The sequence below is a fragment of the Vitis vinifera genome, chromosome 17, assembly GCF_030704535.1.
Source record: "Vitis vinifera cultivar Pinot Noir 40024 chromosome 17, ASM3070453v1".
NCBI classification, from domain to species: Eukaryota; Viridiplantae; Streptophyta; class Magnoliopsida; order Vitales; family Vitaceae; genus Vitis; species Vitis vinifera.
In genome coordinates, this window is record NC_081821.1 from 11,717,926 (window position 1) to 11,790,014 (window position 72,089).

The 72,089-nt window shown below is 34.3% G+C and overlaps 4 protein-coding genes across 5 annotated transcripts; 3 read left to right on the forward strand and 1 right to left on the reverse strand.

The window, feature by feature from the left end:
* Positions 1-2,480: 2,480 nt before the first annotated feature.
* LOC100260358 (cytochrome P450 736A117-like) lies at positions 2,481-11,826 on the forward strand. The gene is made up of 5 exons (XM_019226414.1): positions 2,481-2,557; positions 10,090-10,389; positions 10,447-10,621; positions 11,216-11,301; positions 11,442-11,826. Exons 1-5 carry the CDS (start codon positions 2,481-2,483, stop codon positions 11,824-11,826), a joined length of 1,023 nt encoding a protein of 340 aa, XP_019081959.1.
* A 17,559-nt stretch (positions 11,827-29,385) lies between these two features.
* On the forward strand, positions 29,386-31,440 carry LOC100265573 (cytochrome P450 71AP13). The gene is made up of 2 exons (XM_002276522.5): positions 29,386-30,384; positions 30,514-31,440. Exons 1-2 carry the CDS (start codon positions 29,473-29,475, stop codon positions 31,123-31,125), a joined length of 1,524 nt encoding a protein of 507 aa, XP_002276558.4. The 5' UTR covers positions 29,386-29,472; the 3' UTR covers positions 31,126-31,440.
* A 625-nt stretch (positions 31,441-32,065) lies between these two features.
* Positions 32,066-39,597, reverse strand: LOC100243259 (rhodanese-like domain-containing protein 11, chloroplastic). Of its 2 annotated transcripts, none has more exons than XM_002276491.5 (10): positions 39,275-39,597; positions 39,072-39,167; positions 37,529-37,636; positions 36,999-37,095; positions 35,490-35,529; positions 35,316-35,390; positions 34,023-34,110; positions 33,847-33,914; positions 32,653-32,725; positions 32,066-32,549 (listed from the first exon to the last, which is right to left on the reverse strand). In XM_002276491.5, exons 1-10 carry the CDS (start codon positions 39,404-39,406, stop codon positions 32,466-32,468), a joined length of 861 nt encoding a protein of 286 aa, XP_002276527.1. In that variant the 5' UTR covers positions 39,407-39,597; the 3' UTR covers positions 32,066-32,465. The 2 variants fall into 2 exon arrangements, with proteins under 2 accessions (XP_002276527.1, XP_010663078.1); XM_010664776.3 differs by lacking the exon at positions 39,275-39,597 and adding an exon at positions 38,057-38,245 and having other exon boundaries at positions 39,072-39,172.
* An 18,912-nt stretch (positions 39,598-58,509) lies between these two features.
* On the forward strand, positions 58,510-60,127 carry LOC100248387 (cytochrome P450 71A9). Its single transcript, XM_010665526.3, has 2 exons — positions 58,510-59,436; positions 59,519-60,127. The coding sequence occupies exons 1-2, from the start codon at positions 58,510-58,512 to the stop codon at positions 60,125-60,127; spliced, it is 1,536 nt and encodes a 511-aa protein (XP_010663828.1).
* Positions 60,128-72,089: the final 11,962 nt, after the last annotated feature.

Consider the following 72,089-nt stretch of genomic DNA (forward strand, 5'->3'; position numbering starts at 1 on the left):
GAGACAATTGACTTGGAGTCGCCACTTATTTTTGTTTTATTTTTAAAAGGGTAAACAAAATAAGAAAGAAAAACCCTAAGTGTGACTCCTTACTTTGGAAAAGGTGGTCTGTGAAAAACCGGATCTGGTTCGGGGGTCAGGTTACTTATCAGGAAGGTACGGTAAAAACCGTAGCACCCTTCTAAGTCCCTAAAAACGGGTCTCTAATAATAAAATGAAGCAATCATGGCAACGGACGAGTAGATCAATGAGTACCCAGAATAAATCATGCACACATGAGAATCAAAATATGCTTGGACAATTACCAGAGTGAAAATAGGTGCGTACCTGGGCGACGAGCCACAATGCGTTTATCAAAAAGTGAGGTTAGTGCACAATTAAAGAATAATTTCAAGCATGTCATAGGGCAGAATAGAAACAATCATGCATGGCAACTAAATCAATCAGTTATAAAGTCGCATATGTCGGGCTCCCGCCAATACCCATTTATTTTGCATGGACCAAATCCGCAAATTTCATTATTCAGAATTACAAAATTTGATTCTTTGCTTATTTCAAAACATTTTTAAAACAGAGGAGCAGAAGATTGTTTTGAAGACCAGAATAGAATTAAGCTATTTGAGAGAAAATCGGATTTTTTGAAATTTAATTGAAAAATTGGAATCTCGAAGATCACTAGAAAATTGGGGTTTTAGAGTTTATTTGGAGATTAGACTTTTAGAGATTGAATGTGAGAATGAGAATTTTTAGAAACTGAATTTGAAAGAGGTTGGAATTTTGAAAACGATTTGAGGGTTCGGGATTTTAAAGAAAAATTAAATTGCGAAAATTGAGACTTTGGGAGTTGAATTTCGAAAGAGAACTGGGTTTTTGAGATTTATTTGGAAATTAGAGTCTCGAAAATTATTTTAAGATTAGAGTCTTGAAAAATTAAATTTAAGAATTGGTATTTTGGATATTAAATTTGAAAGAAATTAAAATTTTGGAAATTGGAAATTAAGTTTAGAAATTGGAATTTTGAAGGATGTTTAAAATGGAATTTCGAAATAAAGAACTAAAGTAATAATAATTGAATAGATTAATGTGAGTTTTGGAATTTTGGAATTAGAAATTAAATTGGGAGTTGGAAATTTTAATGAATTGTTTAAAATGAACTTTTAGAATAAATAAATAAAATAATAATAATTAAATAGATTAATGTGAATGTTGGAATTTTGGAATTAGCGGAAACGGAAATTTTAATGAATTGTTTAAAAAATGGAATTTTAGAGTAAATAAATAAAATAAAATAATTAAATAGATTAAAGTGAGTATGAGAATTTTCGGAAATCGAAATTGAGTTTTAAAGATCGGAATTTTGGAGTATCATTTGAAGGTTGAATTTTTATAAATTGGGCTCGGAAATTGAAAGTTAGAAAGTTTGAATTAATAATAACAATAAGGTTTTGAAAGTTTTAATCAATGATAATGATAAAAATAAGATTTTGAAAGTGGAGGTAATAATAACAATAATGATGAGATTTTTGAAAGCTTGGATTAATGATGATAATAATGATAAATAGATTTTGAGAATTGAATTAATGCTGATAATAATGATAAATAGATTTTTGAAAGTTGAGTTAATAATAATAATAATAATGGGATGTTTGAAAGTTTGGATTAATGATAATAAATGGACTTTGAGAATTGAGTTAATAATAATAATAATAATAATGAGAATGATAATAATAACAATGATTAATAATAATAATAATAATAATGATAATAATAATTATTAATAATAATAACAACAATGATTAATAATAATAATGATAACAATGATGATAATAATTAATAATAATAATAATAACAATGATTAATAATAATTAATAATAGTAATAATAGGCTTTGAAAGGGGGGAAAGGTTGGGAATGGGCCTTGGGCCTTGAAAATGGGTTAAAAGGGGATTAGGAGATGGGCCTTGGACTTTATCCCAAGCCCAACATCCTTACCATGGGCAAACCAGAAATGGATCCCAAGCTTGGGCTTGGCTCTAAAAACAGGCCCAAGTCCAAATGCTAGCATGGATGGCCCAAAGACTCATCTTCTTCACCAACTCACGCCTGGAAGTCACCCTCCGAAGGAGCTCCTGCCGCCGGCGGCATCAAGAGGCGTTGCCGCCGTCGCCGACGACTGGCGCAGCCGTCCACCTGGTCGGAGCAATGCATGGCGAACCGCGTGCCGGCGTCGGGGAGAATCGGCTCGCGACCTCAAGGCGCGACTGCTGCTGCTGGGGTGGCGGCGCGGGGGAAGAGGGGAGCTGTGGCGGCGGTCTGGTGGTGTTCAGAAGGTGCCGCCGCCAATGGCTGCTGGTGCAGGCGCGCGCGTTGCCGGAGCAGGTGGCAGCGGCCTGGCGACGTCCAGAAGGCGCTGCCGCCATTGGTGACTGGTGCACGCGTGCACATAGCCGATGCAGGAAGACGCGGGGAGGGGCGGCATGCATGGCTCCCATGCAGGTGGGCGAACGGCTTCGGGGTTCCTATGGGGGTGCGCTAGGCGCGGGCATGGCGAGGTGCAGGTACGAGGGTTAGGTGTTGTGTTGAGGAGTTTGAAAGGATGAGAATATAGGAATAGTAGTGGGGGATCGCATGCATGAGATGGACGAAGCATAACCACGGCTGGCGAGAGGAAAATGGGTTAGTGATGAAATAGATATGACGATGGGTGTGATGGATAGGTGATGAAAGAAGACACGGGCTCAGTGGGTATGAAGGTGGGTATGAAGATTTTGGATGGTGTTCCTCAATGGAAAAAAAAAAGAAAAAAAAAAGAAAAGCAGGGAGCATGAAAGCATGGTAAACACAAAAAACAGGGTTATCCCAACAAACAAACAAAATGGCCTACAATATCCACTCCAAGCAATATAATGCAGAAAGAAACAATAACAATCTGAAGCAAAAACAGTGAATAACGAGAAATGAGAGGATTGCCGTGTTCGTACCTAAGTTCTTCAAGCAAAAATACCCATAAAAACAGGGGATCTCATCTCCAGCCAGAATCTCCCTCAAACCTCGGCACTCCGCTCTTTCTCTTTTCCACTGTATCCCCTCAATGACCCACTCCAAAAGACCCCCCCCTCTCTCTCAGACAAAAAACCCAGAAGACCACTTCCCCTTCCTTTTCCTTTTTTTTTTTTTGGCTTCCTTAGCAAGCCACTCAAAAAAAAAAAAAAAAAAAAAAACCCCCTGTCCCCAGCTCCTCTGTTCCTCTTATGTCCCATCTGGCCGCCCGAGAGCAGCGCACTTGAGAGCCCTCTGAAAAGCAACCCAAAAAATAATGATAAATAATCCCAGCAAGCTCTCTCCTCCCGGGGGGGTCTACAAAGAGCTTTTTTTGGGAGGAGCGGTAGAGGACTTGAAGGACTAATTGGGCTGCCATTTTGACACATCAAGAGAGTATTTTTTTGATACAATACAGGTTAGTTTTTGGATTTTTGATACAGTATTTCTTTTTAGTTTGGGTTTTAGTTGATTGGTTTAATTAATTGTTTGTGATAAATTCTTTTAAATCTTGATTTCGAACAATCTTTTATTTTTCTTAGATTAAATGTCTCTCTTTTATGATTGCAATTCATTAGTTCTATGCTAGTTTATTTTAATCTACATGAAAGTTTAAATAAAGTTTATATTTTTAGTTTAATTTTAGTTTATTTTTAATTTGAATGAGTTATTGATCTTAAATCTATTAGTTTAATTGGACTTGTAAGGTAAAGTTTATATTTTTAGTTTAATTTTAGTTTATTTTTAATTTGAATGAGTTATTGATCTTAAATCTATTAATTTAATTGATCTTGTAAGGTAAAATTCATATTTTTAATTCCAATTAGTTTAATTTTAGTCTATTTTTAATTTGAATGAGTTATTGATCTTAAATCTATTAGTTTAATTGATCTTGTAAGGTAAAGTTTACATTTTTAATTCCGATTAGTGTAAATTCTAGTTTATTTTAAATTTGAATATGTTAATGATCTTAATTCTTTAATTTAATTGATCTTGTGAGGTAAAATTCATATTTTTAATCTCAATTAGTTTGATCCTAGTTTATTTTTAATTTGAATACGTTATTGATCTTAATTCTTTAATTTAATTGATCTTGTGAGGTAAAAATTCATATTTTTAATTTCAATTAATTAAATTCTAGTTTATTTTAAATTTGAATATGTTAATGATCTTAATTCTTTAATTTAATTGATCTTGTGAGGTAAAATTCATATTTTTAATTGCAATTAGTTTAATCCTAGTTTATTTTTAATTTGAATATGTTATTGATCTTAATTCTTTAATTTAATTGATCTTGTGAGGTAAAATTCATATTTTTAATTTCAATTAGTTTAATCCTAGTTTATTTTTAATTTGAATATGTTATTGATTTTAATTCTTTAGTTTAATTAATCTTGTGAGGAAAATTTTATATTTTTAATTCCAATTAGTTTAATTCTAGTTTATTTTAAATTTTAATATGTTAATGATCTTAATTCTTTAATTTAATTGATCTTGTGAGGTAAAGTTCATATTTTTAATTCCAATTAGTTTAATTTTAGTCTATTTTTAATTTGAATGAGTTATTGATCTTAAATCTATTAGTTTAATTGGTCTTGTAAGGTAAAGTTTATATTTTTAATTCCGATTAGTGTAAATTCTAGTTTATTTTAAATTTGAATATGTTAATGATCTTAATTCTTCAATTTAATTGATCTTGTAAGGTAAAGTTTATATTTTTAATACCAATTAGTTTAATTTTAGTCTATTTTCAATTTGAATGAGTTATTGATCTTAAATCTATTAGTTTAATTGGTCTTGTAAGGTAAAGTTTATATTTTTAATTCCGATTAATTTAAATTCTAGTTTATTTTTAATTTGAACGTGTTATCAATCTTGATTCTTTAGTTTAATTGATCCTGTGAGGTAAAGTCTACATTTTTTAATTCCAATTAGTTTAATTCTAGTCATTAATCATGTGTTTCTTGAAATCTAAATGTTAGTTTTTTGGATGATAATTTTGTTAGTTTGTTTGATTAGGAAGTCATAAATTTGTTGCCTTAGTGATTGTTGGTCAAATTTTTTTTAGGGCCACTGGAAAACCCATGAAGGTTGGCCTTTACCCTCACCACTTTAATTGACAAGATTTTCTAAAATCTTTATTTTGTGATCTTTGTTTCCTTTTGTTTTGATTGATATTTTGTTTTCTATTTTTTCTATTTTAAAACAAAACTCTTTTTCTAAAAAAAAAACCTTTTAAAATTTTTTTTTTAAAAATTCATTTAAAGCCTCTAGAATTAAAATCTCTTTTCTTTTTTAAAAAATAATATGCAACCGTATCTTAATAAATGGGATAATTTTAGGCTAAATTCGTGTATATTAATTTGGGGAATTGGTGAAACCCCTACATAAGAAAATCTTTTTCAAAATTTATTTTTGCTACCACCCTGCTATTTATTGTAATTATATTTACATTTTTCTTTTTAGGAATTGTATACAAGATATGTATGATAATTAATTATTCCGAATTCTGATAATTTTTGCTAATTAATTAGATAAGCATGCTAGGATTTATTATTTATTATTTATTATTTATTATCTAACCCCCATGTCCTGAGGAAGCACATTAGGAGTTATCCAGGTACGTTCCCAAAATTTCATGAATATACATGTCATTGCCCTTATTTGATGCCATACTTGATTGTCTCGATGCTTGTTTGATCATCCCTGATAAAATACATGTCGTGTGTCATATTTTTTAATTAACCATTGATGTTTTATGATAGCGCTTAAGAAGTGGTTCAGGTACGCACCCTAACTCTCCTTTATTGTGATTGATCTCCTTATTTAGCATGCTACTTTCTGAAATCACCTAGCTTACTTAGGTATCTACAATTAATCAATTAATTGCCCCATTTCCCCAATTTAGTCAATAAAGACCTCTTTAGGGCTTAGAGGGGTGCTACCTCCTAAAGGTACCTTCCCAATAAGTAACCTGATCCCCGGACCTAGACTCGGGCTTTTCAAAGACATGTTTTTTCCAAAAAATTATGGAGTCACATTTTAGGGTTTTTCTTTCTTGTTTTATTTTCCCTTTAAAATAAAAATAAAATAAGTGGTGACTCCAATTTTTCCAAAACTAAATAATTTTTCACAAATAAAAAGCGAGTCTCGCCGATCAAGTGGGGACGCATGTGAAAAATGCAACATGAAAAGTCTGTAAAATCAAATAAAGCCGGAAGCTGTCCACACCATGTTATCTCCACCGATCATCCATAGTGCCAATTGTGTGGAAAATAGGTCACACCATTCACAATTGTGATCACAGATTTGATATTAATTTTCAAGGCTATACATCTAAAAATAGTTCTTCTCTACATAATACATCCAATAGCAACAACCAAATGCAAGCTATGGTTGTATCTCCAGCTTCGAAAAATAGTAAGACATGGTTCTTTGACACTGGGGCCACTCATCATCTAGCTCAAGATATTGAGACTCTCTCTGATGTTCAAGCATACAAAGAAAATGAGCAAGTTATTGTTGGAAATGGTAAGAAACTTCCCATCCTCCACACTGGTTCAAAATTTTTCTCGTCCACCTTTAGAAATTTTCATTTAAAGAAAGTCTACCATGTTTCTCACCTCACTACTAATCTAATTAGTGTTTCCAAATTTTGTACAGATAATAACGTTTTTTTTTAGTTTCACCCAAAGTTCTTTCTTGTCAAAGTCAAGTCTCAAGACAAGTTCTTCTTCAAGGACAACTTAAGAATGGCTTATATGAATTCCCTCATTTGACTGATGATGACCTTGCAGTCTTCTACACTCCTACAATGTCAAATATCACCTCTAGCATCTGGCATTCCAGGCTTGGTCATCCAATTGATGATATTCTGATAAAAACTCTTGATTCTTGTAATATTACTTATCAAAGAAATAAACGTGATGTTTGTTCTGCTTGTCCAGTTGCAAAGAGTCACAAATTACCCTTTTCTTTATCAAATTCTAGAGTTTCTCATCCTCTTGCTTTAATTCACACTGATCTATGAGGACCTACCCCAACTCCATCTACAACTGGTGCTCGATATTTTTTTCTATTTATTGATGACTTTTCTTGATTTTCTTATATATATTCTCTACATACAAAAGATCAAGCCTTACCGACCTTCATCAAATTTAAAACAATGGTTGAAAATCAATATTCTTTTCATATTCAATGTTTGCAATTTGATAATGGTGAAGAATTCAAAACTTTCACTCCTTATCTTACCACTCATGGGATTACACATAGATGTTCTTGTCCCTACACTCCTGAACAAAACGACCGAGTTGAACGAAAAATGAGACATTTAGTTGAGACTGGTCTTGCCTTATTAGCCACATCTTCTTTACCATTGCAATTCTGGCTTTATGCCTTTCATAAATTACTTATCTCATTAATCGATTACCAACTAAAGTTCTTCAATTTCAATCTTCTTTTCAAGTGTTGTTTAATAAAATTACAAACTATCACAATCTCAAAGTGTTCGGCTACCTATGCTATCCATACCTTCACCAAACATAAACTTTGTTATCGCTCTAGTCCATGTGTGTTTCTAGGCTACAGTCCTACTCACAAAGGTTACATGTGCTTTGACTCTAAATCCAACAGCATATATATCACTCGACATGTAAAATTCCATGAGACAAAATTTCCATTCCAACAGATTGTTAACACTTCATCTGCATCTTCTTCTTATCAGTTCATGTCTATTCCAACCTTATTACCTATACCATTGTCTATTCCACCAACTCAGACTTCATAGTCTTCAATTCCTACATCTCAATCTCCTCACTTGTCTAATTCTGCCCATTCATGTCATTCTTCCCATAATTCAGCTTCCTTAATTCCTATACCCAACCCTATTCCAGTTCATTTCACTACATCTTGTAGTTTTTCTCTTACTAATCCCTCAACACCACACAACTCACACCCTATGATCACCCGGGTAAAAACTAGAATCTTTAAGAAGAAGCTTCTTTTGGCTCATAAACCTACTGAACCTTATTCTTTCCAACAAGCCTCCAAGGATCCAAATTGGGTTTTAGTCATGGAAACGAAATACAAAGCTCTCATACAGAACCATACCTGACAGCTAGTTCATCCTCTTGCTAATAGCAATATCATTGGATGTCGTTGGATATACAAATTAAAATATAAACTGGATGTCACCATTGATCGATACAAAGCTCACTTAGTCACTTAAGGTTTCATGCAAACTCCAGGTCTGGATTACTTTGAAACTTTTAGTCCTATGGTGAAAGCTTCAACAATAAGAATTGTGTTTGCCATTATTATTTTTTTCCAATGGTTACTCAGACAACTAGACGTTCAAAATGTGTTTCTAAACGGTGACCTTGATGAACAAGTATTCATGGCTCAACCTCGTGGTTTTGTTGATCCTCAATTTCCTTCCTATGTTTGTAAACTCAACAAAGCACTGTATGGACTTAAACAAGCCCCACAAGCTTGGTTTCATAAGCTTAGTCATGCTCTTCTTCAATGGGGATTCCAAGCCTCAAGAGCTGATAGTTCCATGTTTTTTCGGCATTCAGCAACTGATGTTTTAATCTTACTTGTTTATGTTGATGATCTTCTGGTGACTGGAAGTAATTCTTCTCAAGTTTTCTCTTTTATTTCCTACCTCAACTCTACCTTTGCCATCCATGATCTTGGACGCCTGAATTATTTTCTTGGTATTAAGGTAATACACCATGGAAATAGGATGCACCTCAGTCAGCTCAAATATGTCTAGGATCTTCTTGCACGTACAAATATGTTGGATTACAAACCAACACACACACCTAGAATGTTGGGCAGAACTCTTTCACAACATGATGGTCCTCATTTTTTGGATATTAAGCTCTATCGTAGCACCATCGACGCCCTTCAATATGTCACCTTAACTCAGCCCTATATTGCATTTGTTGTTAATAGAGCTTGCCAATTCATGGCCAATCCCATAGAAACTCATTGGCTTATAGTTAAACAGATCCTTCGTTACTTAAAAGGCACCTTAAGTTATGGTTTACAGTTACACCAAGCTAACTTCCTTGATCTTCAAGGGTATACAAATGCAGATTGGGCCTCACCCAGATGACCGTCAGAGTACCAACGGGTATTGTCTCTTTCTTGGACCCAACCTAATATCTTGGTCATCAACCAAACAAAGGTTGGTATCTCGCAGTAGTGCAGAATCAAAATATCGCGGTCTAGTTTCTCTAACCTCAAAAATCATATGGGTCCAGTCTGTGCTCCAAGAGTTATGCCTTTCTCCCTCTACTCCTCCTCTTGTTTGGTATGATAATCAAAGTACAGCTCATCTAGCTGCTAACCCGGCTTTTCATGCTTGATTTAAGCACATGAACTTGATCTTCAATTCATCCGAGATCATGTTCTTTGCAAAAATCTCAGCATCCACTGCATTCCAACCTGTGATCAAATTGCTGACATTTTTACCAAGCACTTACCAAGCTCTCAGTATCTCAGATTTAGAACAAAACTTTCCATTGTCCCTTGCCCTGTGAGCTTGAAGGGAGATGATAGCCAAACAAAATACACTCAAGTTTCTGCTCTCCCAAACCAAACTGATCAAGAACTCAGCTTCCAGTTAGTTACAACAACCCAAGGAAGTTAGAACGGCTGTAAAGTAGAGTAGTTAGTGTAACAGTTGAATAAACTGGTATAAAAACCATGATGCTACTATTATATTCAAGTGATGAAATGAAAAACATAGTTTCAGTTCAGTTTCTATCAGATACACACCAAAAGAAAATCGGAAGCTTTCTAGGTCTTCTGTACAAGGAAAACTATTGTTCTTTATGTTACTTCTCCTTTTTTTGATCTTCATATACTTCCTCATCAAATGGCTCTATCCTACTACTTCTACCGTCACCACAAAAAGGCTACCTCATTTTCCACTAAAACTCCCAATCATTGGAAACCTCTTCCAACTAGGCTCGCTCTCTCACCGCTCTCTCTAGGTCTTGGCTCAGCGTCACGGCTCCCTTATGCTACTCCACTTTGGCAGAGTTCCGGTGGTCATCGTCTCAATTGCAAACACTGCAAGAGAGATCATGAAGACCAATGATGTCATCTTCTCAAATAGGTCTAAATCAAACATCTCGGCAAAGCTTCTCTATGATTACAAGGACGTTTCCACAACCCCCTATAAAGAGTACTGGAGACAGATGAGGAGTATCTGTGTACTCCACTTTCTCAGTACCAGAAGGGTTTTGTCCTTCCGAGGTGTCCAAGAAGAAGAGACAACCCTTATGATGGAGAAGATCTCTTCCTCTGCTTCTTCCACCCCAATTGATTTGAGCCAAATGTTTCAATCCCTAACAAATGATCTCATATGCAGAGTTTCACTATGAAGAAAATACAGTGGAGATGAAACTGGAAGAAAATATAGAGAACTACTGAAGAAGTTTGTGGGGTTGCTAGGTGGCTTCAATGTTGGCGACTACATTCCATGGCTGTCATGGGTGAACTTCATCAATGGTTTGGAAACAAAAGTGGAGAAAGTTTCTAAAGTGTTCGATAGATTTCTTGATGAAGTGGTGAAATAGCACGTAGAGAGAAGGAAAAGATGTGGTGTAGATGAGGAAATGAAGGATTTTGTGGACGTTTTGCTTGAGCATTCAAGAGGATAATGTCACAGGCATTGCCATAACTAGAGTTTGCATCAAAACTCTTACTCAGGTAAGAATGATTAATTAACCATCATGGACGAGCAACGTTTGTTTCGTAATCAAGAAAAAAATAAATAAATAAATAAATTCTTTCTTTCTTTCTACATATAAAAAGAAACATCATGAATTTAACATTATAACTGGTATTGTTGGACTTTGTGGAGTTTCTTTTTATTATTATTATTATTATTTGTGTATATGTATTTGTATTTATAAGAATTTCCAATTTTCCTTCGGTTGCAAGATGATTCATCTACTTATGTTAACACCCATTTGCCAAGATGATATATCATTATAATAGTACAATGTGATTTATACAGAATGTAAATACACCAAAATTTAAGTTCAATAATAATTTTTCCCAAATTACCAAATTGACTTGATATTCATTGCTCGCCCATTTTAGAATTCAAGATACCTATCAGTTTTCTTTCCAGTAAAAGGCATTCTCCCTTGTTGTAGGACATGTTTGCTGCTAGAAGTGATTCTACATACACAGTCTTGGAGTGGGCAATGACAAAGCTCTTGAGGCACCCACAAGTCATGAGGCAACTTTAGAATGAGGCCAGAGGAATTGCTCAAGGCAAACTCCTCATAACTGAGGATGACTTAGGCAAAATGCAATATTTGATGGCAGTGATCAAGAGACTCTCAGACTACACCCTCTAATCCCACTACTAATTCTCAGAGAATCCACCCGGGGCGCCAAAATAATGGGCTATGACATTGAAGCAGGGACACGAGTCATTACAAATGCATGGCCAATTGGGGGAGACCCACTGTTGTGGGATGAGGCTGAGGAGTTTTGGCCAGAAAGATTCTTGAATTCTTCTATAGATTTCACAGGGAAAGACTTTGAGTTGATCTCATTTGGAGCTGGCCAAAGAGGTTGCCCGGGAACTCTGTTCGCGAAAATGGCAATTGAGCTTGTGTTAGCAAATCTTGTTCATCATTTTGATTGGGAAGTGGCTGGTGGAGGTAGAAGGGAGGATTTGGACATGACTGAATGCATTGGTCTGACCATTCATATAAAAGTTCTACTTCTTGCAGTTGCAACTCCATGGCCTTGCTGATTGTGTGGATACAATGGGGAACTTCTCCCACGTGTCTGCCCACATGTACCTCCACGTGGCTGTTCGCGTGGCAATACCATTGTTGGACCACGTGTCACCCAGGAACATTTTATCTAGACCATTTGGGGCCACTGAGCAGACCACATCCTCCTGATAGCCCCAAATCGTCCCTAATATGTGAAACGATGGCCATCTGACACTGGAGTGACTGATGGGACCTTCTTCATCCTTATGTCTACATCAATGGACCATCCCACCCATCACCCGTACATTCAACAAGCAGACATGACGGCAAACTGCGTCATGATGCGTCGTCTGACACAACCACCAATCGTTTTGCAATTGCAATGATTGTCCTGTTACTTACTGCACAGTCATCATTGCAGCATTAGGTCAAGGCGCCAGCTCAACACTATTGTGCTTTCCCCCTTTAAGCATTATAAAAACCCTACTAAAACGGAACTCAAGTATGCAACACCAATGACTCTCTCTCGAAGAATGTGTCCGCGAACAACTTGTCTAATAATATAAATAGAATTTTTTTCTTCTATTTTTATACCTAGAATAACAATAAATATTCTTTTAATTTGTGCCCTTAATTTTATATTCTAAAATTATATTCAAAATGCTCTAATCCCTGCATTCATGATTGCAAACATTTAGGACCTACTTGGTTTTTTCAAAAAAAAAAAAAATCACGCTGGAAAATTCATAGAATTGTTTTTTCTAGTTCAAGAAACAATTCTAGACAAGACATATGTAGTATTGTAGACCCTCAATTTTATCCCTTTAGCACATGTCTTTAAATTCGTTTTCAGTGCCCCACGATAGTTCCTTGGTAGCCCATTGCTACTCATACTACTTACCTTTTTTTTTTAGCCACCTCGGAGATTTTGGTCGAGGGATTATCTGACCCCTTATTGTGACCCTTGGCAGCCCTATTTTAGACTTAGGCTTTTCGTTCATTTTTAGGATAGCTTTTAGGGTAGCTCATTTAGGCACCCTAGGCCCACTTAGGCACCCTAAGCCCATTTAGGACACTTAGTTCATTAGGTACCCATGTAGGGCCGTTTAAACACTTCATCAGGCTTAACTTTTATATATATAACTCTTATTATTATTATTATTATTATTGCATGCATTCGATAATTATATTTATTTTGTTTATTCATTTTCATTTTTTTACTCTTTATTTGTTTATTATTATCATTATCATTATTATTATTATTATTATTACTATTTTTTTTATTCACTTATCTAATAAGAAATTGCTTGAATTGTTTAGACTTCAAAATGTGCATACAACCCCCTTATTGAATGATGGAATTGTACAACCTGATATCTCATTTTCTCTTTCATTTTCTTTTAATCATATTTCATTTTATTACCAATTTCATGACTTTCATTAGTTTCTTCTCTTTTCCTTTAATTTTTAATTTTATCTTATTTTGTTTTGCATGAGGAGCACCATCTTAGGGAACTCGAGGGGGAGACACGGGCTGCCACTTGGAGATGTGAGGGTTACGTAGCATAGTGGGATTAAATTAGAAGAGTTCCACGCACAATCCGGAAAAGATATATGCAGTGCACATGATTGGAGGATTTATACGCGGGCTGCCATGTTGATAAGGATTGACACACAGCCGGAGTGATTTAGGAGGACACTTACCAAACTGGACACGGGGCGGTAGAATCTCCAAGTGAGTCACCATGTACTCACTTTCGAGAAATCCAGGCAGATTAAAAAAAAAAAAAAAGGAAACAAAATATTCGAGAGAATGTGAGGCTGCGATATGAGAAAGGAAGGGGAGCGTAGAGATTTTTTGATAGAGGAGACGCACCAGAATTTTAAGAAGGAGGCATCCACCACGCATGGGAAGAATGGAAGGGTACCACTTTGAGAGAATAAGGTGACCACGGACCATTGAGATTTTTTGAGGAACAGGCTACAAATTTGAAAAAGGAAACAACACGCTCCAAGAGGAATTCCTCTCCAACATAGACGGTTCAGTGAGATTGGAGGAAAGCACGTGCTCCCATTGATTACGGGAACACACACCATCATGAGATGCACCAGATTGTGATTCATAAGAAGAACTTCATCCATTGAAGAACAATTAGTCTGGATCATTGTAGGAAGAATCAGAATGCATCATCAGCAATCGCCATCGCGCACCATCAGGAATTTCATCCCCTTTACACATGTTGACGCCTTGATTTAATGGAGGAGATGCTATACACATTCAGTCGTGTTGATGCCTTGGTTAAACGGAAAGGTTTTCATTCACTTCTAGTCGTGTTAACACTTCGATTTTGATGAAGAATGGGCAGCCACTTTGTGAATATTAATTACTTGATTCCAATAAGGTTTCAAAGGCCTTGAATTTATAAATCTCTGTGGATAAATTTTATAATAGCTTAATGGAGATAATGGCCTCGAATTTATAAATCTCCATGGATGAATGGCGGAATATATGGTTGCATATGGAGAGTTCCTTTGAAGGTAGTTTCATGCAATGGGTGAATCTTGAAGTTTGACTTTTGCGGTGGACACAAGAGAATTGTGGCTGTGAATGGAAGGTTTTTCATGGCTGAAAATCCACAATGAAACATGTTGGAAATTTGGTGAAGGACCATTGATAAGTGAGCTGTCTTCAAAAGTTGAAATTGATGAAGAAACAAGAAAAGAGGATTTTTTTTTTTTAGGCAGAGAACACGTGAAGGAGGAAAAAGAGAGAATTTTCTGGGCAAGGAGAAAACACGTGATTTTTTTCAAAGAGAGGACAAGGGGCAGATGGGTTTTTCTGATATTTTTTAGAGAGGATAACAGAGGGAACAGGCAGGGGATTTATTTTTTGGAGAGGACACGCACATTGAGGGGTAAGAAGAAGGGGGCCCGGACATCATTGATTCGTTAAGGACCAGCAGCCACAAATTCTCTGAAAAGTGGGCTGCCACTTTCCTCCAAGCTGGGAGCGCACAGCCGTATTCCCCATCAAGAGGACAAGCGCACATCACAGATTCTATTTAAGACACGCACTAGCAGCCGGTCACTCAGGGGAATCTTCACGGCTGCATCTCCAATGGCACGAGCGCCCATGCTGATCAAAACTCTCTGGTTTTCTTTAGATTTCATCCATAGTCTACGAGCTTTTGTCTGTCTTTGGAGAAAAGAATAAAATCACCACACGGCTCCATGGAAAGGAGAATGCACAGTCAGCCATTGAAGGAGAGTTAACAACCTCGTGTTCCTTACGGAAGGGATTCTCTCCATACATCACACATTGCATCCTAAAGAGAGAAAGGTCTTCACACGTTGCCGATCAGAGATGATACACATGCACATGGAGGATCACTTGCTACCATGAATATTAGTGGCTCATCCACAGCCCCACATACAACCACACATATTGGAGAAGAAGTAGCAAGCTACTACTTCAAGATTTACCATGGGCAGCCCATACACACCATTTAGAGAAGGTAAGTCAGCTTTTTTTATATTTTATTTTATTTTATTTATTTATTATTATTATTCTTAATTTTTGGTTTGAAAGTTAATTTTCTTTATATTTGTTTTGATTCCATTAGATTGAAAGTTAGAATTGTTAATCTTGGTTTTGAGTCATCCTATATAGTTTAGGTGTTTCACGAATTCTAGTTTACAAGTTTAATTGATCTAGTCTAATCAAATTCATGTTTCTCAATTTGTTTGAACTTAATTTGGTTCATTTTAATTAGTTTAGTTACCCTTATAGTTTTAGTTCATTAATAAAATTGATTATATATTTGAAAGTTCATGTTTCGAGTTTGATTTAATTCATCTATTTAGTTTAAATACTTTTATAGTTTTAGTTCTTTAATAAAATTGATCTCATGTTTGAAAGTTCGTGTTTTAGTTTAGTATGATTTAATTTAATTCATCTATTTAGTTTAGACATTTTTAGTTTGGCTCATTTTAATTAGTTTAAGCACTTTTTATAGTTTTAGTTCTTTAGTAAAATTAATTCTATGTTTGAAAGTTCATGTTTTTAGTTTAATTTAGTCAAACTCGTTTTAATTAGTTTAGGTACTTCTATAATTTTAGTTCCTTACCTGAATTGATCCCTTTTTAGTTTTTATTTCAAAATCATTAATGTTAGTTCCTGATCACCCTTGTCTTAATTTATATGCTTTTTTAAAATCCTAGTGGTTAGTTCATGAATCGATACTTTATTAGTTTGTCTAATTTAGAATGCCTTACCTATTACTTTAGTGATCCTTCATTTAATTTGATTTTTTCTTTCTGACGCTTTTGGAAACTCATGAAGATTAGCCTCCATTCTCACCTTCAATTGTTTTGGTTGTCAAAATTTCTACTTTGTGATTTTGTTCTCTTTTGTTTTGATTGGTATTTTGATTCATACATTTTATTGCTTTCAAATTAATTTCTTTTATTTTTAAAACATAACAACATTCTCAAAATCTCATTTTCCTTAAAAATCCATTTCAAAAATTCATTTAGAGTTTCTTAGAGTCAAAAGATCCCCTTAACAATCCATTTCAAAAATTCATTTAGAGTTCTTAGAATCAAAATCTCATTTTTTAAAATAATGTGTAACCATGTTTTGATCGGTTCACATCTTTCAAATAAAATTACAGCTTTGAATAAAACACAAATCAAAGCTTGTGGTCCCAAATAAATGGGATAATTCTAAGCTAAATTCATGTATATCGATTGGGGAATTAGTGAAACCCCTACATAAGAAAATCTTTTCAAAATTTATTTTTGTTGCCACATTTGACACTTGTTGAAATCATGTCTATCTATTTTTTTAGGAATTATAGTATGTGATAATTGATGATTCTGTATACTTTGATCACTTTTGCTATGCTAATTAGATAACGAGCATGCTAGGATTTCTATATTTTATTATTTGTTATCTAACCCCTTACAACTTGAGGAAGCACGTTACAAATTATCTATGTTATCTAGGTATGTCCTCTATCACCTACTTTCTGAATTTTGTGAATATGTTTGTCATTGTGAAATAATGCTTATGTCTAATAATGCTTGAGTGTTCTGATATACATGTTTCATTGTCTAATTATTTCTAATAAAATACACGCTGGATGATATATTGTTTAAACTAACCATCGATGTTTTATGATAGCGCTTGAGAAGCGGTCCGGGTACGCATCCTAACCTTCCTTTATTATGATTTGATCTTGTTTGGCATGCTATTTTTTGGAACCACCTAGCCTACTTAGGTATCCATAATTAACCGATTAATTGTCACATTCCCCTTAACTTAGTTAGTAGAGACCTTTAGAGGGCTTAGAGGGGTGTTACCTTTTAAAGGTACCTTCCCAATAAGTAACCTGATCCCCGGACTTAGACTCGGGTTTTTCAAAGACATGCTTTTTCCAAAAATTATGGAGTCACATTTTAGGGTTTTTCTTTCTTGTTTTATTTTCCCTTTAAAATAAAAATAAAATAAGTGGCGGCTCCAACTTTTTTCCAAAAATTAATTTTTCACAAATAAAAAAAAAAAAAGCGAGTCTCGCATATCGAGTGGGGGCTCACGTGAAAAATGCGGGTCCACAAGTATGTCATTATGTGAGGAGGAGAGAAAAAATAGAAAAATCGTTTATAAAGATTCTTTTTCCATTGGGCCAATCGCACTTGGGATTGCATGGTTACCATCCATCACAAAAGACTTTTTGAATTGATTCTAATTTCTAAAATCAATTCTATTTTATCGTGACTTCAAGCTTATCTTAGAAAAGGGTCATAGAATCCATAATTAAAACTACTTTAAACAAAAGTTCAAGTAGCTAGTGAAATAGAAAACGAAAGTTCATCTCTCACCCCTAAATTAATTTTAATTTTGTTTAATTCATCACAGTTTTCTCTTTATATTATCCTAGGTGGTTAATGGAATAGAGCCATGGAAATGATTATTGAGTTTTTTTTAAGGCTTTATCCATCCTCGGAGTAATAATTTGTTTTAAGGTATTTATAGAGTTCTCTTACTAAGCTTAAGTGACTTGAGCCCACCAAGGCTTAGGTCACTTAATTTAGCCCAAAATTGGTCCTAATTGATTAATTAACCACACAAGGTTATCTAATTAATTAATTAACCCAATTTAGAGAACTTGTTCACTATCTCTTACGCAACCTTGCATAATTACCAAAACGCACTTATACATAATAATGAATCAAGAGTCAATTCAACCATCATAAATCATGCCATCATGGTATATGAGCTCAGAGCGAGGACCACTGGAATCCATAGGAGTACTGACTCCCTCAAAATCCAATTTTGAAGTTGATTTAACATTTCACTAAAGAGAATCAACTACACTCTAGTATCCTATATAAATAATGAGACAAAGCTTAGGGTTTGTGGCTTACTATCCACTACATGTAGACCTCCCATGAACTGCTGTCCGTAATCTAACAAGGTAGTGTTATCACCTATCAAGATTATATCTCCAATACTTGAGTTACAGATCTCACTTATTATATGATCAATTAATATATTCTAATTCTAAGGAGTATATGTCAAATTTTCACTGAAGGAAATGTTATGGTCATAGTTTTCTAGATCACATGTCATTTAGATAACCTAAGAGAACACACTATCTCAATCCATGAGATATCATGGTGTTTTTATTGAGAATACCTATTGCCACCAACCTCCATCAACAATGACTTAATTTATAGGGATATATGACTACGTTAGGGTCTCACCCATAAGTCAAAACCTCTTGTCAACTTTGGCACAAGCTTAATATCCTCTCAAGGTTGAAAGTCTATGCAATTTAGTAACTTGGTAAATCATGAACATGGATAGTCTTGTGTCTTGATTTACCATAGGTGTTGTCCAATGTGCATCACATGCACTAGTACACTCACCATGGGAAAACCATCTTGACAACCAAGACAAATCATCCCTCAAATTAGGAGTTAGTGCACTATAGTCTTAAATGGATAACCTAAATCTATGAACTAAATATGGTAAATCATCACTTTATAAAGAATCTATGACTTGGATCTTCTGAGTAACTTCTAATTCACCCAAATCATGTACAATGTAAGTGATGTGGGGCATGCATGCTCAAATAACCAATTAATACAAATGAAATATTTAAGGGAAACCAAGAAACATAAATAAATAAATAAATTTATAAATGAATTTCAATCTATTACATCATGTCATGCTTTCCAAGGCTCAAATATCCCAACAATTCATATACCATTTTGTGTTGATGTATTTTTTGGGGAAGATGGAAGCTAAAGCTAGGCTTGTTCATTGGATACTACTCTTATAAGAGTTCTAATTGAAATCAAAGATAAGAAAGGAGTAGAAAATGCAATAGTTGGTCACATATCAAGGACTATGACTAAATTTAAAGAAGAGAAATTGTGATTTTCTTGATAAAGTTTTGGCCATGACAAGGAAACTACCATGACATGCAGACATAGTGAATTACCTTGGCTTGCTCTTAGTGGATTGGATTTTTCAAGATAAGACATTCTTCCTATCTAAAGTAAAGAACTATATGTGGGAGGACCCTTCTTATTCAAATATTACCCTAATCAAATTATCAAAAGATGTATCCTAGAAGAAAAGAAAAAATATGTTAAACATGTGCCATGGTGATGCATATGGAGGGCATTTTGCCTCCAAAAAAACTACTAAAAAGGTTTTGCAGTAAGGTTTCTACTGGAACACTCATATGAAAGATGCTTGGAAGTACACCAAAGGATGTGAAAAATGCCAACATTCAGGAACAATTGATAAGAGATGGTCAATGTCATTGCATAACATCTTAGCTATAGAGATATTTGACTATTGGAGTGTGTATTTTATGGATCTATTTCCATCTTCATCTAGCTTTCATTACATTCTAGTAGGGGTCAATTGTGTATTGAAATGGTAGAGGTTATCGCATGCAGAACAAATGACCATAAAGAAGTGTTCAAATTATTAAGGCTGAATATATTTTCTTTTTTTGGTGTTCTCAGGTTTTTGATAAGTGATAAGGGAAATATTTTTCTAATAAGGCCATTGTATCAAGATATGGACTTAGACAATTTATGAAACCTCTATCGTGTGTTTATGCCGATGATGTGAGAAATTTCTATTCTATGTTGACTACAGATAAGGAGATCAGTAACCGTTTACACTTCACAGTTTTAGGCAAATCAGATATCATTGATGAGGCTTCCTTATCTACTACATTTGGACTTTCTATTGGCATGCCTATTGACGAAGTTTTCTTCCTTTTAAGCCAACTAATTTTACAACTATGGCAACTACACTATGTATTGAGGGTTTTAGTTCACATATCGTAGTTTGTAGGTTAGAGATGTATCTGGATTGTTGGTTCATCAAGACTCAATTATCTCCTTATTGGCATGTTGTAGAGCTCTAAGATTTACCATTAGAGGCTATCTATTGTGTGTTCACTAGGCAATGGTGGTCATTGGTTCAGTTGATTATGGACACCCTGCTATATACTTTATTCATAAAGTAAAGGAAAAGAAAAATAAATCCTGCTAGTGATACCCATTGGTACCTCATAATCTTATTACAACTTATTTGATAAAAACAGAATTGATCAAATTTTTAGCTAGAGATGAAAAATTTTAGGATGATTTTCTTATGGAGTGGTTGAGTGGCAAATATCAATATACAAAGAGTCCAGTATGGGGCAGAGAAAAAGAAAAACACTCGAGTTATGTTACAACCACATGATAAGGATTGATTTGTCAAGATCGTAGTACAACAAGTCAATTCTACTGCTTGGAAGAATAGAAATGTAGTAAAAACACCTAGTGGTAGTATCAATGATTCATAGTGAATAGTAAGCTCTAGTCAGATTCCTAAAAAAACTAGAGAGATCACAGTAAACAAAATGTAATACCAAGCACCAATGAATTAAATAGACAATAATGATTATCTTAGTATTTAACTTTAAACATGCTTAATTAGATGTTAAAACTAGTTTAGTGTTAATCATGTTTAATTATGAATTAAACTTTGACTAAGGTTAAGTGAGATTAGTTAATGACTTAACCATGCTTATTAGGTTCTTAGGCGCTTATTATAGTTATGAAAACCTAAAGGACTATTGGGCAATTATGGGTTTAATTTTTGATAACTTGAAGGACTAAAGTGCAAAATTGAGAAGTTGGGGTTAGTGGCAGCCATGTGGCCTGCCATCTCCTACTTGGCTGCATGGAGAGCCCTATATAAGGGCCTGCAGCTCGTTTTCCACCATTTTACCTGCAGCAACTTGGGTTAGAGAGAGGATCTAGAGAGAAAAAGTGAAGATTTGAGGTAAGCAAGTTATTTATTTTAGTAATTTAGGTTTATTTTGGTTCTTAATGGTATGTTGAAACAAATTAACTGTAAAATTTGTGTAAAAGTTGAGTGTAATTAGCTATAAATATGTTTTAGTTAAAAATCACAATTAATTAAGATTAAAGTATTTTAGCTTAAGTATTTTATTAATAGTAAGATTAGCATAAATCTTTGTTTAATTTTGTTTAATTGAAAAATAGATTAGTAAACATGTGATTAATTACGTTATTTGGACACTTAGGATTTGTTAATAGGTTAGACTTTAAGAAAATCAAAACAATTAGTGTTTGGTAATTAATTAGGGAATATTAATATGCACTGTAAATATTGTTTAATTCAATTCAAATTTGATTTAAAAACCTGTAGGCAAGTAGAATAGAGAATATTATAATTAAAAAAATAGCAATAGTAAATTGCATAAATTTTCATCGTTAGGAAGTCTAAATTATGTGTTTCATTTCAATTCCTTGTAATAGGTAAAGATCACTTACATAGAAGAATCACAAAGGGAAAGTCTGTGTAAGGTAAGGAAGTTTATGCTATCCTATGGTGTATCTGATTTCTTTCCTTGAAACATTTATTCGAAATTTCGTGTCATTTCTATGATTTCATAAAATGTTTTAATGTGTCATTGCATCTCGATTTATTGTGTTGAAATGTTACATTGAGATTGGAACATATATTGGTATTAAAATTCATGGTTCTGTGTTGTGAAAATGGTTCATGGTGTGGTTGCATTGCAAGAAGGATATGGAATAATCATAGATGATATTCAGAGAATTGATTGGTGAGAAGTGTTTATGTGATGCTACAGGCATTATCCTTTGATATGTTATTTATGTGGGACCGTGGGTTCTTGGGTGAAAGTCCCTAAAGCCCTCAAGGAAGACACTTCAATGTGGGTGTGTGGGATTGGTCCTGCCCCTGGGTTTTAGTCCCTAAAGACACGGGGTTGGTCCTGCCCTTGGGTATGAGTCCCAAAAGACACGGGGTATGACTTGTCCTTCGGTGATGTCCCAGAATAGTCATTATTATATTGATCGAGTATCTTGTAGACCATTGATATTTGATGTATAGATTGGTGTGGGTGAGTAGTTTATTAGTTGTGAAAGGATAAATGAGGAAAAGCAAAGATGAAACCAGCAAACACATGCATACATGTTTGACATGATTGCATATTTGTTAATGGTTATAAAAATGTTTATCATGCATGCTATTACATGTTTAATTCAAGGTTTTTAAGAGTATGATTAGGATGGTTATAAAATTTCCTACTGAGTTATGAACTTAACCTATCACTTTCCACCTTTAGATGCATGTCAAAATACCTATGCAAGAAATAATGCTTGAGTGATGCTTTACTGTGATTCGATGTTGTTTGCTCACATTGAAAGTGTTTTGAGGTTTTGCCTTTGCATTAAAGACTGAATATTTTTGTAGGAATGATGTAATATATATATATATATATATATATATATATATATATATATATATATATATATATATATATATATATATATATATATATATATATATATTTGTAAGGTACACTTGTAGTATGGGCTACCTGTAGTGAACCATGGGGTTTTGGTATAAGTAAAATAGTGTAGTACAAGTTTCTTTTGTGAAACAAAACATATTTTGTTAACTAATAGTTACAAAGTTTAATACAAAATGTACTCTTTATAACAAGTTTTGCATATTCTCTTTTTGCACAAAATCAAGCAGGAACTCAGCATTTAAATTTTTGTATCCCCATATCTTTGAGAGCACTTATACTGTAATTGAGTATCAATTGTTCAGTTTGAAAAAAAAAAAAATAGGGGTGTGACACAAAACCACCCTAAAAATCAAAGTATGATTTAGCTCTCCTACCATTGTAGAATTAAAATAAAAACTGCAAGTTAGATTAAATACTTTCAGAAGTCTTCTATGCCTTGAATTATATTAGTTTCTTATGTTTCCATCTTCCATATTTTTAATTCAAATGACACTGCAAAAATAAATAAATTAAATTAAATTAAATTAAAAATAAAAATCAAAGACATAGAGAAACCTAAACACCCAAAGAAAAAAAATCATTGACTTATCAATAATTTCTCTATTGTTAGAAAATATGAGAATTTATCAGATTATGGGAACTTGTGGATGATCATCCATATTGATGTATATCTCTTTGTGACTCCCTATAAAAATAAGATACCTCTAATGAAAATCTATTCTATTCTCTTCCTACATTCTAATTTCTCTTTCTTGTTTTCTTCTCATTTCACTTTATAATTTTACAATACGTTATTAGCATGACTAGTCTCTACAAAAGAAATAGAAAGATTTTTCTCTATTAAGAGAAATAGAAAGACTTTCTCCTTTTTAGAGAAATAGAAAGACTTTTCTCTCTTCTTTCTCACAAAAGATACATAGATCTTTCTCATACTTTGGTACATCATACGGCATCCAATGTAGATGCATGTCTTGTAGATTGTGCCACTTGTAAATTGTGCCACTTGTAAATTGTGCCACAACACACACAATCCTTCGTGATAAAAAAAATATTTTTCCAACATATCGTTGGTTAAGTCTAATGTTAATACAATATCAGGTCTTGTAGACTTGATTCAAGGCTCCGGAAGAGAAAATATTATTTTGCCTAGAGGAACTAAAATCCACATTAATGATGCCCTTTATTCTGCTAATTCCAAGCGAAATTTTCTTAGTTTCAAGGATATTTGTCGAAATGGATATCACATTGAAACTATGAATGATGATAGTAATGAATACCTTCTCATTACTTCAATTATTTATGGGGAAAAACACATCTTGGAAAAACTTCTTTCTTTTTCTTGTGGGTTATATCAAACAATCATTAGACCCATTGAGTCATATGTTGTCATGAACTAGAAGTTTTGTGACTTAAAATCTTTTATGATATGGCATGAACGTCTTGGTCATCCAAGATTATCCATGATGCGTCGTATCATCAACAATTCTTTAGGGCATCCCTTAAAGAACCAGAAGATTTTGATGCCCAATTATTACAATTGTGTTGCTTGCTCACAAGGCAAATTAATTATTAAACCATCATTTACCAAGGCTAAATATGAATCACCAGCCTTTCTAAAACGTATTCAAGGTGATATTTGTGGACCTATTCATCCACCTAGTGGACCTTTTTGTTATTTTATGGTATTAATTTATGCATCAACTCGTTGGTCTCATGTTTGTCTTCTTTCAACTAGAAATATTGCCTTCACCAGGTTACTTGCTCAAATAATTCGACTCAAGGCACAATTCCTTGATCATCCTATCAAGACAATTCGTCTTGATAATGCTGATGAATTTTCCTCTCAAATATTTCTTGATTATTGTATGTCGGTTGGTATTGATGTTGAATATCCTATTGCTCATACCCATACTCAAAATGGATTAGCTGAATCTCTAATTAAGCGTTTGCAACTGATTGCAAGACCATTACTCTTGAGAACAAAATTGCCCTTGTTTGCTTGGGAGCATGCTATTCTTCATGCTGCCACTTTAATTCAAATTCGCCCAATAGCTAATCATGATTGCTTACCTTTACAACTAGTTTTCAGCTCCTAACCAAATTTTTCACATTTTCGTATTTTTAGTTGTGTTGTCTATGTTCCCATAGCTCCACCTTGACGTTCCAAGTTAGGACCTCAACGTTGACTTGGTAAATATGTTGGTTTTAATTCTCCCTCCATTATATGTTATCTTGAACCAGTCACAGGTGACGTTTTTACTACCCGCTTTGTAGATTGTCATTTTGATGAAAATGTTTTCCCGCCATTAAGGAGAGACAAGTCAAAGTAATGAGGAGACATTACATGGTATGTACCCTCCTTGTCTTATCTTGATCCTTGCACAAGACAATGTGAGTTAGAAGTTCAAAGGATTGTTCATTTGCAAGGACTTGCAAATCAATTACCTAATGCTTTCACAGATATAAAGAAAGTAACAAAGTCACACATGCCAACTATGAACACCCCAACACATATTGATGTCCCTGAAGGACAATTGGAGAATGTCATAGCAAATGAATCTAAGACACGCCTGAAGTATGGTAGACCTATTGGTTCAAAGGATTTAATTCCTAGGAAAAAAAAACAACATATGAAAAACTTAGTACTCCTAAAGAGTTCACAGATATGAAAGGGTCAAATGATGAAACCCAACTTGACAAATAGTTAGCTCTTGAAGAGGCACAAATTGATCAAATACTGGTATCTAGAACTGAAGAGATCTCAATGAGTCACACAAGAGAAACAAAAGACCGTAGCGACGCTATCATAGATAATATATTCACATTCCAAGTGGCTATGGACATCATGAGAAATGATGAATATCAAGAACCACAAACTGTGAATGAATGTCAAAAAATGAATGATTAGCCAAAGTGGAAAGAAGCAATCCAAATAGAGCTAAACTCATTAACAAAAAGAGAGGTATTTGGACCTCTAGTTCAAACACTTGGACACAAAAAGTCTGTTGGATATAAATGGGTCTTTGTGAAAAAACAAAATGAGAATGATGAAATCATAAGATATAAAGCATGACTTGTTGCTCAAGGTTTCTCTCAAAGACCTGGTATAGACTATGAGGAAACTTATTCCCCTGCAATGGATGCAATCACACTTTGATACTTGATAAGTTTAACAGTCTCTGAAAGACTAGATATGTGTCTTATGAATGTTGTTACAGCCTATTTATATGGGTCTATAGATACTAACATATATATATATATATATATATATATGAAAATCCCTGAAGGATTCAAATTTCCTGGAGCAACTAATCCAAAACCTCGAAACATATACTCAATCAAACTACAAAGATCTTTGTACGGATTAAAGCAATCCGAACGTATGTGGTATAATCGTTTGAGCGAGTATTTGTTAAAAGAATGATATGTGAATAATTCAATTTGCCCATGTGTTTTTATCAAGAAATCAAATTTTGGGCTCACAATAATTGCAGTATATGTGGATGATTTAAACCTTATAGGAACTCCTGAAGAGCTCACAAAAGCAGCCAATTACTTAAAGAAGGAATTTGAAATGTAAGACTTGGGGAAAACAAGATATTGCCTTGGCCTGCAAATTGAGCATTGTTCAAATGACATATTAGTCCATCAATCAACATATATAAAGAAATTATTAAAACGATTTTATATGGACAAATCACATCCAGTCAATTCCCCTATGGTTGTTCGTTCACTTGAAGTGAACAAAGACCCATTTCGTCCTAAAGAAGAAAATGAAGAATTGCTTGGTCCAGAAGTACCATATCTCAGTGCAATTAGTGCACTAATGTATCTTGCAAATTGTACTAGACTAAACATAGCATTCTCTGTCAACTTACTAGCAAGATACAGTTCTGCCCCAACTAAAAGGCATTAGAATGGGATTAAACATATATTGCGATACCTTTGTGGAACAAGTGACATGGGTTTATATTATTCAAAAGAATCAAAATCACAATTGATTGGGTATGCAGATGTAGGATATCTTTCAGATCCTCATAAAGCTCGATCTCAAACGGGATATGTCTTTACTTATGGTGGAATGACAATATCTTAGAGATCAGTCAAGCAAACAATGGTAGTCACATCTTTAAATCATTCAAAAATTCTTGCAATTCATGAAGCAAGTTGTGAATGTGTATGGCTAAGGTCAATGATCCAACATATACAAGAAACATGTGAACTACCTTCCATCAGAGGCAATGCAACCGCGTTACATGAAGATAATGCTGCTTGTGTTGCACAAATTAAAAAAGGATTCATAAAAGGTGACAGAACTAAGCATATCTCCCCTAAATTCTTTTATACTCATGAGCTCTAAAAGAAATGTGAGATTGATGTTCAACAAATTCGATCATGCAATAATCTAGCAGATCTATTCACAAAGGCGTTACCTTCGACCACATTGAAAAAGTTAAGTTATGACGTTGGAATGCGAAGATTGAGAAATCTACCATTTGAAATATTAAAGAAATCATAATCATGTTTACATGAGGAGAATGCTAATATGGATATATTGCACTCTTTTTTCCTTCGTCCAGGTTTTGTCCCTTTGAGTTTTACTAGCAAGGTTTTTAATGAGACGATTACCATATTCTTATGATCATCCAAAGAGGAGTGTTAGAAAATATGAGAATTTATCGGATTATGGGAACTTGTGGATAATCATCCATATTGATATATATCTCTTTGTGACTCCCTATAAAATGGAGATACCTCTAATGAAAATATATTATATGCTTTTTCTACATTCTAATTTCTCTTTCTTGTTTTCTTCTCCTTCACTTTATAATTTTACAACATCTATACATTTATAGGCAATTTCATTGGTGAAGAATAAACCTTTTAAATTAAATGAAAATTTATGTTCATTCAATTTCTAACCCGTCGAATTCAAACTAAATTTTGAATTCCATAAAAATCTTATCCATTCTGCTTTTAACATGGGTGAAATTTAAATTCAAATTCCAACAATCTCAGTACAGCATAGGTTGTGACTTGTGAGGCTTAGATTAGGAAATCAAAACTCCCTCATCAACCAGTAAGAAACTTAAAATAAGGTTACTTTCGTGATTTGAAACCAAATATCTTCATGAGATTCAAAATGACAGTCCGTCATTTTTTTTCCAGGAAACGTTGCAATCACATTTTGAATAGAATAATATAAAACAAAACTCGCCAAAAAATACGATTGATTGCTTCACAATACTGACTAGTACCGGTCGGGGGAAAAATCTGGAAGATTCCCAAGCATGGCTCCATTATTGTTCTGTCTTCTGACTTACGTTACCTCAATCGCTTGTCACCATTGGTGAGAGACCCCACCATGATGAATACAAGGCAACCCATTAAGATTTTTCTTCAGAGATAGGGGGTGTTGGACCCCACCACAACTCCAACTTGCTGGAGGGTAATGTAAATCACGAGTTAATACTGAGGAAGCCGCACAAACTGTGGGACTTTGAATGGAACGTAGAAGAAATCTAACATACGAAATGAGAAAACTGGTAGCCTGGTTGGTCCAATTATCTTGTCTCTCGCATCACCATTTACCAAACTTTAGACTATCGCTATTTAAGCCATTAGGAGAGTGTTTTGCAAAGACACGGCGTCTTCAAATCTTCTCTAATTCCAGAGCTCCAGTAGGTGGAGGCTTGGAGCATCAAGTTTTAAGGTGGGATCGTAATTCAGTGGCAAAATGTGGGATGATATCACATTCAGTCAGTGGTGCTCTTTCTTCAAAGCTATGATTCATAAAGGGCCAAAAATCTCTCACGTCATGATGGAACGATTTAGCTTTAAATTGACTGATGATTGAACACTATTGCATTGATTCCACAAAAAAATAAAATAAAATAATAATAATAATAATAAGGCATGACAGGATCAAGTCGGCTAAAGGGTTGGAAAGATTGGATTTATACGAAAGTATCAAGCTAGCTAAAGGGAAGAGTTTTCTATTTTTGACTTTACTTAGAATTTGAAGATAAGGGAATGTTTGGTAAAATTACTTAATAACTTAAGGTAGTTTTAAAGTTAAATATACTTAAATTGTTAATTTAAAATTTATTATTTAATTTTTATTTTAATATTAAGATTGTTTAATTAAATTTATTATAAATCATTAAATTAACATATTTATTCTTATAAATTATAATTAAGCTAAGTTAGGACGATTAATAATATAGGTCATGGGGTAATAAATAAAAAGGTTGAAATAAATAGGCAAATAAAGGTAAAAATGTAAAATTAAAATATGGACTTAACAATAAATTAATTATTATTTTTTACTTTAACTCATACCATTAATTTTTTTAATAAACATATTTAATTTATTTAATAACTTAAATTAAATTATTAAGTTACTTTAAGTTATTAAGTTGATTTATCACATACCCACTGAATTTATAATTTTATAATTTTAAAGGGGTAATATTGATATTATAAAATTTTATTAAATATGAAAATATATATAAATATTAATATTATAAAATTTTATTAGATATGAAAAAAAAAAAGAATTTATAAATTAAAATAAAGCTTTTAAAGAAATAATATTTTCCTCAATTTCATATTAGACTTTTTTTAACTCAAATTATTTTGAACAAAGTTAACCTAATAATTAGAAAAGCTCTTATTGAGTTTTAAATAAAAATTTTACACTCCTTACAAGTCAGATACAAACTGAGCTTGTAAATATATGGTCATCCATGTAGAAAGCTTTGCAATTGTTCTTCATTCGAAGAAGCTCCAATGGCTCTCCTTCAATGGCTGAAGGAAGGTTTCCTACCCTCCTTCCTCTTTGCAGGCATTATTCTAGTAGCGGTGCTGAAGTTTCTTCAGAAGGGCATGTTAAGAAAAAGAAAATTCAATCTCCCACCCAGCCCTCGGAAGCTACCCATCATTGGCAACCTTCATCAGCTTGGCAACATGCCCCACATTTCTCTCCACCGCCTGGCTCAGAAGTTCGGCCCCATCATTTTCCTGCAACTTGGAGAGGTGCCAACAGTGGTAGTTTCTTCCGCTAGAGTAGCGAAAGAAGTGATGAAGACCCATGATCTGGCTCTTTCAAGCCGCCCCCAGATCTTTTCAGCAAAACACCTCTTCTATGATTGCACTGATATTGTGTTCTCTCCCTATAGTGCTTACTGGAGGCATCTACGGAAAATTTGCATACTTGAGCTACTGAGTGCCAAAAGGGTCCAATCATTTAGTTTTGTCAGAGAAGAAGAAGTTGCTCGCATGGTTCATCGGATTGCAGAGTCGTATCCCTGCCCCACCAATTTAACCAAGATTCTTGGACTCTATGCAAATGATGTCCTTTGCAGGGTCGCCTTTGGAAGGGATTTCTCAGCAGGAGGGGAGTATGATAGACATGGGTTCCAAACGATGCTCGAGGAGTATCAAGTATTGCTTGGAGGATTTAGTGTGGGAGATTTCTTCCCTTCCATGGAGTTTATACACAGCTTAACAGGCATGAAATCAAGACTACAAAACACCTTTCGACGTTTTGATCACTTTTTTGACGAGGTGGTGAAGGAACATCTCGATCCCGAGAGAAAGAAAGAGGAACACAAGGACCTCGTTGATGTTTTACTCCATGTCAAGGAGGAAGGCGCTACCGAAATGCCTCTCACCATGGATAATGTCAAGGCCATCATCTTGGTTAGTGGAAAACTTCCTCATTCACTTTCTCCTTTTAACTTCACTTATAATTACCATTCTGCATGAGTCCTAGTAGCTTAACTATTTGCATTAGAATTACCATTAATGAGATCATTAGTGTCGTTGCAGGATATGTTTGCTGCAGGAACTGATACAACCTTCATAACCCTAGATTGGGGAATGACAGAGCTCATCATGAACCCTAAAGTCATGGAAAGAGCACAGGCTGAAGTCAGAAGCATTGTTGGAGAGAGAAGAGTTGTGACAGAGAGTGATCTTCCACAACTGCACTACATGAAAGCCGTCATCAAAGAGATCTTCCGATTGCACCCTCCAGCACCAGTTTTAGTCCCAAGAGAATCCATGGAAGATGTAACAATTGATGGGTACAATATTCCAGCCAAAACAAGGTTTTTTGTTAATGCCTGGGCAATAGGGAGAGACCCAGAATCCTGGCGAAACCCTGAATCATTTGAACCACAAAGATTCATGGGTAGTACTATTGACTTCAAAGGCCAGGATTTTGAGTTGATACCTTTTGGGGCTGGGAGAAGAAGCTGCCCAGCTATTACATTTGGAGCAGCAACTGTTGAGCTTGCTCTTGCTCAACTTCTCCACAGCTTTGATTGGGAGCTTCCCCCTGGCATCCAAGCTCAAGATTTGGATATGACAGAAGTTTTCGGCATCACAATGCACAGGATAGCTAACCTAATCGTGCTTGCAAAACCACGCTTTCCCTAGGATAATACCATGCCAATCAACAAGTCAGGTCATGTTCGATTACAATAATTTCAAGGTTCATCCTAAATTCAACATCTAGTCATCTATCCAGTTTCTCTATGATGAATGTTACATGCAAAAAAAACAAAAAAAAAAAAAACTCTTGACATCTCACATTGCACAAATACAAGCATCAGATCTTCGAATAAGATGGTAGATGATGACATTTGAGCTTGCAATGACAAATGAACTGGCAAGAGCAAATACCTGATTTTCTTTTCTGAGAATTAGTAAAATATGTAGCCTCCATCTGTTTCAGCAAATAAATGAAATCTAGGAGAAAAGTAATTGTTGGCTGAGGTACCAAAACTGTTATTCTGATGTTGGTCTGTCATGTCTTTGCATCAAGATAGAAGTAGATGGGAGCTTATTTCCCCAGAAAGAAGCCTCATAAAATAAGATCAAATAAAAAATGACAGGGGAAGCCACTATATTAATCTTGGAATAATATGGCATTTGTCATCAACAAAGTATCAAGATTCCTAATGCTGTAATCTGGTGAGTTTGCTAAACAATATCATACCAAATTGGAAACCAAATATGGGAATTTATTCCACAAAATGTGTTAGAAACAATACTTGAAAACAAAATCTAGCTTCAGCCAAAACAAAGGAAAATGTCTTCTTTTCTACTCATTGGACCTTGTTCTCAAAGCTGATGCATTACATCGATAATGAAGTATATCATCTGATCCTCAGAATGATAAGAACTTTTCACAAACTTTTCATCTCTTCATTATAAATATGAAGCAGCAAGATCCTTGCTACATTCATTCCTTCCTACCCAAAGGAAATGAATCATCAAGACCAAAGACGATGTAAAAATTGAAAGAGCAAGTACAGATTCTACTAAAGAGGGAATACAAATCAAAACTTTCTAAATGGAAATACAAGAATACACGTTTAGGCAGTAGAACTCACAGAACAAATACATTACTGTGCAGTGTAAAATCCAGATTTCCAGCAAAAGGTTAGAGAAATCTTCCTTACAAGCAGTCCGAGTTCACAAAATTTGACTGGCATTAACAGCCCGACAACCTCCACAACTCCACATGCTAGGAAACCATCCTTCAATACAACACAATTGACTGAGATGTACAAGAAGAGAGAGAATAGGAAGGTTACAGATGCAGGGAGTGGGCTTAAAGAGTGGTGTGCAAACACCTGTTGCACAAGGGTACTCTAGCTTCCAAAATTGGAATCCTCAGTGAATCGTTGACCTCATTACATTGATTCAAGACTGAAAAAAATGTCCTTTCTCACATGTTTAGATTAAAATACCTTCAATCCTAACAATGGCCATCAGTGTGACCTAATATCTTGAAGATAGCGACCCAGTTGCTGAGCCCCAATAAACAAAGCATCAGCAACAAGAAAGACTCCCACCTGCCAAAAATGATCATACAGGAAATAAGTCTTTTAAGGGTGAAAAGCAGAACTAAGGTTAACAGTAGCTTGTTCTATTTCATTGTAGCTGGAGAATTTTTACCAGACGGGCAGAGAAAACCAATCGGTAACCCCAACCTTCTTTGGTGGCTGCAACTCTTTGTTGATCAGTCCAACTGACAGAAGAAAGTAACTTAGTGGATGAAAGAACTTTGGTAATATTTTAAATAAAAAATGTAATTTATGATCAGATTTTTCACATGATCAAACACATAACAGTAAAGGTGTATTGTAAATAAGGAAAATATAATGAAAATGCATTACAGAAAGTAAAGATAAAAAATAGGTCCAAGAACATAAGTTGCCTCACTAGCTATAGATATACTGAACACAGTGCAAGGTTATAAAGTATTGTCACCAAATTGTAGACCATAAGTGATGTCCATAATATATATATCTTGATTTGTCATGTCTGTTATGGGGATGGATATCCTACTAGTTCCATAGGTCAGAGCAAGTTCAATTTTGTCGCAGTAATAATCCAAAATCAAGTCACTTACCCCTGACCCTTGCTCCCAGTGAGTTCTAGGGGAAGGTCACTACTGATATTTACTGAATGCTCACTTTACAAGCATTTTCTGGAAGTTGCACATGCCTTTCATAGTTTCAAACCATCAAAAAAACCTGTGATGTGATAGACCATAAATTTGTCTCTCTAGCTAGAGATGTATTGGAATAAGATATGAGGTTACAGGACCTAATCCCCATGTCATAGACTATGAGTTCATAAATAATATATTTTGATTTGCCATGCCTATCTACAAGGACAGGTATTCTACCATTCATAGATCGAAGCAAGTTAAACAGTTTTCCAGTAATTATCCAAATCAGATTGCTTAGTTCGCCCCTGGCTCTCAGTGCAAAGAATCAAGGTTATTATTGACATCTACTGAATGCCCCCCAGAGGCTCTACAAGAATCTCTAGTTGTTTGACACAACTTTCATAGTTCTACAACCATTAAGAGAACCTTGGGATGCATCATGCTGATAGCATTGAATAACACAGCTTGCCATATCATAAAGTCATAACCTCCTAGGTGGAGTCACATTCTAAATGCCAACTCCCAGTATCCCACTTCCATGCAAGGATACATACCATACATGTATGCTCTATATTCATGATCTCTATCAGGGAATATCAGATTTCATCATTTTAAAGGAGGGGGGAAAGGGGGGGAAATTTTTGTTTTTCAGGAAATTTGTTGAAAAGAAAAGATAGAGAACATGACATGTTTACCCAAGAAATTCTGAGAGTCCACCAATTCCAGCCAATTTAAATGGCTCTGGACCTTCCCTTACAAGATCCTGCTCCACATAAGATGAGACTCAATTATCAAAAATGAAATTTAGTTTTAATTAACAGAAAACAGACAAAAAAGAACTGGAGCCATCATCAGTCTGAAATGCCTATACCTCTTCTTCAGCAGCCTCCAGGCCTCCTTGAACCCAAAAAAGGTTGCTATAGCCAGCATTGTACAGTAGCTCACAAGCAGCAAGAGATCTGCTATATAAATGTGGTTCAGTACGATGAAAGAAATTTGAGAAGGTACAACATTTTAGTTGTTTAGGATTTGAACCAAAAAGCCTCCTCCCAAGAACTCAGGCTTATTTTATTGACAGAAGTACAATCCATCACAGTTTTGAGATTCCTATGATTGGTGTGCAGCTGACAGTAACCCTACACAAATTGATGCCAAAATCCTCAAAAGGAAATTGCTAGCAGGAGATGATTTCACCATGAAACTTGGTTGAGATGAGTTGGCAAGCTGGAAAACCACCCTATTGGTTATGCCCTTTAAACTCATATAACCATGTAGAACCCTCTGCAATTTTCCTAGACTGGGAAGTGGTCTTTATGACATGAATGATATTTTGAGTCATTTTCATCATATTCAAGGGTGAGTCTCCTCCCTGATACTTGCTTCATTATTCATTCATAAACAGAATTTGAATTTGAACCATACAGTTCCCAGGCCAGTTTCTAAACATGACCTTAGTGTTTCTTGGCCAGGTTGAATGCCAATTCGGTCAATGGTTCAGAATTGTGTCCAGAAGCAGAGATTCAACCAGACAAAATAAAATAAAATAAAAAATCATGTTTGATCTGAAACATGGCTTAGAAACTGCCAGAAGGGCTGCAAGAGCAGAAATTCCAACATGGATGTTATATTCCAATCAAAAAGCTGTGTCATCTGGAACTTTCCCCTGGAATTGAGATCCTATATTTTACATCCAATTGGTTTATGAACCTGGAAGACTGAAGGTAAAAGAACTAATTTTGATGACAATTCCATTTTTTTTCCCTCTTATATGGTTGAATGAATCTCAATTCATGGTATAGAAAGACTAAAATTAACAAATTTCTCCTAAACGCATCTGAGAAAAATGTCAGTTTTCATGATTTCAGCAGCAATGAAAAAAATAAATAAATACATAAAAGAAAAGAGGTCATAGTAATAGGCAAGAATGAAGGAATGTAATGGTTTCATTTTCTGAAACACAGAATAGGCTTATTTTGAATGCAATAGAGCAAAACCAATTCATTTTCAAATGCTACAAAAACCAAAATAGAACTTTTCCATTCCCTGGAACTTCCAAATGCTCATGTTGGTAGCCAAAATAACAATCCCTTCCCACTAATGTATTTGATGATTATTTAACTTGATAAGATGGTATGTGAAGGACCAGTTAAAACAAAAGGTTCACCTCAATCCCTTCTGGCATGCAACAATAAGGTCTGTATCCTTTGGGAATTTCTGCTCAACCTTGGTCAAAAACTGGCTGTAGAAAATAAAAGATGATAAATGAGTAATTCTAGCTTATATATAGACATAAAAATTTAAAACAAAAAATAGAAGAATAAAAATAATTTTCACATACCTATCATATGATAATGCAGGAACACCACTCCACCATCCTCCTGCACAAATTCTCATGATAATAACCCTCAAAAGCTCCGATAAAGTTTACTAAAAAGTAAAACAAAAGGGAGATGTCATACCCTGAACAAATGACATCATACTTATAAATATAGTAAACTATTCTAGACTAGTATAGAATGCTCTGAAATACTCTAGTACTGTGTGAACTTTCTAGAATAGGATTGTTCATCCTTCCTTGTATTTATCATCCAAAGAATATGTTTTTAAAAAAATAAAAAATAAAAAAAAATGTTTATAATTTTATTTTAAAAGTAAAAAATAGAAATAAAACTGTCTTTAAAGCACATCTAACTTCTTAACATAATATTTTAACAAATTTTTCAAAGAGAAAATGTTTTTTAATAACTAAATGAATAAATCAATTCAAGGGAAAAAATATCCTCCTTGATTCTTAGTGTTCAATAATACTTCAACACCTAGGATCCTCTGGACACAACATTATTATTATTCCATCTTCTTATGTCTGTTAGTCAACTGGATAGTACAAGAACCTCTTTAGTCAACTGGATACCACAAGTTTCTCTTAGTGGAACAAGTTTTGCAATGATCCTTGCTTGTCTACTAAGAAATTTTTATGATAATCATTTAAGAGATTAACCTTTGATCCAAACTATATTGGATCATATAAGAAACTCCATTTTTGCAATGGAAGTATCAAGAATCTGTTCACATAATCAACTTGACTGCATGGTCATGCCACATTGAGAGGAGATTAATTGTTAACTTTAAAAGACTAAGAAAGTAACAATTGGAAGCTTTAAAAAGATTACAAATGTATTGCAGCAATAAGCTTGACAAGCCTTGAATGCTACAAGTCTTGGTGCCTAAGTCAAATGAAGGCTTTACCTATTTATAGGCACCTAAAGAATGTAACAGAATCTCTAACTTTCTGGGGTCTCCAAAACGTTTCTACATTTTCTATACTATGTAACATATTTTACCTTATTTGGGAGCATTGTACATACTCCTTGTCTCTCTATCTTCCTATGGATTCTAGGAGAGTATCCAGAATCTTCCTACATTCTTTACACTATGTAATATATTTTAAAATGTTCTGGTACTAGTTACTCCTTGTACATACAACTTTCTAGAAAGTTCACACAATTTCAGAATATTTTAGAGCATTCTGCACTATTCCAGAGTATTTAAACATTTATTAAAAAATGTGTTTAAATTATTCTAATTGCAATTCTTAATTTTGAAATTTGATAAAACATTTTGGGACCATAAATAAATAAAATTTGTTTCTTATTTGAAAATTGCCATCAACAACCAATCTAAAGGGTTTGTCTCCTACTCCAAGCAATATATAATATTGTTGTGCAATGACTTCTTATTAAAATCATTGGGCAAACCTTCACTCAATTGAGAAATTATACAAAACATACTGCTAACATGGGACTTTTTTTCAATTATAAAAGACAAGACAGCAAGAATTTGGTGATACCCATCATGAAATTTGTGATCTTTCTAGAAAGAGTTCCGACATCAAATCTATCATCAACTTCAAAAATTGGAATCCATGTTGAGCCCTTCACCCATGCCTTCAAAACAAAATGAAAAATTATATAACCCAATGACAATGGAAATGATAAGGACAATGAACAGACATTGTTCTCCACTTTTTTTTATTTTATTTCAAAACAAGATAAATTTCTAAAAAAGACTATCCCTATCACAAGTCTGTCAACCAGAATTATAGGTATATGGGTAAAAATCAATCTAATTTACATCAATAGTCATATATGAAACTTTTAACACGTAATTTTTCCTAGTACTGTGGATCTGTAATAAAGGGAATGAGTTGAATGACAGACTATAATGAAATGAAAGTATATTGAAAAAGAATAATGCTTTCTGCTTGAGTACCAGGATGAAAGACAAGTATGATCTCTGCAATTTATGTAAACAAGATCTGAATTTGAAACAAAAACGATTTGAAAGAAAGGAGAAGAAGAAAAAAAAAAACCTACTCACCTTTTTGCGTTCTGTAGAGGGGCGAACGTCAAGTAAAGTCTTGTTAGAGAGTTGAATTGCATATCCAGCTTCCCTCGGGGAAAGAATTTTAACTTTTTCTTCCCTGATCTATACAAGAAAGTTACCCAACAGAAGAAAGAAAGCCTGAGACACATTTGAAGTGTCAAATTCCACTGACTGAGGCAATTAGATCAAAATCCTACTTCATATTCAGTGAGTCATAGTAGACATATACTTCAGTGCAATTGAGATTTCTAGGCAGTTATAATGGTGTTTGGACATGACTAAACATTAGAGGCCTTGCCCAGGCCTATATCTTTATATTATCAAATAAAATATATAATTTTATCTATGAAATTAAATATGAAAAACCCCAGCGAATAGATAACAATATTACACAAAAGTCCTAAAGAACCAACACCAATTACTTTCAAGATTCACAGTTGGAACATCCATACTGTTCACAATGTGAGGCCAAAATCAAATGAAAAGGACAAAAAAAATAAAATTTGAACGCTTGGAACCTACCATTTTGATTCCGGTGGCATGGCTAAACATTTGTACAAATATTAAAGCCTGCCTCAAGACTCATGCATGCAGTGATTGGTCTATTTGTTGAGACAATGCCTCAAGAAGTGGATATCTGATGTTTGACAAAGCAACAGAGACTCTGATATCGTTCACCATTTTTTTTAAAACAAAATGGGTTCATAGATTCTGAACAAATCATATCACAAAAGGAAGAAAGGTGAGGGTAGAATAATTGAAAGCATTACGATACAATATGATTTCAACAGATTTACTAAAATAGTAACAAAAGTGACTTCAGCAGAATTATAGAATGATACAACTTGAGCAGAATTATTGAATTAGTAATGACACTATACAACTTCAGAATAAGTATTGAATTAGTGATTACACAATAAAACTTCACCAGAATTATTCAATCAGTCAAGACAAAATATGGCTTCAGCTTAAATGCAGATTCCAATTTATCCCATTTTGTATTTGAATTTTTTATCGTATTTTCAATTTGCCAAACAATATGATATGGTTTGGCTTAGGGAATGAAAGCAAAACACATGAGGCAAGAACATGCATAGACACAATTTTCAATTATACTTCATAACCAAAGAATTTGTGGTGTTGATTTCTCATCCAACCTCAGTGCCTAAGTTGAATAAGGATCCTCTGAATTTTTCCAGCCCATTAACTATCATGGGGAGAGAGAGAAATCACAGCACCTCCAATTCCATTCTCCAAACTTCAACCGCTCTCAACAACATTTGAGAATATTAAGTAATCGCAATCTCACCTCAAATAAAAAAACCTTCACTAACCAAACCCATCAATAGTATTCAGAGTATGGAACTCAAATGACCACAACTATACAATGGCTCAAACACCAAATGGGGTTGTCAATTATTTTGTTAAAATTCAGATACAGGCATGCCACTGCTGCTAATTCAAAACCCAAATCAGCTCCTGAACAATTGATAAAAATAATAAAAGCAGCATTGGTACTTGTAATTATGTTAAATACCAGAGCTTCCCATCTCTTTCTGGCTGCAGCCATGTCCTTCATTTGCTTCAGCTCGTACTCTTCTTCATAAGCTTGCATTCGAACAATACCGTGCCTCTGAATAAAAAACAAACACGATCCTTTTCAGAACATACCCACTTGAAATCAATCAAAAGAGAGAGAAAAAAAAAAACAGAAACAGAAAGCCCATCAATCAAAACTACTTTGTGGTGAGTTGTACTGAGTTTGAGGGAAGATGGCACTGAGAAATTGCTATAACATGTTCTTCCCAATACTCCTGCTCTGCAACGCGAAACGCTGAGAGTACTGAGAGGTGGTAGTCCCAGAGCTTCCATTTGCAACTCCAGAGAGCTTCGAGAAACAAGAAAGAGAGAATCGGCACCCAATTGCTTATCCACTATTCCTCAGGGATGGAGAGAGATTGCCTGCAACGACGCCGTTTCAGGGATCAGGCGAATAGCGGCATTTTCTTCTTGCGCGTCCAAGAGACTGCCTCCAACAAATGGGCATTTTTTGTCAAAACCGCGACGTTTAAGAGTAGTTTATTAATCCTAGTTTAAAGAATTAATTTTCAAATTTATAAATCTAATTTCTTCAATATTTAAATTTAAAAAATAACTTATTTTTAACAAAAATATGTTTCAATATTTTGATTATTTGCATTTAATTTTAAAAGAGAAAATTATTTTATAAAAAAATAATAATAATGATAAATTATCAAAAATAGATATTTTTTAGGTTGAGAAAAAATTGAGAGTTAGATTTGTAAATTAAGAATTATTTTATTCTTTCAATCAAATAACCCTAAAATTAAACTTCATCATAAAAATTAATAATAAATTATATATAAAAAATTTTAAATTTTGTAAAAAAATTATAAATTTATCTTATATCTTTAAAAATCATTTTAATTTTTTTTTAAGATTTAAGGTAGTATAAATTCTTTGATACTTAACTTTTTTAAATTGATTTTAACTATTACTTTTTCAATGTAAACCCTTAAAAGTAATTTTATTTTCATATAAAAATTGTTATTATTTTTTTAGTTTTAAATTCATTTTAGATAAAATATTATTAATAATTTGCATTTTTAAATTATTATTATTATTATTTATTTTTAACTAAAAAATCAGTTATGTATTTACAAAAATATTAATACCCATTTTTTATTTATATATATATTATTATATTTTTTATTAAAAAAAATATAATTTATGATTTTGATATAATATAACTATTCATATATTACTAAAAACTATTTACTTTTTAATTAAAAAAAAATTTAATAAGACTTGAATTAAACTGAATTAATATTATATAAATAGAATTTAAAATTTTTTTACAAAATTAAAATAAAAATTCATTTTTAAGAATAACTTATCAAAATAAGTTTTTTATTTTATTTTTTGAAAATTTGTTTTTTAAAAAACATGTTTTTCTTTAACTTAAAAATAGTTTTTAAAACAACCATAAAAATAATAAATAAATAAATAAAACATGATCAAATGCAACCTTGGTTTTTAAAGGTTATTTCATTTACAAATATTTTCATCCAAAATTAGTTTAGAACTTATGCATAAAATAAAATATTTTAATTGAATATGAGATGCAATATGTTCATAGTATACAAAATTGAATTTGAAACACCATCTTTTTGAAGTCATTTCATTATTTTGTTTTTTCCAATTTTCCATTGATTTGATGCCTTCTTGATTGAGTATTTGAAATTTTTTCTTATTTAAACACTTATTTTCAAACTTTATTTTATAATCATTAAAATCAAAATTAATCAAAACTTGGTTTATAATCATTAAAATTGAAATTAAAAATGGTTTAGATCGGGTTAGTTTCATTTTTTATTTTCTTCTCATCAATCCAAGCAAATAAAAATGTCTATCACAAGGAAGATTAAAATGAAGAGTTATATAAGTTTTTATAGCTACATTGTTGTACTTGAAGATGGTTGCATGCGTAATTGAGTTTAAGGCTTAGGCGACAAGACATGTGTATTTTAATCCCATAAGTCCTTATGTGACGAAGAAAATAATCTTTTGAGTTGAATTCACCACCACCATCACATTGAAAAATCTTAATTCGTTGATCAAATTGATTTTCTACCAATTTTTGAAACTTCATAAAGCAATCAAAAAATTCAGATTTTCGTCGTAATGGGTACAACCATGTGAACCTTCAATAATCATCCACAAAAATAACATAAAATGGAAATCCTTGGTTTTAAGCTATAAGGGCGAGTCCCCAAAGATCATAATGGATTTTTTCAAGACAAAAAATTGAAATTTTATTTCGAGACTAAAAAACATGGTTTTAAAAACCGGATCGGACCGGTCGGTCCGACCGGTTGGACCGCCAACCGGTCATCGTTCCGGTTCGGTCCGGTCATTAGACCGGATGGAGACCGAACCGGGATTGGACCGCTTGAACCGGCGGTCCAACCGGTGAACCGGATGAACCGGCCGGTTCTGAGGGAAAAAACCGGTTCAAATTATTTTAATTTTTTTTTGGTTTTCCAAATGCTCATTTTCAATCTCCATATTCCAATTTCCAAAATAAATGAAGACATGAATTTTATATTTATTAGTATGCAAAAATCTTCATGAATATTCAAACATTGACATGTTATGTTTTTATTTTGAGTAATTATTTAAGTGTTGTGGACCTATGGTTGACATTTGTATTATTTGTTATGGACAATGTATTAAGTTAACAACTCTTTGATAATTTGGTTATTATAGGATAGTAATGGTTTGATTATTTGATAAATATTGAGTTTATTGACATTATGAATGTATAACATCTTATATTGTGTTATAAATATCATATATGATAATTGATGACTTCTACAGGTAAAAAATTTTGTGACAAAACTCAAGTTACTCAATAAACAAAGTAGATGTTATCAAAATTTACATAGAATTTATTAATTTATTAATTTTTATATTATATAAAATAATAAAATATATATTTATGACGTCACCGGTTTGATAGCGGTTCGACCAGCGGTCCGACCAGTAAATCGTGAACCGGTAACTTTTCCGGTTCAATGACCGGTCCGGTTTTTAAAACATTACTAAAAAGACAATTTACAACTTTTTCCCATTCGACAACTAATACACATGGAAGGTTTAGACATCTAATGAGTAATATTAATTCTTTCCTTTATCAGAGATAGGATTTTTGAACTTGGGTTTCCAAGTTGTTGATGCCAAAGAGTTGAAGAAGTTTCACCTTTCCTTATTGTAATTAATAAGAGCCTCTTGAGGAAAACCATCTAATGCAATGAGTTCTACCTTCTTACACCCCCTCGCTATCGTTTTTTTGTTTTGATCCTTAATAAATAAATAAAGAAATAAAAAATTAGAAGCAATAAATTCAAAAGTGCACAAATTATCTGAAGTAAACTTTCCAACTGATAAAAACTTCTTTTTCAAATCAGGGGCCACAAGTACATCCTTTAAATTTAATTTTCTTTCATGCGTATTAACATAAATATCTATCTCGGACATAAATCACATCCCTTTCGTCATACGATTTTATAGAAGAAAGTTTACTTGTATCATTTGTTGGCTCAAGAATCAACATAGAATGACCGATCATTTTGATCATTGATAGCAAAGGCAACAAGGGCTTGAGAGAGATCTTCTGATTGATATGAATAATCAAATCTATACCAACAATTAATAGCAAGGTGATTTGATTTCCCAAAAATTTGACAAGAAGGCTTACCATTATTTTCAGCATTATTTGAACAATGTTTTTGGGCAGAAGGATTCTTGTCCTTCAGTGAAGCATTGTTGTTTTGATTGACATTTTGCCTGTTGTTTTTATTACCCTGAACATTGTACCTTCCAGCCGAAGTGAAATCTCTGCCTCTTGAGTTAAAATATCCACGACCTCTTTGACCATTTTTGTCCCGACCTTGTTGTCCAAAGAAAGCTTAAGCATGTTCCAAGAGCAATTTTTCTTCATTTCTTTTTACAGCTTGTGCTTGCTCATAACCTTGAAAATCCAAAACAAACTAAGAAAAAGATATGCATGGCAGTTTGGTGAGTGTAGCAATTTGAAAGTTCTTATAGTTTGGATCCAAGCCATGAGCGAACTGAAACACTTTATCAAAATCTGGTACTGGTTTCTTAGTGGTAGCAAGGTTAGCACAAATGGACTTGAAGTCCCTCAAATAATCTTCTGCTGATTAAGTTCCCTTTTGAATGGTCACTAGCAATCTTTTTAAATGGCCTTCCTTCTTAGTTGCAACAGGAAGGAATTGTTCTTCCAGCAAAGTCCACACCTGATGAGCCGTTTCAGAGCCAAAAACTGAACTCTACATGTCTTCTTTCATGGTTTCGAGCAACCACGAAATGAGTAGGCCATCGTTCGTAGTCCACAATTCATATAGCAGATTAGGACCTTGTTTACCCTTCTTATCTTCTATCTCTTTAGCAGGTTTATCATAGTCTTTAAGGTGATGATAAAGGCCTAAGCTTTAGACTAGGGGAATGATCTTAGAGCGCCATAAAAGGTAATTTGTAGTGTTTAGTCTAATGGAAATTAGGCTAGAACACTGATGAAACAATTGGATTGTGAGTCATGGTTCCTTTAGGGATGAAGAGGTTGACATGGTTTCAAGGCTTTCAGATGAATGCTTTGATACCATGAAAGGTTTTTAAATATACTGAAGGGAATAAAACTTTTGCTCGATCTATTGGCTGTGTATCAATGTGGCTACAAGGAGATACATATAGGTAAAAAGAAATATCTACAGGGTTGATACTTGCATGGAAAATTTAATACATATAAGGAGGCTAGATATATGGGAATTTTACATAATGGTGGAAACTATAATAGAAATATAATTATTCTTGAAAATTTGGTATTGCTCAAATACCACTTGAATAATAATCGAAAGTCGAATAGGGAACACCTAGAGAGGGGGTGAATGGGTGATTTAAAAATTTAAAACAATATTTTATAAATTAATTATAACAAACTTTTTCTGACTCCAATAGATATCAAGAATGTCCCAAATAAATTAATGGTTATACATAGAATCTTTAGGTATAAAAATATGATTTTTTTTTTTTTCAACTTTTAGGCATACCCTGCAATTGGTTATAATTGTTATTATCCAAATTATACCCAGAGAGATGTTAAGAATAATAATAATTGGTTATAGAAGTAACAACCATAACCTCCAAGATAGCCAAACCAACAACCTCAATGACAAACCATCCAATTAATCAAGAAGTTTATCAATATCATTAACCAAAATATAAGCAGTAAAGATATGCAATGAGGCATAAGATAACCTTCACAAATTGTGAAGATAAAAAACCACGAGGTCTAAGACCTATCAATCTAAATTCACTCTTCGAAATCAAGTTACACAAATTTACCTAACAACTTTACCTTAAAGACTTACTCTCCAACAACTACAATTTGATCCACATCCACGACACAACAACTCCCTATTACTCCCTAGTAGATCATTCGACCACTCCAAAGAGATTAAGCTCTTTAACCAACAATTCAAAAATCCAAATCCTTGAATGAGAGAATAGGAATGGTGTGGCAATTAGGTTTTCTCACAAAGAGTTCCTCTAATGAATAAGAGGTCTCTCAACAATCTCCAAGATCTCTATGATCTTTCTAGCTAATCTTCAATCTCTAACCCTCAAAGGGCTACAAAGAAGGTATTTATAGGTAAAACCATAAGGATTTTGGGTATCTTAAGTTTCCAACTTGGAGTTTAAGTGAAATTCATTAAAAATATGTTTCTAAACTCGGCAAGATTGTCATGATTGTTTGAGCAAACTTAGACTGCTTGAGTGCTCCACTTTAGCATATTAACTGCTTGAGTGGTCCTTGCTTCTTAAAAAATCATTTTAAAAACATTTTAATCCAAAAATGATACTGAACCTTTTTATACCTCAAATAAGTCTTATATGTTACAAGTCAAACCTTTTTAGACGTACTTATGACTTTCTAGTTGGACGAACAACAACTCTTGATCTTCAATGGAGAGCAAGTCACAAACTAAAAAGACTTCTATGGTCAAACATTAATTAAAACAAAATTGCTAATAAATAACAAGACTCGATGTCCTAACAATCTCCCCATTTGGCAATTTTGTGACATAACATCGTTACATAAGCCCACCCGAATTCTCATAATATAGTTTCCATAACACACGTTAATGCTCAATTAAAAATAAACCAAGGGAATGCTTTGCAACATTTTGTAATAATTATCTTCCAACCCTATAAACTCCATACATACAGAAAACTATACCAAAGGTAAAGTAGTATGAGGGATAAAATAATGTCATGAAAGCAAAACAAAATAGTTGGAGATTTTATTTGATGCATTATGAAAGCATGAATAAAGAACAAATTTTTGTAATGACATCAAGGTGCAAAGCAATGCTTGAGAGGAATATAGATGTATGCAAATCAACCAAACATAATGGAAACTAGATAAGACCCAATAATTTAACAGTAAAATGTAGGAGGCATTCACAAACCATAACATAAGCAATGAAAGCCTTGGGAAGAAGCTTCTGTTACTAGGATTAGTTATAGAGAGATAGTAAATTCAAACATAAATATCTTGCAATAAACATTTGTGTTATGTATCTCTCTAAACTATCTAAGTCATGCTTCCTAAGGTTGATTTGGTTTACTCTAATGTCTCATGTTCAATTTCCTCCAATATTTCAATTAAATTCCTTTATTGAATCAATCAAATAATTTTTTATTTTAAAAAAAAAACTAACTCCCCCTTTTTAGGTAAATTAAATATTCAATGTTCTCCTACTTTATTTTTCTTTAATGTTCTCCCCTTTTTCTTTCTTTATTTAAGAGGATTAAATATGCAATGGATGTTTTCCCCCTTTTTGTCACAAAAGTCTCAAAGTAACATAAATATAAACATGGGAAATCACATAAGAAATAAGGAGAAATACGAGCACCATATGAATATATATCAAAAATCAATTATAAATACATAAGATAAGCAATGAAAAGAAATTATCCAAATCAACAAAACATTAAACGTTTGGACGCAGTGGAGCGTAACTCAAAGCACGTATCCATTATATGATAAGAGAAATCTTCTACACGTGAAGATAAAAAATACTTTAAATAGGGTTGTGCTAATGTATATGCACGAGAAGAGCTAACAACACCCATCCTCTAGTAATGCACAATATTTTCTTATGGAATCCACCTTATGCTTGATTGAATTGACCTTTCCCAACACCATCTCTATAGAATATGATTCTATGATGCTTTAAGGTCAAATGAGAAATGGATTGTATAAACTCAATAAGTCGACAATGGATAGACGAATAATATCGAGCTAGGGGTTCCTAACAAAGTAAACATTCCATTGGTAAAGCCATGGGGTCGAAAGGAATCTAAAGTGAAAAATCCTAAAGAGGTTCAATGCCCTAGATGGGGTCACAAGCCAAAACTAAGAGAATACCAAATGACACGAAAACCAAGAAAAATACGAAAAAAATCTAAATCAATATAAATGCTCTAAACGAAGTGTAGAACAATACTATGAAGTCAAAAACTTGAAAAACAATGAAACTCAACCTCAAAAATCAAAGAGACGAAATCCTAGAGCGCTTGAGAGAATAGGAAAATGTTTGAAATTCAAAAGGGCTCACTGAATGGGTTTTTATATTCAGATGCAACATTGGATACAAATTAGCACTTGAGCGGGACGCTCGATGGATAAGTCATTAGATGCTACTTAGAGCACTTGAGCATTAAAGAAACTGAATGAGGCTTGAGCGCTGGATGCAGTGCTTGAGTGGCCAGATCCTAAATTCAATTCTAACAAGGATAGAATACTTAACTAACTAACATAGAAACAAGGATTGACCTCAATTGAAACAAAATTTTTAATGATAAACTAAAAGAAGCAAACAATTAAGTTCTTAAACTCTCAACATTAGATCGATTGATAATAACTTAAGTAAGTTACTTTAGACAATACACATCAATCCATCAAGAATGAGGTTTCATGTTGACAAGTTAGAGTTAATCATAATCTCAATGTCAAAAACTCAATGCATAACCATCAATGTATAAGAGAGCTAACATAGAAACATAACCATTGATTTTCAAGGGAATATGACTTACTATCTAGTTTTATATTTCGGAATTGATCACTTAGAAGAGATCCAATCATGCCTTTGGCCAAATTAAAGAACATATCTAGTCAATTTGAACTAAGATCATTGAATTTTTGTTTAACATGGCCTTGTTGATCTACATATAGTACAACTTGACTCCCCTTTAATTTGATATCATTTTTCTTTTGTTTTTCTTTTCTTTTTCTTTTTCTTTTGAAAGTGGAAGCATTGTACACCATGATCAATATTGATTTTTATTTTTTTTCATTCATGGTTGTCTTTGTATCCACTTTGGGGATGTTTCCAAATATTGCAAGTGAGCAGCATACATTTAAGAGCATGAATCCTAGACAAGAGTATAAGAGTTAAGGGAATCATAAGTATATTCATTTGGGTTTCAAACTTTTCAAGAAACCTGGTGTATCATTTAAATTGAGAATGTCCAATCTTCTTATAGTGTGACCATAGTGATATCTTTTTAAGAGATTCTATTTGGTTAGGGGTATCATCTTTACCTTTGACAAACATAGTTTCTCCACTAGAAGGAGTTTCATCTTTATTAATGTACCTCAAACCTCTTTTATCACTATGGGTTTTGCATTTATCAATTAAGCACTTTAGTTCCAGGGTGAAAATTTTCATTCACAAATGAAAAGGTCTCATTATTTTTTATCTCTTGAGTAAGGGCATTATTCTTCTCAAGGAAACAATGATGCTGAGATTCAAGAAATTTAATTTTCTCAAATAAACTAGTCTTTTTAGAAGTAAGCACATCAATCTTGTTTTTATGAGCATCAAGGATATCATTATTTTTCATATAACTCTTAATTAGTCTTTCATGCTCAACAACAAGATTACTCAAGAATTCAAACTTCTGTTCATCAGTAAAATCATCATCACTATCATTATCACAATTAGTATCATTCATAAATTTCACAAATGCAATAAAAGCTAACAAGTCATTGGGATCATAACTTGCATCTTCAGAAGTTGTGGAAGCACTCTCTTCAAAATCAATGTCACTCCATGTTGCTTGCATATACTTTTTTTTTTATATTTTTGGGACTAGGACAATCTTAAGCATAATGTCCTAAACCTCCATAGTTAAAGCATTCAACTTTCTTACCTTTGGAGGAACCTTTTCCTTTCTCATTAGATGATTGTTCATTAGATCTTTTTCCTTTTCCAGATTCTTAGTTCTTGTAGAACCTTTTATTAAATTTCATGACCCTTTTAATCTTTTTGGCCATATGGGCCAATTCATCACTAGTTATATCATATATGGCATTTCAATATTTTTTACCTCATCCTCATAAGCCTTGAAAGTAAAGTCTTTAAACTTTTGGGAACTAGGTAGGGTCATCTCATATATTTGAATGGAGCTTACAAGTTCATCAACTCTCATAGACTCAATGTTCTTGCTTTCCTCTATATAGTTACTTTAGGTCTAAATCTCTCTGGAAGAGATCTCAGTATTTTTCTAACTACCTTAGAATTTGAAATAGGTTCTCCATGGTTGAATGAAGAATTTACAATCTCACTTAATTCAAAATAAAATGAAGAAAATGTATGATTTTCATGCATCCTAATATTCTCAAACCTTAGCAAGCATTTATAGTTTAGAAATCTTTCCAGAGGATGTACCTTCATGAGTGACTTGAAGAATATCATATGTTTCCTTTGCACATTTGCAATTAGCTATCTTGCAAAACTCATCTAGATAAACTCCATTAAATATACTAAATAAAGCCCTAGCATTGGCTTCACTACCTTCATTATTGGTTTTGTCCTATTCATGTTTAGGTTTAAGTTCTCCTATTGATCTTCCTTGAGAATCAAGGATCAAAGGTGGTCCTCAACCATATTCAACTGAATTTCATACCCTTTCATCTTGCATTTTGAGGAAAAACATCATAATTGGTTATAATTGTTATTATCTAAATTATACCCAAAGAGATGTTAGGGAAAATAATAATTGGCTATATATATAACAACCATAACCACCAAAATATCCAACCCAACAACCTCAATAAAAAACTAACCAATTAATCAAGAAGTTTATAAATATCATCAACCAAAATATAAGCAGTAAAGATATGCAATGAGGTACAAGATTTTCACATGGAAAACCCCCCACAAATTGTGAAGATAAAAAAGCCATGAGGTCTAAGACATTCCAATTTAAATCCACTATTCAAAATCAAGTTACAGAGATTTACCTGATCGTTTTGCCCTAAAGACTTACTCTCCAGGACCTACAACTTTATCCACGTCTACGACACAGCAACTCCATGTTGCTCTTAGTAGATTCATCGGCCACTCTAAAGGGATTAAGGTCTTCAACCAATAATTTAAAGATCTAAATCCTTGAATGAGAGAATGAGAATGGTGTGGCAATTAGGCAACAATGTAGCTTTTACTTCATTTGGTGAGTACTAGAAGGAGGTTAGAAATATTGTAATCTTGGAAGTATTGAGTGCAAAGAGGGTTCATTCATTCCAAGCATTAAGGGAAAAAGAGATGACACTTATTGTAATAACTTGCACTCAACCGTGTAAATATTTTTCGCTTTAGACCCAAAGGGGCCCTCATGACTTTAAAACGCGTCTACAGGATTAAGAGGAGCTCATAGTTATAAAGTGTCAAGAACTTTCTTCCCTATTTTGTAACAACCCATTCCTAATCATATAGATATTATCCGTTCCAATATCCAAGGAGCCCTCATGACTTTAAAACATGTCTACATAGTTAAGAGGAATCTATACATATATATCACCAATAACTTTCCCCTCTATTTGATGTAGGACATCACAAATTATAAGTATGAGATTCTCTTAATCCTATCGACATGTTTTAAAACTGTGAAGGTCCTTTTGAGCCCAGAGGGACAATATCTACACCGTTGGGTGTGGGTCTTTACCAATGGTATCAAAGCTAATCTCCGATCCCGATGTGGGGCTTTACAGGCCTCATAAGGGGTGTTTGTCTGTTTGGCCCCGTAATCCCGTGGGACACAATAAGGATGTTGTGTTTGTATGGGAGGTGTTTGTGATATGCCATATCGAATAGGAGAGAAGTTTCTAACGCTATATAAATATGGGTTCTTCTTAGCTTTATAGACGCATTTAAAGCCATGAGGACCCTTTTAGGTCAAAAGCGAATAATATCTACATGGATGGATGCAGGCCATTAAACTTATGTTTGATGTTATAGCTCATTCTTCGGGTCCTGTCAATTCAATTGAATTGAGGGTTTTTCTATCCAATAATGTTATATGTTGAGTGGCTTTTGGTACGAAGTTTGATGGTGGAGGAGATAATGGCACTAGGAGATTTCCTGAGATTCTTCAGGAAACACAGAACTTGCTTGGAGGATTCTGTATTGCAGATTTCTTTCCATGGATGGGGTGGTTTGACAAGTTGAATGCATGGCTTGGATGCCAAGTAGACAAGAACTTCATGGAACTGAACAGGATCTATGACAAAGGAATAGAGATGCACCTTGATCCAGAAAGGCCTGAACCTGAGCATGAAGATCTTGTTGATGTACTGATTTGAGTTCAGAAGGATCTAAGACAGGTTGTATCTCTCAGTAATGAAAAAATCAAGGGTGTTCTCACGGTGAGTTCCCTTTTTGGTTTCCATTCATGTACTCGTTATTTATGAATCTCCACCAAGAACTGACAGTAAGAACCATTTTCAAGACATGTTCATTGCAGTGACTGATACCCCTTCAGCCTCGCTGGTATGGACAATGCTGAGATGATTAGAAATCGTTCTGTTATGAGAAAAGCACAAGAAAAGGTAAGAAGCACTGTCAGAGGAAAATATCAGGTGGAAGAAAGTGATCTTTCGCAACTAATCTACCTAAAGTTGGTTGTAAAAGAGTCACTGAGACTTCATCTACCAGCCCCATCACTAGTTCCTCGAAAAACCACTAAGAACTGCACAATTAGAGGGTATGAAGTTCCCACAAATACACGTGTTTGTGAATGGAAATTTGATATCAATTGACTCAAATTATTGGGAAAATCCAAATGAATTCCAACCTGAAAGATTCGTGGATAGCTCAATTGATTTCAGAGGACAAAGCTTCGAGTTTTTGCCATTTGGGGCTAGCATGAGGGGGTGTCCTGGCGCTAACTTTGCTGTCCTGTTGATCGAAGTCGCGCTCACAAACATTCTGCATCGTTTGACTGGAAACTTCCTAATGGGATGAGAAAAGAAGATAAGATTTGGATATGGAAGAAGCATTTGGCCTGAGGGTACACAAAAAAAAATCTTCTCTACCTTGTAACTACCCTTGCTAGTTAATGTATAAGAGTAGAAAGCTTTGATAAATTGGAAATAAAATATAAAGCTTTGTTTGGGAAATGTTTTTAAATACAATTTTTGGAAACTATACTGTATATTTACAAAAAGAATGATAGAATATTCATATGCAAAAGTTAAAAGATTCCTCTACAATAACAACAACTTAACAAGAAAAGACAATAAGAATCTAAAACAATCCAACCAAAGTAGCACCAAATATAATGAAAAAAAATAAAATAAAACCATAGATAAATTTTTTTTTCTTCTATTTAAATGGGAATATAAATAAATCTTCACGAGTTTTATCATCTTAAAAAGTAGTGGAAACATATATCAATGTTTAAGTGTGAAGGCATCATCCCAAAAAACAAAGAATAGGAAGAGAGATCACACGGTAGGAGCATCCCAAAAGGTTTATGAAAAAACAGTTACCTTCACTCTTGAGCCTGAAAAAACAGTTACCTTCACTCTTGAGCCCAAAACAGTGCTTGTAAAATGACCTTATTTTCTTCTTCACTTTTTTTGTACCAACTTTTTCCCCCACATCCCAAAACCCTAAGTTTTATTTATATTTGTGATTAGAGAATACCTAATAAAGATAGCTTAAGAAAACTTTTCATAAACAAAATAAACTTAGCCCAACAATCTCCCCCTCCTGCATAAAAGAGGGGAATGTCGATGTATAACTCCATCACATGAAGTTCAAATCCATTAATATCAATGCACAAGTGAAACTTCAAACTGGGAACTGTTGGGTTGGGTTATTTCCTTCTTGTGGAGGAAAGCCCAAAGCCCAAACATTTAAGGCTTCTTAGGCCTTAATGTATAAAAGGGAAGAAGAAACCGTTTTTCTCTTCTTCTTCTTCATCTTTGCAGCCCTAGGAAGAGAGTAAGAAGAAAAAGGAAGAGAAAGTTAGAGAGAAAAAGAAAAAGAGCCACTGATTTTTTGAAGTTAGAGAGAAGAAAAACGATGATTTCTTTTCTTCTCTTTACTGTCCAGATTTCATCAAACGGCCGATCTCGCTTCGTGTGTGGTCCGATCGACCTGAAATTTGAAGGAGAGATTTTCAACTCATTGATCTCTAATCTGAACAGTGAAGATCGGATTTGGAGTTCCGAAAGTTGTTGTTTCAGTCCGTGAACAGTGCATCTTTGTTGTTGAATTTCTTCTCACCTGGGCAGTTTTGATCTTCAGCTTTGATCGAGATTAATCCGTGGTCTGATCGAGATGATTTTTGGTTAGCACGTTCTTAACTCATTGATCTTCATTTTGAACGGTGGAGATTGGATTTGGAGTTTGGAACTGTGGTGATTTGTGTCCGGGAACAGTGACTCTATTTTGGTGAGATCTCTCCATTGTTTTATGCAAGTTGTTTTGTATTTGCCAAGACTAATTGTCTTGAGATATGGCTGATGTAAACCTCTAGTTTCATCTAGAAAGAATTGTGTAACCCATTGATTATATTAGTGGAGGGTTTAAGTAGCCTAAGGGTCCCGTGGTTTTTACTTCTCACATTTGGGAAGGTTTTCCACGCTAAAAATTGTTGGTGTTCATATTCTTGTTGCATTGGGTGAATTGTTGCTACTCTATTAAATTGATTCCTATTAGGTTCTCACAAGAGGGGATAAAATCTGGTTGTGCATTGTTTGCGTTTATCCCATCAAAGTGGTATCAGAGCTTTGGTTCAAGATAATTTGTACCTTGTGTAGAACAATGGAAAGCAATACAAGTAGAATGATCACTCTGAATGGTTCCAATTATCATGTTTGGAAAGGAAAAATGGAAGACTTATTGTATGTGAAGGATTATTATTTGCCTGTGTTTGCTTCTGAAAGGCCAGAAAATAAAACTGATGCAGAATGGAATTTACTTTATCGATAGGTTTGCGGTTATATCAGACAATGGGTAGATGATAATGTTCTCAATCATGTTAGTGAAGAGAAACATGCAAGGAGTCTATGGAATAAGCTCGAACAGTTATATGCTCGAAAGACTGGCAATAATAAATTGTTTCTAATCAAGAAGATGATGAGTTTGAAGTATCAAGATGGAACTCCTATGACAGATCATTTGAATACATTCCAAGGTATTATTAATCAGTTGGCTGGAATGAATATCAAGTTTGAGGAAGAGGTGCAAGGGTTGTGGTTTCTTAGTACATTGTCGGACTCGTAGGAGACGTTTAGAACTTCTTTGTCTAACTCAGGCCCAGATGGTATTATGAATATGGACTTAGTTAAGAGTTGTGTTCTAAATGAAGAAATGAGAAGAAAGTCACAGGGCTCTTCTTCACAGTCAAATGTCCTAGTTATTGAGAAGAGGGAGAGGAGTAAGAGTAGAGGTCCGAAGAATAGAGATAGAAGCAAAAGCAAGACTAACAAGTTTGCCAATGTTGAGTGCCACTACTGCCATTTGAAAGAGCATATAAAAAATATTGTCGCCAATTGAAGAGAGATATGAAACAAGGGAAAGTGAAGGAAAAGAAGAATGACAATGGTGGTGAAGATGATCAAGTTGCCACTACCACTTCAGATTTCTTTATTGTTTATGATAGTGATGTTGTTAATTTTGCTTGCCAGGAAACCAGTTGGGTGATTGACAGTGGTGCCTCCATCCATGCTACACCTCGGAAGGATTTCTTTACATCCTACACATCCGGTGATTCTGGAAGTGTTAGGATGGGTAATGATGGCTCAGCTAAAGCCATTGGTATGGGAGATGTACGTTTGGAGACTAGTAATGGTACTATGTTGACTTTGAAGAATGTTAAACACATTCCTGATATTCGCATAAATTTAATCTCCACAGGAAAGCTTGATGATGAAGGGTTCTGCAACACCTTCCGTGATAGTCAGTGGAAGCTCACTAGAGGTTCTATGGTGATAGCAAAAGTAAATAAGAGTTCCTCATTGTATTTTATGCAAGCAAGGGTAATTGATTCCAGTATCAATGCAGTGGATGATGATAGTACATTTGAGCTTTGGCACAACAGGCTTGGTCACATGAGTGAGAAGGGCTTGATGATTTTGGCTAAGAAGAATCTTCTTTCTGGTATGAAGAAGGGATCTTTGAAGAGGTGTGCTCATTGCTTAGCAGGAAAGCAGACCAGAGTTGCATTCAAAACACTTCACCATACAAGGAAGCCAGGTATGCTTAAATTAGTGTATTCTGATGTGTGTGGCCCTATGAAAACAAAAACACTTGGTGGATCTCTATATTTTGTGACTTTTATAGATGATCATTCAAGAAAGATTTGGGTTTATACCTTGAAAACAAAATACCAAGTGTTAGACGTGTTTAAGCAGTTTCATGCGCTTGTTGAAAGACAATCTGGTGAAAAGTTGAAATGTATCCGGACTGATAATGGGGGTGAGTATTCTGGTCCTTTTGATGAGTATTGTAACAACATGGTATTCGACATCAAAAAACACCTCCTAAGACTCCTCAGTTGAATGGGTTGGCTGAGAGAATGAATAGGACACTGGTTGAAAGAGTAAGATGCTTACTTTCGCAGTCACAGTTGCCAAGATCTTTTTGGGGTGAGGCTTTGAATACTGTTGTACATGTTCTCAATCTTACACCATGTGTTCCTTTAGAATTTGATGTTCCGGATAGAATTTGGTCAAATAATGAAATCTCTTATGATCACTTGCGTGTCTTTGGATGCAAGGCTTTTGTGCATATTCCCAAAGATGAGAGATCTAAGCTTGATGCTAAGACAAGACCTTGTGTATTTATTGGCTATGGTCAGGATGAGCTTGGTTATAGGTTTTATGATCCGGTGCAGAAAAAACTTGTAAGAAGCCGAGATGTTGTGTTTATGGAAGACCATACTATACAGGATATTGAGAAGACTAATCCAATGGAGTCTCAGCATAGTGGTGATTTGATTGATTTAGATCCAGCCCCTCTGACAAATCTTCCTACACAGGTTGAAGATGAAGCACATGATGACCAACATGACATGGGTGATGTTGAAACACCCACACAGGTTGAAGATGAAGCACATGATGACCAACATGACATGGGTGATGTTGAAACACCCACACAAGTTGAGGTGGATGATGATGTTCATGAGCAGTCACCAGCAGCAGAGGCTCCATCAGATATTCCACTTAGAAGGTCTACCAGAGATCGACATCCTTCCACGGTATTCTGTTGATGACTATGTATTACTAACTGACGGGGGAGAACCTGAAAGTTATGTGGAAGCCATGGAAGATGAAAATAAGATGAAGTGGGTTGATGCTATGCAAGATGAGATGGAGTCATTGCATGAGAACCATTCTTTTGAGCTTGTCAAGTTGCCAAAGGGAAAAAGAGCTTTGAAGAATAGGTGGGTTTACAGAGTGAAGCAAGAAGAACACACTTCACAACCTCGTTACAAAGCTAGATTGGTCGTCAAAGGGTTCAATCAAAAGAAAGGTATTGATTTTGATGAGATTTTTTCTCCTGTTGTTAAGATGACATCTATTCGTGTGGTTTTAGGCTTGGCAGCTAGTCTTGATTTGGAGATTCAGCAGATGGATGTTAAGACTGCATTTCTCCATGGTGATTTAGACAAAGAAATTTATATGGAACAACTAGAGGGTTTCGTACTAAAAGGGAAAGAGGATTATGTGTGTAAGCTGAAGAAAAGTCTTTATGGCTTGAAGCAAGCACTAAGGCAGTGGTATAAGAAGTTTGAGTCAGTTATGGGGGAGCAAGGCTACCGAAAAACTACTTCTGACCATTGTGTATTTGTGCAGAAATTCTCTGATGATTTTGTTATATTGTTGCTCTATGTTGATGATATCTTGACTGTTGGCAGGAATGTTTCAAGAATTGATAACTTGAAGAAGCAGTTAAGCAAATCCTTTGCCATGAAGGATTTAGGGCCAGTAAAGAGAATTCTTGGCATCAGAATTGAGCGGGATAGAGCATCCAAGAAGCTATGTATGTTACAAGAGCAATATATTGAAAAGGTGCTTCCAAGGTTTAACATGAGCAAAGCCAAAGTAGTTAGTTCTCCTCTAGCTAGTCACTTTAAGCTAAACAGCAAACATAGCCCTTCTACAGATAAGGAGATGGAAGACATGAGAAGAGTTCTGTATGCCTCAGCAGTAGGAAGTTTGATGTATGCCATGGTATGTACTAGACCGGACATAGCTTATGCAGTTGGTGTTGTTAGCCGATTTTTATCGAATCCAGGAAGACATCATTGGGAAGCAGTCAAGTGGATTATGAGATATTTACGAGGCACTTCCAAGTTGAAACTCACTTTTGGAAGTGGGAAACCAATACTTGTTGGATACACTGATTCAGACATGGCAGGGGATGTGGATAATAGAAGGTCTACTTCAGGCTATTTGATGACATTCTCAGGAGGTACTGTGTCTTGGCAATCGAGACTACAGAAATGCGTTGCACTTTCTACAATAGAGGCAGAGTACATTGCAGCAGCAGAAGCATGTAAAGAGTTGTTGTGGATGAAGTGTTTCATGCAAGAGCTCGGGTTTAAACAACAGCGCTATGTGGTATACTGTGATAACCAAAGTGCTATTCACCTCAATAAGAATTCTACCTATCATGCAAGATCAAAACACATTGATGTGAGGTATCATTGGATGAGAGATGCTCTCAATGACAACTTGTTTGAAATTGAGAAGATACATACAGATAACAATGGCTCGGATATGTTGACAAAGACACTACCAAGGGAGAAGCTTGGAGTTTGTTGTTCCATCGCTGGGATGGTGAGTCCCTCCACATAGTCGGAAAGGGGGAGATTTGTTGGGTTGGGTTATTTCCTTCTTGTGGAGGAAAGCCCAAAGCCCAAACATTTAAGGCTTCTTAGGCCTTAATGTATAAAGGGAAGAAGAAACCGTTTTTCTCTTCTTCTTCTTCATCTTTGCAGTCCTAGGAGGAGAGTAAGAAGAAAAAGGAAGAGAAAGTTAGAGAGAAAAAGAAAAAGAGCCACTGATTTTTTGAAGTTAGAGAGAAGAAAAACGCTGATTTCTTTTCTTCTCTTTACTATCCAGATTTCATCAAACGGCCAATCCCGCTTTGTGTGTGGTCCGATCGACCTGAAATTTGAAGGAGAGATTTTCAACTCATTGATCTCTAATCTGAACGGTGGAGATCGGATTTGGAGTTCCGAAAGGTTGTTGTTTCAGTCCGTGAATAGTGCGTCTTTGTTGTTGAATTTCTTCTCACCCGGGCAGTTCTGATCTTCAGCTTTGATCGAGATTAATCCGTGGTTTGATCGAGATGATTTTTGGTTAGCACGTTCTTAACTCATTGATCTTCATTTTGAACGGTGGAGATTGGATTTGGAGTTTGGAACTGTGGTGATTTGTGTCCGGGAACAGTAACTCTGTTTTGGTGAGATCTCTCCATTGTTTTATGCAAGTTGTTTTGTATTTGCCAAGACTAATTGTCTTGAGATATGACTGATGTAAACCTCTAGTTTCATCTAGAGAGAATTGTGTAACCCATTGATTATATTAGTGGAGGGTTTAAGTGGCCTAAGGGTCCCGTGGTTTTTACTTCTCACATTTGGGAAGGTTTTCCACATTAAAAATTGTTGGTGTTTATATTCTTGTTACATTGGGTGAATTGTTGCTACTCTATTAAATTGATTCTTATTAAGTTCTCACAAGAGGGGATAAAATCTGGTTGTGCATTGTTTGCGTTTATCCCATCAGGAACAACCTTTATCAACATATCTAAGGCATTTTTGTTTGTGTGAATATTCTTCAATTTTAAAATTGTAGTCACCGATCATAATTTTAAACCTTAAAATCGTAATCGGTGACTAATATTTTAATTTTTTATTAAAACAGTTATAGCTGGCACCAACTATGGTTTTTAAAAAAAGTTAAAGTCGTTGTAGACCTCGTATTCACCGCTTTATAAAAAGAATTAAAACAGAGCCATTTTCTGCATTTTGTATGAAGTCGGTTTTCAATAACCCATTCAGGCATGGGCATCTCCTCCTTCCAGGCTTCTCATTCCATGGTTTCTCAGTCTCTCTTGTTGCTCTTGTTGGTAATTTTTTCTGCTCTTTTGTTGTTCCTTCTGTCGACCAAGCAGAAGAGGAAGAGTGTAGCATCAAGAAGACTACCGCCGGGTCCTAAGAAGCTACCATTAATCGGGAACCTTCACCAACTCGGCAGCTTACCTCATGTAGGCCTACAACGCCTTTCAAATGAATATGGGCCGCTCATGTACCTGAAACTAGGCTCAGTTCCAACTCTAGTAGTCTCATCAGCTGATATGGCTAGAGAGATTTTCAGAGAGCATGATCTTGTTTTTTCTAGCAGACCTGCGCCATATGCTGGGAAGAAGCTGAGTTACGGCTGCAACGATGTAGTTTTTGCTCCATATGGTGAGTACTGGAGGGAGGTCAGAAAGATTGTGATCTTGGAACTACTGAGTGAGAAGAGGGTTCAATCATTCCAGGAATTGAGGGAAGAAGAGGTGACACTTATGCTTGATGTTATAACTCATTCTTCGGGTCCTGTGTATTTAAGTGAATTGACGTTTTTTCTATCCAATAATGTTATATGTCGAGTGGCTTTTGGTAAAAAGTTTGACGGTGGAGGAGATGATGGCACTGGGAGATTTCCTGATATTCTTCAGGAAACACAGAACTTGCTTGGAGGATTCTGTATTGCAGACTTCTTTCCATGGATGGGGTGGTTCAACAAGTTGAATGGCTTGGATGCCAGGCTAGAGAAGAACTTCTTGGAACTGGACAAGATCTATGACAAAGTAATAGAGGAGCACCTTGATCCAGAAAGGCCTGAACCTGAGCATGAAGATCTTGTTGATGTACTGATTCGAGTTCAGAAGGATCCAAAAAGGGCTGTAGATCTCAGTATTGAAAAAATCAAGGGTGTTCTCACGGTGAGTTCCCTTTTCGGTTTCCATGCATGTAGTATTGCTTTATGAATCTCCACCAAGAACTGACAGTAAGAACCGTTTCCAGGACATGTTCATTGCAGGGACTGATACCTCTTCAGCCTCACTGGTATGGACAATGGCTGAGCTGATTAGAAATCCTTCTGTGATGAGAAAAGCACAAGAAGAGGTGAGGAGCGCTGTCAGAGGAAAATATCAGGTGGAAGAAAGTGATCTTTCGCAACTCATCTACCTAAAGTTGGTGGTAAAAGAGTCACTGAGACTTCATCCACCAGCCCCATTACTAGTTCCTCGAAAAACCAACGAGGACTGCACGATTAGAGGGTATGAAGTTCCAGCAAATACACAAGTGTTCGTGAATGGAAAATCGATAGCAACTGACCCAAATTATTGGGAAAATCCAAATGAATTTCAACCTGAAAGATTTTTGGATAGCGCCATTGATTTCAGAGGACAAAACTTCGAGCTTTTACCATTTGGCGCTGGCAGGAGAGGGTGTCCTGCGGTTAACTTTGCCGTCCTGTTGATCGAACTTGCGCTCGCAAACTTGCTGCATCGTTTTGACTGGGAACTGGCTGATGGGATGAGAAGAGAAGATTTGGATATGGAAGAAGCAATTGGCATAACAGTGCACAAAAAAAATCCTCTCTACCTTCTAGCTACCCCTGCTAATTGATGTATAGGAGCAGAAAGCTTTGATATGTATGAAAATAAATATAAGGCTATGTTTAGGAAGTATGTAGACAAATATATAATTCCAAAAAATAGTTTTTGAAAACTATTATTTAACCTTTTGTGGAATAAAAGTTTGTCACAAAATAAAATTTGTTTAGGAAACTAAAATGTTGTTAACATGTTTTCTATATTTTTGAACGTGTTAAAAATAACTTTTATATATAATATTTTATTTTTAATCATTCTTCGAATTAATATAATTATTTTTTTAAATCCCTTGCAAAAAAATAAGTGAAAACAATTGAAATCAATTAAAAGCTATTCTCTTAGGATATCCTACTTTCTTTTTAAAAAAAATAAGGGTTTGTTTGGTTACTATTTTTTAAAATAGTTCTGAAAAATAGTTTTTAAAAATAATTTTTAAAAACTATTTTCCAATTTTTATAGAACAAAAGTCTATTTAAAAATCTAAAATATTTTTAATATTTTTAAAATAAATTTTATATCTAGCGTTTTATTTTTAGTCATTCTATATTTTTATACATTTAATTTTTAAAACAATCCTTAAAAAATAAATGAAAACAATATAAAACAACTAAAAGGCTTAAGGTTGCCCATCTACTTCAAATATCACATGTTGAGAAGGCTAAGAGTAATGGAAAATCTAAAGGATAATGTCTATGTGTACACTATATATACTATTAAAGTTTGGTAACTCGAATTTTATTTGATCTGATCTGAAAAGTTCACAATGCAACATATGTGGTGAAACTATAATTATGATATTTTTTGGGCTTATGGTAGTAGCAGAGGGATCGGGCCATAGTCTACCATTGTTCTTATTGCAAGTGTAGGTATATATATATGTGTGTATGTGTGTGATGATGTATAGTTTTAACATTATAATGATCATGTTTCTCCCATAGTCGCTTGTATCTCTTTTCTCTTGTAGTAATCTTTTAATATAATAGATTTCCTTCTCGTGATTTTTCCTGTTTTGGATTTTTAACATAAATATTTATTCTTATTCTATTTTTTTTTTATTGTTTATTCTTATTGTGTAACATATAGTTAAGTGACAATCATTCTTAATTATCATGTACATCCTCTGTGCGTGCGATTGGATTAGTATAATGAGGCATGCCATATCGAGTACTGGATGTGCCTCGATGAATTTGTGTAAAGGTTCGATGAGGTCATGTATGAAGAAAACCACTTTAGTCTTAAGGATAGAGTTGAAATGACACCTAAGCTTTACAAAAGTTTGGTACAAGCTACGGTGGGGCTCCTACTACAAAGCTGACCCTGACAAAACACTTTTTCATATAATCGACTCTTTAAAATCTAAAGACATGTTCACACTGATATTTGAAGTAACATTCCTACCATTTAATGAGAAGAAAGACTCCTAATCAGCTTTTTTTTTAGAAAAAAAAAAAAAAAACCCTTGTGAGCAACAAATATTTTAGAATAGTAGTACCAACCACTGCATGCAATTCTGGGCAATGATTGAAGAATCTCCCTTACCCACTTAAATTATATTAATATAAAATTGACAATCAATAATGCATCAAGCAAATAATTCACATATAATATATATAACACTAAGAAAATGAAAAGCTTCAATGTCCATAATATCAGCCCTTTCCCACCAAGGAAAAGGAAATGACAAAAGAGAAAAAGACAAACCCCAAATTCAACTCACCCACCAAGTCCCATAATGTAAGCTTAGGAAAAAAAAAAATTGACCAGTTCATATCATAATGAGCAAGTGGGTGTTTGACATAAATTAAATGTTTTTGCTAATTGGAAAAAGGCAAACCCCCTATTCAATTCACCTTCCAAGTCCCATAATGTAAGCTTTGAAAAAAAAAATGACACATCTAGAAAAGTTGACCATACCATAGTAAGCAAGAGGGTGTTTGCAATTAATTAAATGTTTTTGCAAGCATGTTATGGTAATATTTGAATATTTTTTCAATGAAAAAGCATACAAAAAGTTATATTAGAAATTATTATTCAACCCATATATTCTATATGATTTTAATTATGCACTAAACTCATGTAGTTGTTCGCACTTTTTTCACAATGTTTTGCTTGGAAAGAAATATCATTCCAAGGAACTAAAAGCTCTTACTTTCGATGAATTGTTTTTAGGGGAAACTATTCAAAAAGGTTGGCCAGCCTTGATAAGGAACCCTCTATGGTGGGCTATTTTGGTAAGTCTTGTAAGAGATATTAGAGGGAAAACAGAAAGAAAAAAAAATCCTCCAAAAGTCATTCAGGTAAATATTAAGAGAAAATAATGAAAATGCCAAATAAATAAATAAATAAAATATATAATATCTGAAAAATCTAAGTAAAAGAACCTGAAGTAAAGAACCCCTCCCTTAAAACTTCTTATATTTTCCCTTGAAGAAATTCAGTTCCATCACACCATTTCATGTTATCCCATTCTTTTGTTGTTATTGTTTGAATCTTCATATTAGCTATTATTATCTCATTTGAAACCTGAAGGTAAAGTAAAAAACCACAGTGATACCCGAAATGTCTTTGATTTGTGTTTTTTCCTTTGTTATTGCATAAGTGATTCGTGCCCAGTTGGGTATTTTAATAAAAAATATTTATAAATCCTATGCCCTTATATTAGCGTAGCAAAGCTACTATAGTATAGCAGCTCTAGGGTCGAACTCTGGGATGGGTTTCACTCTACCAGTGATAGACTCAAGATTAGAAATTGAATCTGATGATTTCCTTTGTCAAAAACTTAAAGTTTAAAAGAAAATAAAATTTGTTTTGAAAGTGGTGTTTGAAACTAAACTAACATAGAACTAGGTAAAAATGGAAGAAAGAAAGTCTCCCGGAGCTAAAGGTTGCTAGGATCAAGTTCAGAATGCAAAGTGGGAAATTCCAGATTTTTCTCCTCGTATTGGGGACAACAACATAAAGGATGGTTGTTTCCCGAACCGGTATAGGTTTAACAATGAAGATTTAATCCATAAAAAGTCAATAGAAATGGTAGTCAAGTTCCATTAATGGCTTTAAACACTATGGGTCTTCACCTTGAGCCACTTTCCAATGGCTCGTACATGATAACTAATGGTCTTATGTGGATCTACCAATAAGTATCCACAGAGACCTAAAAGCTTATCATGTATTGGCCATTTAAAGTGATTCTAAGGGATTTAAAGCAAAACTTTAGATTTAAAAGCCATTTATGAACTCCAACTACCTGTATTTAATGCACAAGAGTTTTCCACTTTTGCATTTGGACTTTTCACCTAGCTTCCTTCACTCCAAGAAACCAAAGGTTTAGCCTCACATTCTCTGGGAAAACATCCTCAGAGGTTGTTTGGCTTCCAAGAAAAAGAAAATAGAAGAGAGAAAAGGAAAGCAAAGAGAACTCTGTATTTCTCCCTGAGAGGAAAATTTCACTCTGTGTAAAAAATATACAATCCCCCTCTCTTTCGAGAGATGATTTCCACCCCTCTTATAGTCTTTACAAAGCAAAGTCTGTGATTGGCTAATTACAAGGATAAGAAAAGAATTTACATCAAAAAATACAAAAGAAAAGATCTCATGTGGAGTTGGCAGAACAGAGGAGATTTAACACCAAAGTCACATAAACAATACATGGTGCGAAATTCGCACTTGCATGGCATTTTCGCATGAACAGTACAAAGTGTGAAATTTGCCATTTTGAGCTCCTTATACGAATGGCAATATACCACTATAGGTACTTGATTTGTCAGCAATTCCAAGCCGGTTCCGAATATGGGATTCTTGAAAGGTGATTTTGCACGATGAACAAAATAGAGCCTCCCAAAGTGACAGTGCACAGCTACAAAAACTGCTTCTTTCCTTTGTTTTTCCTCTTTGCTTCTCTCCTTTACTTGGCTTGTCTTAATGATCCAAAAAACTGTCAAAACACTAAAACTAGCCACAAATATGATTAGAAGTCATTGCTAGGTCCTTAACATGCCAATTGGAATAAAAATGGAGAACTACTATACAAAAGTGCTTAAAACATAATGAATTAAAGGCTCAAAATAGCACTTTTTGGGTAGTAATCAATAAGATTTGTGAAAATTTGTTGTATAAGAATTGAAATTTATTAAGCTAAATTAACCAATTAATGAGATATCAAGGATAATTACTATAATCAAAATAAACAAATAAGTATATAAGGGACAAGAATTTTTACATTGAAAATTCTCATAATAACTGTGTGGAGATAAAAGAAATCATAAATTTGAGACCTTAAATTTAAATCTACTATATGAGATCAAGTCATACAGAATTACCTAATTGTTTTACCCTAAAAACTTACTCTTCGTAACCTATAACACAATCCACATCTATGATGCAACAATCTTCAATTGCTTTAGTGAATACTTCTGAGCCTCACTAAAGGGATGCAAGTCTTCAAATAACCCAAAGATTCAACACTTTAAATCCTTCTTAAGATAATGGTATGGCAAATTAGGTCAAACCTCTCAATGAATATCCTACCCTGAAAGGGTTATAACAATTTAACTTTTTCAATCTCTTGAGTGAGAACATTGTTTTTCTCAAGAAGAGATCGAATGATGTTCAAACTCAAGAAATCGAATTTTTTTCAAATAATTTTTAATTAGATTTTGATACTCAACAGCAAGATTATCAAGGAAAGTAGGATTTGTAACTTATACATTTTCATAGTAGTTGTGCCTTCATGAGAGACTTGGAGAACATCTTAGACTTCCTTAGCACGAGTACAATTATCTATCTTGCAAAAACTCAATAGGACTTACCCCATTAAATATGCTAAATAGAGCCCAAGCATTAGCCTCACTTCCATCATTATGTAATTTATCACATTCTTGTTTGAGTTTTAACTCACTAATTGATTTCTCATTCACATTGAATTTCAATTGGGATCCCCATCCATATTCTACTGAATTTCAAACCCTTTCACGTTGCATTTTTAGAAAAAATTTCATCCGGGCTTTCCAGTAGGGATAGTTACTCCCATCAAAGTACCAACCACTGCATGCAATTCCGGGCAATGATTGAAAAATCTCCCTTACCCACTTAAATTATATTAATATAAAATTGTCAATCAATAATGGATCAAGCAAATAATTCACATATAATATATATAACACTAAGAAAATGAAAAGGTTCAATGTCCATAATATCAGCCCTTTCCCACCAAGGAAAAGGAAATGACAAAAGAGAAAAAGACGAACCCCAAATTCAACTCACCCACCAAGTCCCATAATGTAAGCTTAGGAAACAAAAATTGACCAGTTCATATCATAATGAGCAAGCGGGTGTTTGACATGAATTAAATGTTTTTGCTAGCATGTTATGGTAATATTTGAATTTTTTTTTCAATGAAAAAGCATACAAAAAGTTATATTAGAAATTATTATTCAACCCATATATTCTATATGATTTTAATTATGCACTAAACTCATGTAGTTGTTCGCACTTTTTTCACAATGTTTTGCTTGGAAAGAAATATCATTCCAAGGAACTAAAAGCTCTTACTCTCTATGAATTGTTTTAGGGGAAACTATTCAAAAAGGTTGGCCAGCCTTGATAAGGAACCCTCTATGGTGGGCTATTTTGGTAAGTCTTGTAAGGGATATTAGAGGGAAAATAGAAAGAAAAAAAAAATCCTCCAAAAGTCATTCAGGTAAATATTAAGCGAAAATAAAAATGTCAAATAAATAAATAAATAAAATATATAATATCCGAGAAATCTAAGTAAAAGAACCTGAAGTGAAGAACCCCTCCCTTAAAACTTCTTATGTTTTCCCTTGAAGAAATTCAGTTCCATCACACCTTTCATGTTTTCCCATTCTTTTGTTGTTATTATTTGAATCTTCATATTAGCTATTATTATCTCATTTGAAACCCAAAGGTAAAATAAAAACCACAGTGATGGCTTTGATTTGTGTTTTTTCCGTTTTTTTCTTTTTGGATTATTTAAATGAAAAATATTTGTTATTGCATAAGATTTGTGAAAATTTGTTGTATAAGAATTGAAATTTATTAAGCTAAATTAACCTATGAGATAGCAGGAATAATTACTATAATCAAAATAAACAAATAAGTATGTAAGGGATATAGGAATTTTTACATTGAAAATCCTCACAATAACCGTGGAGATAAAAAACCATAGATTTAAGACCTCAAATTTAAATCCACTATATGAGATCAAATCACACAGAATTACCTAATTGTTTTACCCTAAAAACTTACTCTTCGTAACCTATAACATAATCCACATCTACGATGCAGCATTCTTTAATTGCTCTAGTGAATATACTTCTCAGCCTCACTAAAAGGATGCAAGTCTTCAAATAACCCAAAGGTTCAATACTTTGAATCCTTTTTAAGATAATGGTATGGCAAATTAGGTCAAACCTCTCAGTGAATATCCTACCCTAAAAGGGTTATAACAATTTAACTTTTTCAATCTCTTGAGTGATAACATTGTTTCTCTCAAGAAGAGAATGATGTTCAAACTTAAGAAATCGAATTTTTTTCAAGATAATTAGTCTTTTCTTCGTTAAGTAATTCAATTTTAGCTTTATGAGCATCAAGAATTTTTTTCAAATATTTTGTAATTAGATTTTGATACTGAACAACAAGATTATCAAGGAAAGTAGCATTTTGTCCATTAGTACATTTGCATTCACTATCACTATCATGCATAAAATCAATAGATGCAACCAAAGCAAAATAATCATTTTGTTCATACCTCACATCTTCAAAAGTCATGGAGTCACTCTCTTCAAAATCAGTGTCACTCCAAGTGGCTTGCATTGATTTTTTAATGTCCTTACGACTCAGACATGCAATAGCAAAATGTCTCAAACCTCCATAATTAAAAAAAAAAATTATATCTTTTTACCTTTGGAGATTTTGTTATCATTTTCTTTGAAGGATCTATTAGTTCATTTTCCTTTTCCAAATTCTTCATTTTTATTAGATTTTCTTGACAATCTCATAACTTCTTCGATTCATTTAACCATATGAGCAAGTTTATCGCTAGTTAAGTCATTAGGATTTTCAAGTTTTTTCCTCATTCTCAGAAGCCTTGAAAGCAAACTCTTTAGGTCTTTGAGAATTTGGAAGGGTTATCTTATATGTTTGAATAGAACCAACAAGTTCATCAATTTTCATCGAATCAATGTCCTTGTTTTCCTCTATAACAATAACCACAAGCCTAAATCTTTTTGTTAGGGATCTTAGTATTTTTCTTACCATTTTAGAATCAGGGATTGATTCTCCAAGGTTAAAAGCAGAATTCACAATGTCATTCAATTCAAAGTAAAAAAGAGAGAAGTTATGATTCTCTTGCATGCTAATACTTTCAAATTTAGAAGTGAGCATTTGTAACTTAGACATTTTCACAGTAGCAGTGCCTTCATGAGTGACTTAGACAACATCTTAGACTTCCTTAGCACAAGTACAATTATCTATCTTGCGAAAACTCAATAGGACTTACCCTATTAAATATGCTAAAGGAAGCCCAAGAATTAGTCACATTCCATCATTATGTAATTTATCACATTCTTGTTTGATTTTTAACTCACTAATTGATTTCTCATTCACATTGAGTTTCAATGGGGGTCCCCATCCATATTCTATTGAATTCCAAACCTTTCACCTTGCATTTTTAGAAGGAAAAAAAAAATTCATTTATGGCTTTCCAGTAAGGATAGTTACTCCCATCAAAGTATGGTGGACTATTTAGCAAAGCCCCATATTTTGATTGTTCTATATTGGTCTTGTAGGATCAATAAAAAACATGATTTTTTGTCCTATTTTGATATCAATTGAAAAATTATTGTCTAGTAGGATAACACCTAAAGAGAGGTAAATTGGTGTAATTAAAAAGATTAAAGTATAAGAATTGAAATTTATTAACTCAAATTAACCTACAAGATATCAAGGATAATTACTATAATCAAAATAAACAAATAAGTATGCAAGGGGCACATGAATTTTTATGTGGAAAACCTTCACACTAATTGTGAAGATAAAAAATAAAAATAAAAAAACCACAAGGTTTAATACCTCAAATCTAAATCCACTATATGAGATCAAGTCACACATAATTACCTAACTGTTTTACCCTAAAGACTTATTCTCTAGAACCTACAATTTGATCCACATCTTCAACGCAACATTCTTCAATTGCTCTAATGAATACTTCTCAGCTTCACTAAAGGAATGTGGGTCTTCAAACAACCCAAAGATTCAATACTTTGAATCCTTTGTGAGAGATTGGAAATGATATGACAAATTAAGTTAAACCTCTCAATGAATGTTCAACCCTAAAATGATTATTATAGAGTTTCTATAGGCCTTCAAGCCCTAGGAGATCGACATCCTAAAGTTTCCAAATACAATTTTCATGATTATCTAAAAAATATTCTAACAGATTCTACATAAGTGCTCAAGCACACTTACCTACTGCTTGAGCACCTCGGGCGCTTGAGCTTTAGACAAACACTTGAGTTGTTCCAACGTTTGAGCGTTGCTTTCACCACTCAAGCATCCTTTACAATTACAAAATATTAGCTTAAGCATTTTTAATTTAATAAAAATATATCGATCCTCTTTAACCTTTTGAACACCTAACTTACCACAATCCAAACCTTTATAAACTTACTTGTGACTTTTCAATTTAATGAACAACAACCTTGAATCTTCAATGGAGAATAAGTCACTATCTAAAAAGTTTTCTAAGCTAGAAAATAATTGGAACAAAATTATCAATCATACAATGTGGACTCATTGTCCTAACAATTTGTTCAAAAATGATTTAGAACTTGAAATAAGGTCATATTTTTCATAGCTTAAATAGACATAGACGAATTTGACTGATTAAGCGATCTCAATGAAAAAATTTGTTCATATTTTAAGGGTCTTATGTTACACATGCAAATGTATGCACTTTAGGGTGGATTATTATGGTGTTTTTTCATTTTAAAGATTAGAAAATCCCCTTCTATAAAGTTTTCTAAAGAAATTTTTTTATGAAAAAGGAAAAAAAATGATGAAAAAAAAATATTTTAATGACATACTCAAAAAATTATATAATTGTTTTCTTTTCATTAATGCTTTTTTCCCCCTTTGTATTCGTTTTTTTTTTTTTTTAATGTTTTTAACATATTTTTCTTGTTTATTTTTCTCTATTATCCTTTATTAAATAAATCAAGTGAATGATATTAATACATTGGTACAATGTGTTGAATGTCAATTGAGTATAAAAAAACATCTTTATTAATTTTTCTTTTCTAAAAAGAACATAAATAAGACTGTAGACCCCCATTTAGGCATGGGTCACTTTTTCTCTATTTGTTTTTGCAGATCACATTTTTAGCCAGGTGTCACTATCCCAGCGGGCCACGTGTCACATTCTTAGTGGTCATAAGGAATCAACCTCGCTTTTTGAAGCTGCAGTAGGACTTTGACACGTGGAAGAACTTTCTTAAGGGGGGTCCCGCAGGCCGTTAGGGGGCGCGGATGAGAGAGAAGGAAAGGTGGCTGCAGAAGGAAGTGTGCAGAAAAAGGTGGCTGCGACAGAGATCGTAAAAAAAGGCAAATCTGGAAAAGGGGGTAGGAGACCCCCAGCTGAGGGCTTGATGTCGTCTACATGAAGCATGCAGCAACAGTGAGGGTAGTGGGGCAGGCCATACTGGCTTATGCATGAACAGGAGACAGGATGACTTGCCAAGGAAGGTGATTCCAATTGACCCCAGGGGGCATTGGGGGAAAAAGAGAAAAAAGAGGGGGAACGGAAGAGGAGAGGAGAAACAGGAGAGAGGAACAGAAGGTTGAGGGGAAAAAGGGGCATTGGAGAGATATTTTTGAGGAGGGAGTACTCGTTTAGCTAAGGGCAGCAAACTGTGAGAGGTGAGAGACTTTTGGGTGTTGGTAGGGAGATATTTTGGGGTAGAAGGAGATCTTTTCAGTAGGGTTTTTGGCTGGTTTTTGAGAGAACGGTTTGAAGAGAAGGGATTTTTGAGGTTGCTTGAGAGAGGGAGTTGTTATAGGTAAAATATTTCTCTGGGCAAGGTGTCGAGAAGAGCGTAAGAAATCAGCTGGTTCTTCTTTGTGAGAGGAGCCTGGTAGTTGCTGTAGTTGAAGAAGAGACCTTCAGGTATGGTTGTTGTGGCTCTCCCGTACATTTTCTTTTTTCATATCTCTTATGTCTCATTCTCTGTGATTGCTATTCTGTTTGTTGGGATGCTGTGCTTTGATGTTTGTTGTTTGATATTTGAAGAAATTGTTGTGTTTTTAATGTTTTACTCCATCAAACATCCTCCATCTTAACCCATTGATTGTTAAACTCATGGATAAAATAATGAAAGGGGTTTAGCATATCCGTTAAAATGCTCCTGCTCTGTTCTTATTTCTATTCCCTTGCTCCTCTGTTTTCCTCTGAAAGAGACTATCAAGCTTTAAGACTCTGAATCCAGGGAGGTTGGTTGATGGAAAATGATGATGGTATGAAGAGGGGATTGACAGTGTGGGATCCTCCCTAAAAATTTTTGCGTGGCTCCCTCTCCCTTGGACACGCAGATGGCCCCCCTCGTGACGTGCGGCATAGCTCATTCCACCCGGGGAAGAATTCTGTCCGGCCGACATTCAACCTTCTTCGGATGTCTCACATCTGGAATTCTTCTCCGCCGACATTCCATCTGGATGTCTCGCATCCGGAATTCTTCTCCCGCCGACATTCCATCCGAATGTCTCACATCTGGAATTCTTCTCCCGCCGACATTCCGTCATCTGCCGACATTCCATCTGGATGTCTCACATCCAAAATTCTTCTCTGCTGACATTCCATCCGGATGTATCACATCCGGAATTCTTCCCCTCGGCCTATGTTCCACCTCCTCCGGATATCTCACATCCGAAATTCTTCTCCGCCAACATTCCATCAGGATGTCTCGCATCCGGAATTCTTCTCTGCCGACATTCCATCCGGATGTATCACATCCTGAATTCTTCCCCCCGCCGACCTTCCACCCGAGTGTCTCACATCCAGAATTCTTCTCCGCTAACATTCCATCCGGATGTCTCGCATCCGAAATTCTTCTCCCGCCGACATTCCATCCGGGTATATCACATCCGGAATTCTTCTCCGCCGACATTCTCCGGATGTCTCACATCCGGAATTCTGTCTGTCACTCATCTTTAATGCAAGATAGATTGGGTTTTGATGGGGGCCCCACATATGTGATTTTATGACTGACTGATTGATTAATTGATTTATTTACCATGCTTGTTTGATTTATTCTGTTTCTTGACATGTGCATAATTTTATCTATTCGTCATTCACTAATCCTGTTTCATGATAGCGCATTCGTGACTGGAGGACCAGGTACGCATCCACTCATATTTTGTTCATTCTTTATACATGCTCTGCTTCCCACGTCGTGCATGATTAAGGTGAGTATCCATTGACTTTCTCATAGATTACCGCGTCAACTTCATTCTATTAGTAGAGACCTGATTTCAGGGACTTAGAGGGGTGCTACGGTTCATATCGTACCTTCCCGATAAGTAATCTGACCCCCGAGCCCGATCCGATTTTTCACAGACCACATTTTCCAGAATAAGGAATCGCACTTAGGGTTTTCTTTCTTATTTTATTTACCCTTTTTTTAAAAAATAAAACAAAAATAAGTGGCAACTCAAAGTCAGATTTTTAATGAATAAAAATCATTTTTTTAAAATAAAAATCGAGCTCGTCATCGAGTGGAAAACGTATTGAGCCGAAATGCGAGGTCCACAACGACATAAATGCACTACACTTAAAATACAAATACATTAATATTATGATACATTATTGTGGGATGTAATTTAAAAACATTTTGAACTTTTTCATAAAAATAGAAGATGTAGGTTGTTCTACCATATCCGTAAGATGCTCAATGTTATGAACCAAT

Coding starts and splice junctions, on each gene's coding strand:
- LOC100265573 (XM_002276522.5), top strand. CDS start 29,473: ATGGCTCTCCTTCAATGGCTGAAGGAAGGTTTCCTACCCTCCTTCCTC. Junction 30,385..30,513: donor ATGTCAAGGCCATCATCTTG/GTTAGTGGAAAA, acceptor GTGTCGTTGCAG/GATATGTTTGCTGCAGGAAC.
- LOC100260358 (XM_019226414.1), top strand. CDS start 2,481: ATGGCTCCCATGCAGGTGGGCGAACGGCTTCGGGGTTCCTATGGGGGT. Junction 10,390..10,446: donor CCAATTGATTTGAGCCAAAT/GTTTCAATCCCT, acceptor AAGAAAATACAG/TGGAGATGAAACTGGAAGAA. Junction 11,302..11,441: donor AGGCACCCACAAGTCATGAG/GCAACTTTAGAA, acceptor ACTAATTCTCAG/AGAATCCACCCGGGGCGCCA.
- LOC100243259 (XM_002276491.5), bottom strand. CDS start 39,406: ATGGAAGCTCTGGGACTACCACCTCTCAGTACTCTCAGCGTTTCGCGT. Junction 37,096..37,528: donor CCTCTACAGAACGCAAAAAG/GTGAGTAGGTTT, acceptor TTTGTTTTGAAG/GCATGGGTGAAGGGCTCAAC. Junction 35,391..35,489: donor CCTGCATTATCATATGATAG/GTATGTGAAAAT, acceptor TATTTTCTACAG/CCAGTTTTTGACCAAGGTTG.
- LOC100248387 (XM_010665526.3), top strand. CDS start 58,510: ATGGGCATCTCCTCCTTCCAGGCTTCTCATTCCATGGTTTCTCAGTCT. Junction 59,437..59,518: donor AAATCAAGGGTGTTCTCACG/GTGAGTTCCCTT, acceptor AACCGTTTCCAG/GACATGTTCATTGCAGGGAC.